The 72089-nt window shown below is 39.2% G+C and overlaps 2 protein-coding genes across 4 annotated transcripts; both read left to right on the forward strand.

Moving 5' to 3' along the window:
• Positions 1-4687: 4687 nt before the first annotated feature.
• On the forward strand, positions 4688-15609 carry LOC104610313 (rop guanine nucleotide exchange factor 14). Of its 3 annotated transcripts, none has more exons than XM_088900261.1 (9): positions 4688-4926; positions 5012-5094; positions 5725-5850; positions 11751-12154; positions 12890-13044; positions 13127-13201; positions 13291-13554; positions 13962-14309; positions 15134-15609. In XM_088900261.1, exons 4-9 carry the CDS (start codon positions 11770-11772, stop codon positions 15518-15520), a joined length of 1614 nt encoding a protein of 537 aa, XP_088756387.1. In that variant the 5' UTR covers positions 4688-4926; positions 5012-5094; positions 5725-5850; positions 11751-11769; the 3' UTR covers positions 15521-15609. The 3 variants fall into 3 exon arrangements, with proteins under 3 accessions (XP_088756387.1, XP_010275174.1, XP_019055455.1); XM_010276872.2 differs by having other exon boundaries at positions 11765-12154; XM_019199910.2 differs by lacking the exon at positions 5725-5850 and having other exon boundaries at positions 11765-12154.
• An 11777-nt stretch (positions 15610-27386) lies between these two features.
• LOC104610341 (receptor-like protein EIX2) lies at positions 27387-30705 on the forward strand. The gene is made up of 2 exons (XM_019199914.2): positions 27387-30283; positions 30573-30705. Exons 1-2 carry the CDS (start codon positions 27387-27389, stop codon positions 30703-30705), a joined length of 3030 nt encoding a protein of 1009 aa, XP_019055459.2.
• Positions 30706-72089: the final 41384 nt, after the last annotated feature.

Raw genomic sequence — 72089 nt, forward strand, 5'->3', positions numbered from 1 at the left:
TATTTCTTTTCCAACAACAATTTAAGCACAATGTTTTCAATGTTTTCAATTCTTCTGTTTTATTTCTGTCATTTTATTATTTTTAAAACATTGTTTAGAAACTGGTTTGTCAATTGGGTCTCATCTGGAATATTAAGTAAATCCCAACTGCATTTAAGAGGTTTTCTGCAACATGATTGATTTTAATTTTCTAAACAAAAGCCACAGCCACATTAACAAAATTAATATAATTTTGAGAAACAAAATCAACATAATTTTGCTGATGTAGTAGTTGTTCTTGCTTTGACAAAAAATTATAAACGCTTGTGATTTAGTAAGTGTTTTTGACAATATTGTTAGTTTTGTTTTTGAAAACAAAAACAATTACTATATCGATAAAATATATTATTTTTATTAACATAACAGTTGTTTGTATTTTTGAAAACAAAATCAATTATATTATCAAACAACCCTTTAGGCGTTTCGATTTCCTAGCTAGTATTAAAAATACGTTTTATTGAACAGATTTGAGTTCAGAAGTTTGCACCACTCTTCAGTTTGAAGAGGATGAGGAATTCCTTATATTCTTATCCCCAGCTGTTCTTGGACAGAGATGTAGAATTAGTTTGGTCATTGGGTCACAGGTATAATGGTTCAACAATTTGATTGGATTGCAACTTCAGCTCATTTAAATAAATTTAAAAATCAAAAAATTTGAAATGCTTTTCTAAAGCTAATTCATCACAAAATTCCAAATAATTAATATTAAAAAATGTGTTAATTAAGCAAATCTAAATTAATTTTAAAGCTATTTCATCACAAAATTCGAAAAAAAATATTAAAGAAAATTTGTCAACACTTAAAAACAGAATCGATGAGAGATTTGAGATTCTAGTTCCTCCCCAAATAACCCAGTTTCCCAAGGATGAGATGAAACAATGGATTTGGCCACTGGGTTATCATGTCTCCTTTATGGGGCCGCACCTCTTATCCTTGAGGCTTGTGCTAGAACTAGCATGTCTCATTTACTCTGAAAAAGCGCAGGCTGGTAAGAGGCTCTTAGCCTAGAAAACGAGATCAGGCTTTTTATAAGTTTAAATCAGTCCCTTACAACGTTTTCACAGTACATTGAGAGCATCTCCCAATGATAACATCATCATTTTTAAGATTATCATCGAAAGATATTCTTAATAATTAACAGCGGATGTACTAATATGTGATGTTGTGGGTAACAATCTTATAAGAGGCTGATTTAGTCTCGATTTTTCACATGGTAGGTACGGAAAACACCGGTTTGTAGGAAAGTTCTCAACAAATTCCTGCACAAGCGTTACAATTTTTAACTTGTCTGTTTGTGGAGTCCACACCGAACGCACCTTTCTTCCCACCCTAGGAGTCTAGGGCATATTTTCAACTTTCAACCAATGGATACGGACCACTGCAGATCAAAATGAGTTATCGGACAATTGGTCTGGTCTGGTAGGTGAGAGTAAGAGTAACCGAAACATGACAGGTAAAAAATTGAGCCGATATCTTAAAATATGTCTAAACACTCGTGTTGCCGAACACCTCATAAATTTTGAGGTTGGGTTGGGTTTGATGGTTGGGCAGGGTGCAATAAATTCTGAACAGGGACCAGCCCAAAGTGGTCCCTTGGCCTTTGCTTTTTGATTGAAAATAAGACTGAAACAAAATATTAAGAAAGTTGTTAAGAATTTTTATGAAATTATACTAAATGGGTTTGCTTTTGTGAATTGCTAGTCCAAGCATGGGTTTAAGGTATATATAGATCTTGAGTTGGTTAATAGTGATAATGAAGGAACTGTCTCTCCTCCTTGATTTGTGGTTTATCTAGATTATCTATAAAGGGCATATATGTCCTTTATTCTCATTTTAGAAACTACCCACTTATAATTGTCTAGAAATTGTCCATAAATTATTCAAAAATTATAATTAGTTTTATCTTAGATATATTATCACGTGTAAATGCATGTACATGTTTACTAGTTCCTACAAAAGAATCAATTATATATCCTTAACAAAATGATATTTGTGGTTTGTCACACTTTGAAAGAAGAAAATAGATGTGCCGATTTCCTTGTAAATGCAGGTATTGATTCTAGATGCCATGTAACTTTTGATACCGTTTCAAATTTTCCGATTTATTTTAGAAAGCTCATGCATGAGGATTATACTAATATCCCTATGTTGCGTATTGACTAGTAGAGTTGTAATGTGGCTTTCTTGTTTAATTTGGGTGGGTTTTGAGTGGGTTAAGGTGAGAGCGTTTTGTTTTGGGCTTGGGGCAAGGCGGGCTATATCCTCCCCTCTTATATTTAATTTTCCTTTCGAAATTTGTTAATAAAACTTGTAGCTGGCTGCCCCTCCACCTCTAATAAACTTTGGGGTCTTAAAAAAACGAGTACTTGGCTATTTGCGTTTAGAGTATTAGTTAAACAACAAAATATTTGGATCCAATTTTCCATTTTCAAACCAAATATAGGGTGCAATTTGGGTAATTTCGAACTAAATTGAGTTAGGGTTTGTCATAAAAAATTCTAACAAAATACTCAATCCAATTTGAAGGTGTCAATTGGCTCAATTGATAAGGTCTTTGACTGCTTGTAGTAAAGACTTAGGATGGGGTAAAATCCCACTTCACCAGGCTGGGGGTTATGGGTTCGGGAGATGGGCTCTCCTTTGTTGCATAGCAAGGAATCAAACGAAATAAATAAAAGAAAAGAAAAAACAATACCCAAAGGAAGAAATGAATAGATAAACAAATAAAACAAATTAATTGAGGATTAATTGGACTTGGGATTGTAAAGAGTTGCAGCAATTTTCTTTTTATATGAATAATTTTTTTTTTTTCAAATCAAACACGGCCTTAGTGATTAATTGTGATTTGCACCTTGCAATTCAAGGCTACCGGAGCTGAGCTTTCCATAACACTTCTCTAAAAATACCCATAAATCTTCATGTGACAACTTCTACTGGTCCTAATTAAATAACCGAGAACCTAGTTTGCATCCACATTTCCATACAATAGATTCAGTAAATGAATTCGATATGCTGAATTGAAGTTTGGGGTTTTATAGTTCAGTCCACTGAATCTGTTCGTGGATTGATGTCAAATTTACAGGTAAGATGCAGTTTAAAATCGAGAATGAATGATTTTTTTTTTGTTATTATGTTAACATCAAATAGATATTTAGATTTTATCAAACTATAATCTTATTTGGTTGAATTAATTCAAATTCAACTGTTTGTGTTGCTTTATATCTCATAAAAATTAGTTTAGGAGAAATACCATTTAAAAGCTTACAAAGCCAAGATGAGGAGAGGGATGATTTTATCTTATGTAATTGATATTTATGTGTACTAAACAATAATACATAATTTAGGGTTGGATTATAATACTTAAAAAAATCTAAGGAGAATGACTATTCAACACACCCTAAAGAATTAGTCCCATTGTACAATTGAAATAGGTGCAAACTCAGAATTGATATCAATACAGGGGCGAGTAGTACTGTTTTAAGGTGGGAGTTTTTATTGAATTATTTTAAGTTTCAATGAAATTCAAAATTCTGCAGTATGAAGCAATGTACTTTGCCAAAATATTTACAACCAACCGGTATATAACAATAGAACAACGAAAGGGTATTCATTAAAATTCATCACGTGTATTGATTGATGAAAACTCTTCTGGTATCATGCATCGTATTTATGCCCAAATCATATATTTTTTTTCTCAATTCTAAATGGTTAAATCAAGTACAAATATAATGCTGTAACAACATAATATCAAATTCCTTTCTAGAAGTTGAACTTCTTTTTCCTCGGGAGTCAATGCAGTTCAACCATTTGGGTCAACGAGTCACCCAATATTATTATTATTATGAAAATATTTCCAAAATTATAAAAAATAAAAATCCATTGAACAAGTCAGATGGTCAACAATTCAGTCACCTGGATCATGCGGATTAACATCGACCGTGCTCACTGCAAAAAATATCATAGGTCCCATTAGATAAAAAGCTCCCTTTGCCATTTAATCAGCGAGATCAAAGTCCAAACCCATTCTAATTAAGTTTCCATGCAAGCCCAAATTATAGTGGTCTAAAAAATGGTTAATTATTTATTGAATTAATTAATTAGAATTGATGGATTGATTGATTGATTTTTAAGACCAATTAAGAATAAAATTATGATTTTTTTCATGGCTTTAATTTCCATGGCAATAAATCAATAATAAGGTTCGGGGCTCAATACGCCTAAAATAATCTGGTTTCCAATAACTTGCCACATGCACATTTCGCATTAAAAGCATCAAGGACCTCCACTTATTTGGTACTATTCTACCTAGGAGATTATAGCCACGCCAATACTGGTGTAATGAGAAGATCTCAATCGTCCGTTCTTTCATAGCCTCCAACTAAAGATCAAAAGCATCAAATGGTTTCTATCCAGATTTTTCGCGCATCCAGATCTTAGTTGTGACCCATTTCCACATGTGACCCATCCTTGGGTGTTGGGTCCCGGCCCAGGACGCTCCTACAGTCCTACTCTTATTTTCAATTTTAAATCTTTCAGAGTTTTTGACTTTTGAAATTTAAATACGGGGCCCCGACCCGTATCGATCCGATCCCTCACGTCCACACCCTATGCGGCTATACCTATGTAGTCGGTCTCAAACGTTATAAATGCCATTTATGATTTTCTCTCTCTCTCTCTCTCTCCTCTCCTCAAATCACTCTCCGCACTCTCTCTTCTCTTCCACTTCTATTCTTCTGTTCTGTTTGTTATCTGGACTTGCAGAGATTCGAGTCCTTCGACCATTATCTATTAAACATTGGGCATTTCTCTGACGACGCTCAAGACAATCCAAACATTTCAAAATCCTTCGAGTTACAGCACTTGGACTGGTTGGAAGGTTTAATGGAGGTGAGATCCTTATCACATACTCATTACCCTTCTTTCCTTTATTGTTTCCCTCAGAAACTCATCTGGGTTTTCTCCAACTTCTTAGATTATGTAGATGCTTGAAGAAAAAAGCTCTCAAATGTAACTTCACTGAAGAACCCATATCAGAAGAGTCCAGACAAGTTAAAGGTTAGTTTCTAAACTTCAATTCCTTCTTCTTTCAGAGAATCTTGTTTCAATGAGACATCTAATGGAGGTTTACACAGCAGTACAGTCGACATGAGACTTTTCATTTTTATGCGAATATCTGGTTTTGTGTTTACTTTTTCTTTTCCTTTTTTTTTTTTTTTTCAATTTGTGGGTCAGATGACTGTTAAATCTCTTTTTGATGAGAAGAGGGGGTAATATACCAGAATCTCAACTCTCAAGCATAAATGGAAACACTTTTCGTGCAAAGCGAAACGCTCGATCTCTATTCTTTCAAGTGTTTGGCATCAACCAAATAATCCAAAAAGGAAATGACATCTTGATGGTGCTTCTCAAAAAGTTTTTCCAGCTTTTACATTTAAAAAAGTTCTAAATGGTTTCAGATTTAAAGCTCTTTCTCTCCATTTGACGAACAATGGGACCAACCCCAAACAGGGTCCCAGAAAGGCACACTGTGCCTGACTCGTCATTTTTGCTAGCTTCTGCTGCTTTTCAACTCGGCAGATCCGAGTTGACTCAGATTTAGCAAAGAGGATTTGAAATCTTGTATCAAGTAGAAATTTACTTTGATTTGTAATTTTTTTAACATAGAATGGTGTTTCTTTAACCTAGGGTGCGTAAGCTTGTGATCCCGTGCAGCGCTGTGTATCATTCGGAAGTTGTACAAAGCCATCATGAGGCCACTCGCTTGTTGTAGATTGGACAGAGCGATCAGCCTCGACTTTGACGAGCAAGATCGTAAGCAATCTCAACCCTGAACTCTATAGTTCTTAATTCTTTCTTTCTCCACTCTGTCCTTGCGATGTTCACTCATCAGTTATCATTACCATAGATCTCTATGGGACCCACGTTATTATGATCTTTAGCCATTCAATCCAGTATGATCTGGACTACCATTCTAAGGCAATTTAAAATTATGCTAATCATCAGATCAGATGGGATAGCTTGGACATCCAGGGGTGGGGGTGGGTCCAGCATTTGGCTCGAATCTTGGCTAGATGGCTGATAGCCGTCCGTGGGATGCCATGTGTAGGGCCCACTAATTATTAGATATGGTAATCCAGTTCCTTAATTAAGCTTTTTTCTGAGAAGCGTGGGGCCCGTCATCACCTAACTGGAAGAGCAATCTCAACCATCGGTTGAGTGGACTGTTTCTAGAAGGGGGTCAACTTATAGGACTGCTGGAGATAATTCCCATCTCGGTAACTTTGACTTTCAGATTGGAATCTACGAGATTCATGTTGGTGGGTCCTACACGGCAATCTCATCTTTTCCTGTATTTAATTTGTTCTTTTTTAGTGAGTGGGTCAAGCCATTAATGAGGGGAAATTGAGATAGCAATGAAGCACTGTAGCACTGTAGCACTGTAGCATAGACAAGAGGACGAGATGCAACGGGGTTTGCGTGGTTTCTATTAAATTCAAGCCGAAGAAAATAGTGGGGCCCTCAATTCCGGTACCATACTGGTATCGTACCGGAATTGAGGAGACCTTTTTTTTTCACATTATTTTAGTAATTTAAGAAACAATGTATCAGATGGGGACAGAGATGTCATTGTCAGGGTCTCAGGGAGGCTTTTCATTTGTAGAGGGAATATGAATTTTCTATTTGGATCGGCGCCAACTCCACGGATTCGATCTACTCCATTTCTGTGCTGTCTGCTGTTTTTGTTTTTATCTTTTTTCTATTACTTATTAGTATAGGTTCTATTTTTCTTATTTAAAAAAATGGAAAACATTATTGAACATTTGTTTTTTGAAAATGGAGTGAAATTGTGATAACATTTTTAGTTTAATTACGAAAAAATCTGTCTGTGTTTCTAAAACTATCAAAAATTTCTTTCGAAAGACAAAAAATATATTTAAATCTATATCTATTGATAAAAAGGCAAAAGGAGTTAGGGTGCAGCTTGAGTTTTCAACTTTACATTGGGCTTAGGCCAAAAAACTCAAGTCTAATATAAATTCAGGTTGGGCTTGGGTTGACGTCTTGGGTAGCCCGAGTCCGATTCAATATATTCTACCTAGAAATTGGGTTACAAAGCTCAACACGTTCAATCCAAAGCCCAGCTCAAGATGTTGGGTTAAAGCTCATGTTAGGCCTAGGTTGGTAAGAGAAAAATTATTGGTAATTTTCAATAATTATTGATAATTTTCAATAATTATTGATAATTTACTAATATATAACAAAAATAGAATAACAATAATTAATAATAATTTCCTAACCTAGGCCCGAGTTTACCAACTTAGGTCTAACCTGAGCTTAACCTAATATCTTGGACTGGACTTGGGCTTAGGCGTATTAAGCTTTATAGCCCAATTTCTAGGTAGAACATATTGATAATATGTAGACCTTCTATCATAAAATGTTGGCACAGGTTCAAATTGGGTTAGGTCAAGCTTAAACCGTCCAAGGCCTCAACCCAAACCCAACCTAAGTTTAGGTTAGCCTTAGCATTTTGGCTTAAACCCAGCTCGAAGTTCAAAAACTCAAACCCAACTTGTGCAAAAGTTTGGTTGAACTGGGTTGGGCTTGAGTTAGGCCCACTAAACCTAAGGTACACCCCTAGCTCCTTTTGCCTCAAATTCTTTTAACAATACTCACGCATGCAGGGTCCTGCCAGTAATTAATAGTACCAATTTTAATTTATAGTTACTAATAGTAATATTAATTACTAAGAGTAGTAATATATTATGGTATTTTTAATTATTCTCAAAATAGTTAATAATTATTGTTAAATTTTATAATAATATTTAAAAATTTATTAATAAATTAATAGTTATAGTTAATAATTCTTAATTATGAATTAATAAATTTTAAAATTCTTAATTTATAAAAATATTACTATTATTAATAGTAATAATAGTTAATTTAATAATCAATTTAATTACTCACGAAACAATTCTTAATTTTTAAAATTTAATATTAATAAAATAATTTATTATTATTGGTAATTAATTAATTTGTTAGTAATATTTCACTAATTAATTAATCATGAATAATTATTATACCATTAATATTAATTACTAAATATAGTAATACATTTTGGTAAGAATTAATTAATTAATTAATATTAATATTAAGTGAACTTTGGTATTTTTCAATTAGTCCTGATAAGAATTAATTAATTTTGGTAAACTATTAGTAAATTGTTGACAATATTAGTAGTTAATCTTTAAAATATTACTAAAATAAAAATGATTGATTATTAAAAACAGTAATATGGTTTGAGAATTTTTAATTAATCACGAAAATAATTAATTTATTTTGGTTTGAGTTATAATAAAATAAAATGAAATTATTAATTATAAACAATATGTAATATACCATTCAAAGTAAATGGGTTGGATTAATAAATACCAAACCATACCCGATCCAATAAACCACATCACTTTAGTTAAATGGATTGAATAGAGAGAGAGATGAGTTGAGCTAATTAAGGAGAATAGTTATTTGGATAGAGTGAGAAACGTGAGTTCTAGAGAGGGATTTTAGGTAAAATATATTGAGCTAATTAGAAAATGGAGATAGAGGAGAGAGAGTCAAACCTATCAAGGAGAATGCAGGGTTGGTGTAATGGAACAAGGAGAGGCATGGTGACGTGAACCATCTTGCTATGTATATAGATAGATATATATTAAATATTATTCATATTAAATATATATTATTATATATAACATATTTTCTATTATATATATCAAATATATTTACAATATTCATTATATTTTAAAATTTTTATTTATTTTAAGTAAATTTATTTTTCAAAAAATACTGTAAATTAAAAAATTTAGGGATTTGTGTCCCCGTGGGAAACCTGTCCCATCGGGGGTCGGGGTCACGATGGGGATTTATCTCAGAATTGAGATCCGGACAGAGAATATGATCCCTGCCCCGTTGCCATTCCTATTCAGTTCTCTCTATTAGAATGTTGTATTCTTTCTGAAAGAAACTATCAAATCAGTGGAGGAAAAACACGTTTTTAAAACCAAGAAATCAAAATCATGTTTACTTGATTTCATTTTCAAAACATAGACACTGGTGCATGCTACGCGACGAAGAACATGCTGTGTAGCTATCTTCTAAGGAAAATTGGTTTTCTTAGGGCCTATTTTTCTTGAAACCATAATATGCAGTCACGTTGGACAAAATGGGTAGGGATCTGCTGTCAATAAAACGCTCTCAATACGAACCATTGCAGCCATACATTGGGAACATCTCCTTCATCTTTCATGAAAAGATATTCTTATTGTGTGACTGTGATGATATTGGGATATGTTGGGAGCATCTTGTTGTTAATAAATCTGAACTTGGAGAACTTGGAGAACACTCATTTTTTTCTCAATTTCGACTATGATATGGGAAAGATATAATATCTTAAAATTTTTTGACTAATCAACTGGTATCATAAACATGATAGCTAATCCGGTGTCATTTATCAAAATTCATGTATGGATTTTGATTGATAAAAACCCTTAGGATACCATATCTTTTGTGTATCATAGATTTTCCCTTTTTATTAAGTCTGTTAGGCTGTGATTGGTTTGAAAGAAAAGGTAAGGCTTAAGGTGTAAGTTGGGCATCCGATTTGGATAATATAAAAGCTCGTTTGGGAGGGTTTCTGTGTTGATCGAACTGCATTGACTGAGTGGCCTTGGAAAAGTTACCACAAGTAATTTCACTGGAATCACAAATTTCACCATCAGACTAGGACCCACCATTTATAAAATGTGCGATGTCAGATCATGTTATAACTTAATTCCTGGCTTTTGAAATGTACAATGTCAGATTATGTATGGGGCTTACCGTGCAATGCCAGGACTTCAGATCAGCTACCAACACAGATGTTCCCAATATCTGACTGTGATAATCTGTTGGAACATTGTTGGGAGCGTTTTATTGACAGAAGATCCCTGTTTTGCTAGAAGCTACTGCGAAGAAGTCCTCACAGCGTGGAGCCTACCAATTACTCAGCCCTAACCTGCCAAAGTTGCACCCATAGTTTACTTCAGTATTATTTATTTGCACACTAGGCAGTTGGAGTTGGGACTAGCAATTTGCAAGTTGCAACTACCACTTGTTCGGTCAAGGGGGAGACTTTTGCATGTGCAACTGTGAGGCGTGAGCACATCAAGGCTCTCTCCTGATAGCGACAAATTTCATTGTTGCTTCTTGGCTCTTGCAATGCAGACTTGGCATGGAATCTCAACTGCCATTAACCATGGATGATCCATGCTAGTTTCTTTAGCTTGAAGCAACATATATCTATTACTATTAAAAGTACAACCCCACTTCGCTTCAATGCACGCAGAGAAGCCTCTTACGGGGGATCTCTTGCCTTTTCTTCCTTCTTGTTTTAATAAACCAGACTAGTGGTTTATTTCTTCTAAAATTTGTTTTGCTTTTCGAAAAAAAGTAACACTTATTTCTAAAAATTCAAAAAGTTACAAAATTTTAATGGAGTCTCAAGCTCTGAGAAGGGGAACAATGTGGGCTGGATGGGTTTTGGTTTTAAAGAAGATTGGGCCTAAATGGAAGGCTAATCATTGAAAGTCACTGAAACATTTTGGTTATATGTATATATATCATTTAAGGGGAAAAGAAGATGATTTGGAACTTATGGATATTGATAGTCTGCCTTCAAGAGATTATGTTTTCAAATCATGGAGATAGCATTATAGACAAAGCAGTCAATCCTAATATTAGATTTAGGACTTGCTTCTTAGGCTCAGTTTGGAAGTAGAAAAATACAAATATGCAGAGTGCAAAACCTTACATTTTGTATTATTTTGTACGTATTTGTACTGTACATATTTATATTTGTACTCCTTCCAAACTGAGCCTTACGGGTAAGCCAAATATCCCCCTTGAACTGTGGACGTGATTTAAGCCACTTTTCTATAGAGGACAGGGGGGTCTGGTTAGGTCCCACCTTTTTCGTAAAGAAGCAGGAATAAAGTCTGAAAAATAGAAAGGAAAAACAAAACAGAGTAGGTTGGGTTGTTTGATCCATAATCTTCCAGCCTTTTAGGGTCAATGGTCCTTTTTTATTTTTTATTTATTTTTTTTTGAGGGGGGTGGTACCTTGGAGCTACTAGCCCATTCCCCGAAGCCATAACCCTCCAAACATGGTGAAGGGGCGGGTTTCAATCTCAAGTCTCTGCTACAGTCACCCAGAGAACTTACCATTCTAGCTGTTTAGTTCTAACTTCTAAGGTAGGTATGGCCTTGAGTTGAAGTCATGATTGCATTACTACTAGAAACTTTCATGTTCATGTTGCATTAGGTGACTAGATTGTTCATTCAAGCAGTTTCTCCAGTTAAGAACAATGATTAGGCCCGAAATTTCACATGTCTGATTATTGAGTGTGCACTTTATTACCTTAAAGAGTACAATTAATTACAGTTATCAAATTATTTTCCATTGACAATGGAAACTTGTAGAATTTGGTGCAGAAATTGAATAATTAATGGACTGTTCATGAAAACATTGTTATACTTAGATTTCTATCTTTTGTTATATGATATGCATGGCATGTTTTATGCAAAGTTAAGTCAAATTTCAGGGAATTCATATTGGTATATTTGAAATTTATTGTGTCATTCCTTAGCAATTTATGTTACACGTAAACAAAATTTAGATGTAAACTTTCAGGGATAATGACATATGATGGCCTTGAGAGCTGCATTCGCAACAGTAGCTCTTATGACAATGAGAGTGGGGCAAGCAGAGCAGATGGTTGCCCAAGTGATTCCTTAGATGATGCCTCAAGTTGTTCTTCCACTAAAGATGTGTTTGGATCATTCTCCTCCCAATGGGTAATGAACAAGCAGAGTGATGATTGTAATGATGAATGGGAGGAGGTCTCGAACAGCCCTCAACATTTTTATGTCAAAGAGAAACCATCTTACACAATAAAATTTTCAGATGTAGAGACCATGAAAGAAAGATTTTCTAAGCTATTGCTGGGAGAAGATATTACAGGAGGATGCAAGGGCCTTGGCACTGCTCTAGCACTGTCCAATGCTATAACAAATCTTGCTGGTAAGAGAAACATAATCTTTCTTCAAGAAATTCATTGAAGTTGTTTATTTATTGTTATATGAGTCTTTATGGTCATTACCATTTTATAATTTAACTACTGATTGTACTTCCTAGCTACTAATCCTCAAGAATTTCTAAGATGGAGCTCTGTATTATTGGTTTGTATTATTTCACAACAATTCTGGTTGAACCTTAATGCATTTTATCATCAAGTCTTGACTGATCTGGGGAACAATGGAAAAAAGAACGTTCAAACCTAAGGATAGCAGAGTCTTAAATATTTGCAATAGAAATTATCAGACTCCTAAATACTTCTGATTTATTTCTAAGTTTGAAGATGCAATTTGGAGAGCTCATCATCATCAATCATCATCCAAGCCATATCTCAGCTAAATGGGGTTGGCTGTATGAATGCTGTTTTGCCAATCCATTCTATTTACAAAAAGACAAATCAGGATCCCTATTCATGCAATTTGAAGAGCTAACCAAGCTTATTTATTGCAATAATAATAACAACATTTTACCTTGTCAGTGCATAGAATAAATCAGGATCCCTATTCATGAAATTTGAAGAGCTAACCAATCTTATTTAATGCAATAATAATAACATTTTACCTTATCAGTGCATAGAATGGATATGGAGCTTATCTTTCCTCTTGAAATGTTTCTTCTATTCCTATATCATAAAATCATCACTTATGGCATTCCAATGAAATAGTAAACTTGTTCTTGCAGCATCAGTCTTTGGAGAGTTTTGGAAATTGGAGCCACTGTCTGAGGAAGGAAAGAGCATGTGGCGAAGAGAAATGGACTGGTTGCTCTCCCCTACTAACCACATGGTTGAGCTGGTACCTGCCAAGCAAAATGGCACCAATGGTGGGACCTTGGAGGTATTCTGTTTACTTCAAATGACTAAAAGTTTGAACCTATTTTATAATGTGGTAGGAATTTATTCTGAATTTATGGATGCAGATAATGACACCAAAAGTCCGTTCAGACATCCACATGAATGTTCCAGCGCTTTTAAAGCTAGACTCCATGCTTATTGTAGGTTTACCTTCAACTTTTCAAATGCTGAAAAGTTCATTTATTTAATTATCTACATTCATTCCCTCATGATGATTTTAATTGGACAGGAGATACTGGATTCTATGGTGAACACAGAATTCTGGTATGAGGAAGGAGGCAATAGAGCAGAAGGAAGGAGCATGACACCGAGCAGGAGGTGGTGGCTTCCATCTCCCCGTGTCCCAAGATCTGGACTATCAGTCACTGAAAGGAAGAAATTGATTCATCACAGCAAGATGGTGCATCAAGTTTTCAAGGCCACCAAAGCAATCAATGAAAATGTCTTGCTTGAAATTCCTGTTCCAACTATCATAAAAAATGCCCTTCCCAAGGCAAGGAAGCTATCACATTCACAACAGTCTTAATTTTCAGAAATCTGCTCCATTAGAGTGGTTGGTTGTAGTTATAACTGTTCCTACCTAGAAAATTTTTAATTTTTCCTCCATAAGTAATAATTTTCATAAAGGTACATTTTGCTGTTTTAAATGCAAAAGAGAATTACTGACTGACTATAACAGTAAATATTCTGCCTAACATGTCAGTTTGGGATCTACTTCTTAGATACAGCAAAAGACCTGGTGTTGATTAGTAATCTTAGGTTGCCTGAGGTTTTAGATGTTGGGGCCTGATGTGAACCAGTTTTAATTTTGAACTGCTAGAATCAGTTGTAGTCCACTGCCACAATATACCAAAGCAATTAATGTTTTTATTAATTTTCCTTTTCTTTGTTTCCAAGCAGTCTGGAAGAGCAAACCTAGGTGAGGAATTATACAAGGTTTTGAATGACGAATCGAGATCAGTTGAGGAAATGCTCAATTCTCTACATTTACAAAGTGAACATAGTGCTCTTGACACCATTAACAGGTTGGAGACTGCTGTATTTGCATGGACACAGAAAATCTCTGAGCAAACAAGTGGAAAATCTCCAGTCAGAAACTCATGGTACCATGTGAAGGATACAATCTCTGAGCTAGATAAGATTGAGTTATTATTGCGGAGAGCTGAATCACTTCTACAGCTGCTCAAGATCAGATTTCCAAATCTTCCTCGAACTTTTCTTGATGTTACAAAAGTCCAATATAACAAGGTAACAATGCTATAACAGCTTTAACTAAAAGGCTATTGGATATCATCACCATCACCATCACCATTACCATCACCATCATCATCATCATCATCATCATCATCATCATCATCATCATCATCATCATCATCATCCCAACTATATATGGGGTTGGGTACATGACTCCTGTTTTGCCAATCAATTCTATTTAAAGTCAAACTCTAAGGCTATTGGATGTATGTCTCTTATTTCTCTTCACTACCAATTCTCCAATATTTCCTACCATTCTTCAGCCAATTAGTGGGAAATCTCCTTCCATTAGTCCCAACTGTTATAGTTCAGGCCAATTTACAGTGTTTTGTCACCTATTCCACCTGATGATACTATTCTAATTATTGAGCCAAGCTGTTTTGTGTCATAAAAAATAGAGATGTGTGCACCTCCAATCCACATTGGAAGGCTTCACAAAATTGTCAGATATTCAACCTAAGAGCTGATTTATCACCATTTAACTAACTGTTAAGACCACCAAATGGTGAATAAGCTCTGAATGGACTATTTTACAATATAATCTTATGGTTCTTTCTCTCTGCCTTACTGATATTTCTCCTGATTGTTGTCACACATCTTCTTATTACCATTCAATAATCAAGTGGTCAAAATTGAGTTTCAGCATGAATCATCAAATTGGGTAGGTGAGCCACACTAGAATCAGAATAATCCAGAGGACCAATGGTATTGGTCCACCATAATATGGAATTATGGATCCTTTGTTTTTTATCAGAATTCTTTCTTCAGTTTAGCAGAATTAACAAATTCTTACATCTATCCTCTTTCAATTTTGACAGGACATTGGACATTCAATTCTTGAAGCTTATTCAAGAGTTCTTGGAAGTTTGGCATTCAGTATACTCTCCAGGATAGGTGATATCTTGCAAGAAGATGTGCTAAGCAATCCCAACTCACCTGTTGCAAGTTGTTGCTTTCCTGGAGTAAGTCTTACAGGAATATTTGAATCTCCAGCAGTAGACAGTCGCATCTGTCATTCACTCATCGATCAGATGAACAGGGTTGATGGGCAGTTTTGTGAATCTAGTCCAAGTAAATCTTCTGATGTGGTCTTTTCTGATGGTGAGACCAAAACAAGTTCAGTGACTTCAACACCATGTAGAAGCCGAGTATGGTGCATTGGTAGAGAAACCTGTAGGAGTGTGCCTCTTACAAATTCTCCTTGATAAATATAGATAATATCCCAAGTCTTCATGGTTGTAAATATAAATGAAATTATAAGTTCCTAATTAAATTAAATTATATATTTAATTCACATCTTCTCGAAGTGAATTATTCATGCCTGAAGAAACATGTATTTATAATTATATATATCCCAACCCATACCTCCAACTTAATTAGTGAGCAGACTTGATGCTCTACTAGAAATGGAAACTGAGAGACAAAAAATGGAGTTTCTACACCAAAGTTGAGTTGGCACACGATGTTATGAGGTGATCTCCAACCTTTCAATCCAAGAAAAAACAGTGAGGAGATAAGAGTCAATTACTCGATACTTGGTCTATCACATTGGTCTCCAATGTCACCTACAGACATAGGTGGTATGGCTAAGACAAAGTGCTGCTTAATTTGTATTCAACGTTGCCAATACATTCATTGATTTGACCCAACCCAATACAGTTAACCTCTTAATTTATGGCAAGTCTTAACAGCCTAAGTTCAATGATATATGTAATGATAGTGCTGAATTTTAGGGTGTGTTTTGAATTGTGGGTTGCAAAAAGTATTGTGCATTCTAGAGCATATCCACCTGGAACAAACCTGTGTGGCGTGTTCTGAAAACACCACCACAAGAGATGTTTTCTTTGCTTTAGTGTGCTTAAAAGAGAATATTCCTGTGTAGCATTTGTTCAAAAAAATTTAAAATATCTTTAATCAAACATTAGACGATGTCTTTTTTTTTTCTTTTCTTATGTTTGTAGGTTTTTGACCATTCTCACCTTCGATTACCTTATAAAAATTACCACATGCAATTAATCTATATAATTACCACACGGCCATGCAATTTATCACATGTATGTGATTTATGATTCACATGAGGTTCTAATTCGCCATATGTATATGATTTTGTGAATCACAATAGGTCCAATCGTTATTTAACATTCTTTTACATTAAAAATCAACAATTCAAATTACCAACTGATTAATGCATAGATTACATGAAAATATCATGAATAACAAATTGAAGATAAATGTGTTTGATAAAACTGCCATGGGTTCAACTATATATTATAAAAATGCAAAGTAAATTACTCAGTAAACAAACCCAGGTTTTACACAAGAACATAAATGTTTGATATTGGTTTTTTGAGTTGCACTAGCATATCATGATTCTTCTTCAATTTTCCAACATTTCCTAAGTGTATTATGTTATTTCATATTTCACATTAACCATTAAAATGTGTTTCATATCTTATTTATCATCATTTGAACCTGTACTTAGGCCATACTTGTTTTTCGGAAAGTTGGTTACTCTAGGTAAGTGCATTTATCCATGTTTTTATTTCTCATGTAAATAAGGCAATAACAATTTTAGTTATAAAAAACCATTATTAAAAGGGGCAATTTTATCCCATCCAAGTGTTGGTAACTTTTCCATTGATATCACTTTCTATAGATCCATATAAATCTGAAAAAGGAACATGAATATCTTGGTTAATGGAAACCAACATCCTATTGACCAACTTTCTCCTCTCTCAAAATCTAAAAAATGAATGGGCATGGGTCCTTAGTGTTATTAGGCGAGTTCAGATTTGCGCCCCACAACATCCCACTGCACATTCCCGCCATGTATTGAGAACATCTCCCGATGATAGTACAAAATCAATGATGTCATCATGGAGAGATGTTCTTAATACACGGTGGAGATGTGCTGTGGGACAATGTGGAGCACCCCCTTGTGGGGCGCAGATATGAACTCTTATTAGGCATTTATGGGACTTGTACAAGTTTTCCCTAACTTGTTTATTTGAAAGTCAAAATTAGTGCTATTGTTGTGTTTTTGAGATTTATATAATTTTCTTTAATGTATCTATGTATTTTTAATTTTTTCACTATATCCATGTATTTCCTGAGTGTATCCGGAGTGATCTCTTAAAATTACCTTTCCAATAGTATTTGCGATATAAAAATTCTGTACCTTTGTCCTATACATGTCTACAATTTATTTCTATAATTGGCATGGCCCTTTGTAATAATTTTCTACATTGAAACATGGCATTGCCACATGTAAAAGAGATAAGAGAACTTTGCGATTGTGATACAGACTATGTTGAATATGATTTTGGCATATATTGCTGTTGAAAACCCTTTATTATTTTTGTTCGCCTATTTTTCCAATCAATCACTCTTTATTCTTTTGGTTCCCAAGAAAAATAAATTAATAAACACACTTACAAGGGTAAAACATATAGATGGTTACAAAATAGTGAGGATAATTTAAAAAAAATAAAAATAAGAGTTTTGAAGACAAACTAATAGACTTTAATTAAACAAAGATAAAGAAAATAGAAATAATAATGAGGGATAATTTTGAAAATTAAAATCATGGGTCTCGATCGGATTAGAACTTCGAAGACAAAGATTCCAATCCTTTTATAATGGGGGCTTAAAATGCGAACACAGATTCTATAATTGGGCCGAATTGGTTTTGGTCAGTTGACTTGCATCGTTTGGTTGATTTCATTCACCTAATTCTTTGTCATGTTTGGAAAAAAATAGTTTTCATGACAGTACCAAACATTTTTTGTAGGGCTGCTTTAGAATTTTCATTTACAATTTTAGACCTGCAGAATGGAGAAAAGACCATCTACAACAGCTGTACGAAGAATAAGAATGATCTGTTACACGTTGAAGGGGCTAGAACAGCAGGGGATTGACTGAAAAAGTAAGGGACCGGTCTTGGGTTGGAGTCCGTCCAAATTAGAATTATTTTGGATGGATTGGATGAACCAATAAGACATATTGAATTAGATCAATCCAGATTTAATGGTTCAAAGTATTTATTGGATTGGATTGGATCAGGTTCATCCATAATAGATTTATATTATATTGGGTCAGATTAAATCAATATAAATCCAATCCATTGATAAAAGATAAAAATACAAGTGTCAATGGACCAGGTTTAGGTTGGAACCAACATAAATTAAAACCAATTTGAACAGATTTTCCAGAGTACGTATTCATCGGTGGATTGGACCCGGTCCATCTATAATGGACTCATATTGGACCAAATCTAGTCCAATCAACACCCCTACTGAAATGGACCGGGTTGAAATATTAAGAAATGATTTAATATTCTTAACAGTACTGGATATTAGGGGTGTCAATAGACCGATTTTGGATTGGACTCCATTCAAACAAAATTCAATTTAGATGGATTAAATGGACCAACAAAACATATTGAATTGGACCAATTCACACTTAATGATCCAATGTATTTACTTGGATCGGATTCATATTACATTAATTAGATTGGATTGAGCCAATATCTGATCCATTGATAAAAGATGAGAATATAGGTATCAATGAATCAGATTTGGATTAGAAATAATCTAAATTAAAACAAATTTAAACAGATTGGTCGGTCCAGACAATGAATTATTGAACCAATCCAAAATGTTCATTGGATGGGCCGGATTGGACCTAATTAATTTGTGATGAGATTGGACCAAATCCAGTCCACCCTAGCATTAATTGAACAGAAGTTGATACAATTAATGCAATCAATGCAAGCACCTCATGAAAATGATCATGGCCTTGCAGGGGGGAGTGACTCAAAAGTCTTTCATCTTCTGTATGTGCAACACATGTATATATAGAGAGAGGAATCAACACATGTTTTATGTATAAATATGCAAAGTTGGGTAAGTTGGAACTCAGGTCAACAGAAATCCCGTGGATCGAGGTATTTATCGCCTTGTAAGCAAGGGTCCTAGTAATAGTAGAAGCTAGCTAGCTCCAGTTTTGGTGGTTGTAGGGTCAGTTCGTTCCCTTCAACAACTTTGTCTTGTTTTGCTTTCAGGGATTTTATGTCTTGAGATGATCATAAAACCCTGTTTTTCCAGCAGAGATGTCAACCTGCATGGCTGCATGGAGATGGAAAGGGATGGCGCTCCTCAAGCTTAAAGGTGCTCTAACAGATCCTTCAGGTCGGCTCTCTTCTTGGGTCTGGGTACGTGAAGATTGTTGCAGTTGGAGAGGCATCGATCCGTTGCAGCAACATGACTGGACATGTGGTTCAGCTCAATCTCCTGATGATCCTTATATTGACCCATTTGCAGCTTATGAAGAATCAACTCTGGACGGTAAGGTAAATCATTCGTTGCTCAATTTGAAATTTCTGAATCATTTGGATTTCAGTGGAAACGACGTTGGAGGTATTCCTCCCAAGCTTCATTTGGAGGAAAAGTTCCTCCTCCTCAACTTGGAAATCTTGCCAGCTTGAGCCATCTACATCTTTCTTTTCCATATCCTTGTCAATATGTGGGCAACCTTCATTAGTTCTGTGGTCTCTCTTCCTTAACATATCTTGACATGGAGGTTTTAATACGAGTAAAGTAGCCAAAGACTAGTCCGGAATTTCTGCACAATGGTTCCTGAAGACCTTTTGTACATCTAATATGAAAGCACTCTTTTGTGCTTGTAAAAGTAATAACGTTTCAAAAGTCTTCCTTATTTTTAATATATTAAAATTTTAAAATAAATAAAAACGCGTGAAAGGAGAATAAGAGTTCCGCCTGATAAACCATCGGAATTAAACCATCTGAATTAAATTCTTATTCTCGGACTGATAAACCATCGGAATTAAATGCGTGAACGCTGAGACAATTCTCCGACTGATAAACCAACTGGAATCAACAATCAAACAATGGAGAATAAGAGTTCCGCATTGACTCAGGAATTAAACACGTGAACGCTTGAGACGATTTTCCTACTGATAAACCAGGGAATTAAACGCATGAACGCTGGGACGATTCTCTGACTGATAAATCATCGGAATTAAACGCATGAATGCTCCCCTCTCCTTTCTCCCTCTTTCTTTCTCCCCTTCTTCTTCTTCTTCCATTGCCGGATCGGATCGAAGGAACTGTTCACCGTCTTCTTCCTCACAAAAGTTAAGCAGCGGCGGTGGGGAGATTTCATAGCAACAGATATATCCCCCATGTTTTCATCTAGATTTCTGATGATTTCTCACCATTTTTTTAGGCCCATAAAGTGGGCCGTCGAGCTCAGCGAATACGACCTCCAGTACAAGCCGTGAACTGCTATCAAGGCCCAAGCCTTAACTGACTTTGTCGCGGAATGCACTTTCAGTACAGAAGTCCCCAGGCCGGTTGATCCCGAGGCCCCCATGTCGGATCAACCCGAGGTTCCCAAGCCGGTTGAGCTCGAGCACCGTGAGGCAGCAACCAGTGCGGCTTCTCTCCTAGTTAGATTGAACCCGAGCTGGGATGAGGAGTCTTGGATCCTTCATGTGGATGGCTCATCCAACCAACAGGCCAGCGAAGCTGGAATCGTTCTATATGGGCCAAGCGGGGTGAAACTGGAGTATGCACTACGCTTTGAGTTCACGGCATCCAACAATGAAGCAGAGTACAAGGCGTTAATAGCCGGGCTGTCTCTAGCAAATGAAGTGATCGTCATCTGCTGTGATTATTAGCTCGTGGTCAACCAAGTTACAGGTGAATATGAAGCTCGTGAGCCAACCATGATCGCCTACTTAGCCAAAGTAAGAGAGGCTTTACTCAACTTCCAATCACACTTCATCAAGCAAATCCTGAGATCAGAGAATGCTGAGGCCGACACTCTATCCCGGTTAGCCAGCACCAGTGATAATACCATGAGAACCGTGTATATAGAGAACTTGCCCTGGCCTAGCATTCTCGGGGGGGGGGGGGGGGGGGGGCAGAGGAGGTCGCTCCTATCGTTCAAGCAGAGCCGAGCTGAATTGACCCGCTCGCGAGCTTCCTGCTACACGGGACCCTCTCTGCAGATCGCAATGCTGCCAAAAGGGTAGAGCGTCAGGTGGCCAAATACGTCATAATAGACGAATGGCTGTATTGAAGATCTTACACGCTCCCCTATCTGCGCTGCTTGCGACCTTCCGAAGCCGAGCTCGTGCTCCACGACACTCATGAGGGTCTGTGTGGCAGGCACTTGGGGGGCAGGGTCCTCGCCCAGAAAGCGCTACGACAGGGATACTACTGGCCAACGATGAAGGCAGATGCAATCGAGCTCGTCAAAAGATGTGACAAGTGCCAGAAGCACGCCAACATCCACCACCAGCCCGCCGCCGACCTGAAGTATCTCACTAGCCCGTGGCCTTTCGTATAGTGGGGGATTGATATACTCGAACCATTTCCGCCAGCATCGGGGCGGAGGAGGTTCTTGGTGGTGGCGGTCGATTATTTTACTAAGTAGGTAGAAACTGAACCTCTCACCACGATCATAACCCGGAATGTACATAACTTTTTCTGGAGGAATATAGTATGCCGTTTTGGACTACCTCGAGTACTGATCTCCAATAATGGAAAGCAGTTCAAGGATATTAAATTCCAGAACTAGTGCAAAGATATGAGAGTTCAACAAAACTTCACCTCGATGGTGCACCCTCAAGCAAACGACCAAGTGGAGGTCACAAACAGAGCCATTCTCCGCGGGTTGAAGGCACGCCTAGACCGAGCTACCGAGCTAAGGTACTCTGGGTAGACAAGCTACCCAGTGTACTATGGGCTTATCGGACCACGATAAAGACCGCAACAGGCGAGACCCCCTTCAACCTCACTTATGGCACATAGACAGTCATCCCAGCCGAGATCAAGGTTCCCACCCTATGTCTAGAAGTGTACGATGACAAAGCAAACGAAGATGAGCTACGCACCAACCTCGGACCTACTTGACGAGGTACGGGACCTCGCATACCCTAAAAGGGAAACAAGTACCACGAGCTTGGAATATTATCAATTTGAGACAATATTACCTATAATTACCGAGTTGAGTGGACCACAAGTCGCTTCCCGAGCCTAAGGGCTAGAAAGCCGAGCTAAGGACCTCGGTACCCGGTCGCCTCTTCGGCATGGGAAAACTCCAGGAGAGTGGACTATTAAGTCGCTCCCCCAGCCTAAAGGCTAAGACGCCAAGCTAAGGACTTCGGCACCCAATTTCCACTTCGGTACGGGTGAACTATAGGAGAGCGGACTACAAGTCGCTCCCCCAGCCTAAGGGCTAAAGTGTCGAGTTAACAAAAGACCTCGACACCACATAAGACCTAGTTGCCTCGTTGGCATGGGATAAGTACGTTTAACGCCAAGGCACGGACAGCTCGGGTGTGAACCCTATGATGCATAGCCCGCCTCGGCATACAACAGGTTGAACCCGTTAGGGACAACTGATATCAGCTTGAGTAGTCTGGGTGTAGACAGTTCGGGTATATACCCTACTATGTTGCTCACCCCGGTGTACATCCAGAGTTAACCCCTACTAAGCACCGGGAGACAGTTTGGGGCAACAACCGTCGTGAAACCTCCACTTCAGGTACTTGGCTTGATAACTTAACAGTTCGGGGTGAAAAAAGTTACTTTGGAAAATAAAATAAATTGCACAACACTTGGCAAGAAGTGTATTCTTTCATTACGAAATGAATTCCTTTACAAAAAAGTTTTACAAAAGGAAAAACTGAGCTCGTAGGCTCAAAGTACAAGAATCACTCGAACTACTTGGAGGACTTCTTGCCCGGGGCTTCCGCAGATGTGCCAGCCTGATCGGTAGCATGGTCTATAGCGCCGACCTCCCCGATGTCTTCACCTTCCTCCACTTCTGAGTTCGGGTCTTCGGCGGCTTCATAGGCTACCTCTCCCGTGATTCGCGAGGTGGTGATGACGCTCACATCGAGCTGTGGGAACTCGCGCTTGATCAACCATCGACTGAGCTTGAAGCCTTTGCGGTAGGCATCCACCATCACCTCGTCGAACTCCTCGAACATGACGTAGTCTTGGATGACCTTGACTTTGGCCTCCTCCATGGCATCAAGGAGGGCCTCAGTTCGCTCCTTAACGTCAGCCTCGAGGTTCTCGACCTGGCGCTTCAGAGCTCCCTTCTCACGTAGAAGTTCTTCCTTCTCGCGCAGCAACAACTCCTTCTCGCATTACCACTCCTCCTTTTTTGACATCAGCGACGTAACTAGCTCTTTCTGAGCTAGCACATCGCCCTCCAATCGGTGGATTTGGCCGCGAGCTAGCACATCAGCACACACAGCCCCTTTGCTCTTTCGGAGGCTGTACTGTGGGTCCATAATACTTCGGACAGGTCCCCAGGCTGATTCCCTACTTCCCGAAGTAGTGGCGGTGGTCTCAAGAGCGGGCTCGGCAGTGGCCTCGGGAGCGGGCTTTGAAGCCTCAAGGACGAGCTCCGAAATCGCTTCAGGCCCCCGAGGTGGAAGACTCTCTAGCTCCTCCAAGTCGATCACTGGAGCATCAGCAGGTAGCTCGGGCTCGAGAGTAGGAGCCCATGGAGATTCGATACAAGCTCTCTTTGTAGCTCGCCTCTTTTTCCCGTTCATCTTCCCGAAGAGCTTCTTGGCACTGAGTCGCTCCATAGGACCAGCAACAGAGTCTGACGTCAGTAACACTACCAAAAAGAAACTGACTGCCAAAGAAAAATACTAACTCTAAACAAGGCGACCTACCGGGACTCAAACCGGCCTCAATGAGCTTGTTCTCGGAAAGATAGTCCTTGTAGTCAAAGCCGAGCTCTGCCCAAGATTGAAGCATCTCACTTGTTTTCTTGTCCAGCCTAATGCTGGGGTCTTGAATGGCCACCCTCTAGTGAGTAGGGAAGGGCCACCCCGTAGTGTTACGAACTACGAAGTAGTCCCGTTTCCAGGCCGAGACTTTACTAGGGAGTTTGTGCAACAACTTAAAGCCCGGGCAGGGGGACAGATAGTAGGTCCACCTGTGCTCGGGGAGAACGCTGGATGCATTCTTCTTTATCAATAAGATAGAGGAGAAATTTTCGAGATCAAGGGGGAGGGCGTAGTCGAAACAAAGGGAAAATGTACCGACCACGTTCCGGACAGAGTTCAGGTGGAGCTGATCTATAGTTACATCGAAGTGATTAAACACTTCAACGATGAGAGGGTACAGCGGAAGGCGGTGCCCAGCCGCGAGCTGTTCCCCGAGAACCATGATCTCGTCACGACCGTGCTCCTAGGGAAAGTTGCCCGCGGGAAGATGGTAGGAGTACTCCCTAGGAAGGTTGTACCGGGCTATCAGGCTCCTTAGCCTGTCTACCGTCATGGTAGAAGGACCGAACTTGTCTGGTATCTGACCTCGGTTAGAGGTGGATGCCGGGTTACCCGAGGTCCTTCGCACCTCGTAGGTAGAATGTGCTTCAGAGGCACTGACTTGAGCCGAGGTACCCACCTCGGGCTCGTCTAGGAGACTGTCCACTGGAGCCGGGGCACCCACCTCAGGCTCATCTAATTGACTATCGAAGCTATGGTCTGACATAGCTACGAACTGGGAAATAGCCTAAAGGAGAGCTATGAAACTGAAATAGAAAAACTAGAAACGAACTGAAGGGAGCTAGGGAGACTTACCTAAGAACACAACGACAGGAAAAAAGACGAATTGGAGAACCCAAGCTGAAGACCTTAGATGCGACCTCAAGACGAGCGCTAGTGAGCTTATGGCAGGGAAAATGACAGGGGTCCCCCCCTATTTATAGCCGGTATGCCCGAGATTCAACGATCGAGATCAAGATGATCTAATGACCCTTAAGAAAACCAGTTGTGCGACCCTCGAGGTGAAATCAGTTTAGTGCATTTTTGACGTCCGCGGAGTCTATAAATCATGTCACGTCCGCGCGTGAGCTGTACGTGATCCGGGTTATTCTTGGTTGAGCCGAACGATGAACTGGATTGACCGGCGAATTCTGACGAGGCAGCCCGGACTTTGGGCCAAATCCACCCGTCACGTCGTGAACTCCCCGCACCAGGTCAGGACCCCTGGCTCGAGGAGTGGGGGGCAATTGATGGAGGGTGATTTGCCCCGACCTCATATTAGGGGAACTCGTGGGCGTGACTCAGCATAAGTGACAGCTCAGCGCGACCAGTCCGCCAAAATCTAGCGTGGCAGCTCGGCACCGGGTAACACTCCGATTATCCCGAGCTCCTCCCAAGCAAAGGAGCCCCCGAGCTCCTACATAGTAAGGGAGCTTTCGAGCTCTTCCCAAGTAAGGGAGTCCCCAAGCTCCTCCTCAAGAAGGGAACACCCCGAGCTAAGATTCTTCCATAGGCATCCCAAACCAAGGTACTACAAGACAGGGATCTCCTGAGCTCAAGACACTCCGATTATCCCGAGCTCCTCCCAAGCAAAGGAGCCCCCGAGCTCCTACATAGTAAGGGAGCTTTCGAGCTCTTCCCAAGTAAGGGAGTCCCCAAGCTCCTCCTCAAGAAGGGAACACCCCGAGCTAAGATTCTTCCATAGGCATCCCAAACCAAGGTACTACAAGACAGGGATCTCCTGAGCTCAAGGCACTTCGGGGTGAGCTCGGGATCCTCCTAACATTTGTTCCGACAAGCCTAAGTAGGCCGCCTCGGGTAGAATAACCTCAGTATGGCACCTCTAGCTCGGTGCAAGGTAGCTCAAAGGAAGACAACTCGGCGTATCACAGGAAGATCTTCCCTGACATCCGTACCTGACAAACCTGGGGCCCTGCACCCACGTCTCTCGCCAGGCGGCGTCGTGCCTGCCAAGCCTGAGAGGTGTCCCCCGTATGACAGAGCCGTACCCTATAACAGTGACCTATGCAGCCCTGGCAAGTAACGGCTACGATAGAGAATCAGAGGTGGTTATGTCAGATTTGACAGAACACCATTATATAAGGACTCCAACCCCCTGAGAGAAAAGGTAATTGATTTCGCGCTATCTGCGCTCTTAGCTCTCCTTGTATTCTCTGTAATTCTCTCTCAGAGTTCTAAGTTAATCGTCGGAGTGTTCCCGCTGGACAAACTCCCCGAGAATCCTTCACTGTCTTCTCCATTTCAGGTGCTCTCCTTCGCCAGCTAAGAGCCAAGCCACCGTCAAATAGGAATGAGCGGATTGCGCTACATCAACTACCGTCTTGATTCATTTGAGCTATATATATATATATATATATATATATATATATATATATCATTTCATATTTCCATCATTTTGCATGTTCCACCAATTAAAATCTACGTGTGAGCTGGCTAGTCTAGGTGTGAGCAATGCGCAGGTATTAGATTTCCCATGCAATTTTGACTAATGTAGACTTAGACTATAAGTTTCTCATTGATTGAATTGAAACTTAAGGTCCTTGTAATATACGTCCTGCCAAAAGATGATAAAAAATAGAAGTACGAAGTTTTTTAATTTTATGGCAAACTATTATAACTCAACTCTTTTTTAAGATTTTTTGGCCGATTCTCCCTTTATTAATTCATCCAATTCTACATGCATCATGCGAAGAAAAGAAGTCTCCACGAGGCCATAAGACCATGACATTGTTAAAAATAATTGTTGACTTGACTTGAATAGTTCATGTAAAATAAAATAAGTAGAAAAAATCTTTCATCTTTCGTTTTATTTTTTATTTTTTGTTTTTCGTTGTAAACTTCTTGGATGTTGGGACTAGTATGGAACGTAACAGTTCCTTCCAAGAAATTTTCTCATTGTAAGGAGTCAGTCAAAGAGGGCAAAGTCTGTTATTTTATTTCCCGAGCATATTTAATTTGAAGATAAAATCTTTTTCTTATATCTTAACATATTTCTGAAAGAAAAAGTTATTGAAGTAACGTTAAGTTTTTAACAACCCCCTCCCCAATATGCCCTGAAGCAATGTAATGTATTACTTTTTTATTCTCTTTTGATCAGCATAAATATAGTCAATCCCTAAGCATGACCCAATAGTATTTCAACTTCAGTATTTGCGGTACCTGAAACATTTTGTGTATAAATGTACGAAGTTGGGTAGATTGAAGTCAAGAGAAATCGAGTTGATTGAAATATGGGTCTTAGTAATAGTAGTTCTACTTCTGGTGGTGGTGGTGGTTGTAGCACCACCAGCACCAGTTCCCTTCAACTACTTTGTCTTGTTTTATTTTCTGGGATTTTGTATTTAGAGACCATAAAGCCCTGTTTTTCTAGCCAAGATGTCAACCTGGGCTGCATAGAACTGGAAAGGATGGCACTCCTCAAGTTGAAACACGGTCTCGTAGATCATTCGGCCCGACTCTCTTCTTGGGTCGGTGAAGATTGTTGTAGTTGGGGAGGTGTCCGTTGTAGCTACAAGACCGGGCATGTGGTTCAGCTCAATCTCCGCAACACTTTTCAACTTCCTGATATTCCTCCTGATGAAGATGATGATCAGTTGGCAGTTTATGAAAGGTCAGCATTAGGCGGTGAGATAAATCCTTCGTTGCTCAATTTGGAATTCTTGACTTACATGGATTTCAGTAACAACAACTTTAGTAGGATTCCCATCCCCAGTTTCATCGGATCGCTCAAGAAGTTGAGGTATCTTAACCTCTCTCGTTCCTCATTTGGAGGAACAATTCCTCCTCAACTTGGAAACCTTTCCAGTTTGCGTCATCTAGACCTTTCTGGTAATTATGAATTGAATGTGGACAACCTTGAGTGGTTACCTGGTCTCTCTTCCTTGGCGTATCTTCATATGGGATATATGAATATGAGAGCAGCAGGAAAATACTGGCTACAATCAATTAATATGCTTCCTTCCCTTCTTGAGTTGCACTTGAGTTCTTGTGAACTTCACTATCCTCTACTCCCTCATTCTATTAATTTAACATCTCTTTCAATTCTTGACCTCTCTACAAACTCCTTGAACACTTCAGTACTTATCTGGTTTCTTAATATTAGCAGCCTTTCTAACCTTTACTTCCGCTCCAATTATCCCCAATATCATAATTTGTCAAACAACCTAGACATTGGAGGTGGAGCATCAATATCATGGGGATGCCATTTGCAGAGTTTAGATCTATCAGAAAGCGGAATTGGTGGTGAGGTAACCAAACTTGTAGACAGTTTGTCAAGATGCAATAATAGAAGGATAAAGACAATAAACTTGGGCTATAATCAATTTAGTGGTCGTTTGCCAGCATCCATTTTCAATCTTTCTTCTTTGGAAGAACTAGATCTTTCTGGAAATCTATTTTACGGGAATTTGCCTACATCCGTTGGAAATTTATCATGCTTGAAAAAACTAGATCTTTCCTATAATCAAATGAATGGAACCATTCCAGTAAATGTTGGAGAGCTTTCAGATTTAGTTTTCTTGGATCTTTGTGAAAATTCTTGGAATGGTGTGATTTCAAAATTTCATCTTATGAACCTTACAAGATTAGAAACTTTTCTCATTTCATCATCTTCAGTCAAATCCCTGGTTTTTAAAGTCACATACGATTGGGTTCCTCCTTTCAGTCTCAAGCTTTTGGATTTCAGTGACTTACAACTGGATCCTAGGTTTCCTACATGGCTCCAAACCCAAAAGCAACTTTCTCTGCTTTCATTGAGAAATGTTGGTATTTCAGACACCATACCCCATTGGTTTTGGGAGTTATTCTCAAACCGTCAGATAATCTTAGATCTCTCTAATAATCATTTAACTGGAAAACTGCCAACCCCGTTAAGGCTTCATTTAGAATCTTCTATTAATTTGAGTTTCAACTGCTTAGAGGGCCCAATCCAACCTTTGTCTGCTAATTTGACTGCACTATACCTTTCCAGTAATTTTTTTTCTGGAGCTATCCCAACCGACATTGGTAACTTAATGCCGTTGTTGTATGTGTTAGATCTTTCATGGAACCGGTTAGGTGGTAGCATTCCCCCTTCCATTACTAAAATGAAGCAATTAGAAACTCTAATCCTCTCAAATAATCTTTTATCTGGAGAACTCCCTAGGGATTGGAAGGATTTACAGAAATTGCAGGTTTTAGACCTAGCAAATAATAGTCTAACTGGTATGGTTCCTAGTTCATTTAGCCTTTTGATCAATCTTGAGTGGTTAGTACTGAGCAACAATAGCTTCCATGGGGAACTGCCATCATTAAGAAGTTGCAAGGGGTTGCTTGGCCTCAATCTTGGTGAGAACCGATTTTATGGAGAATTTCTAACATGGATAGGAGAAACCAGTTTTGACTTGATGTTTCTACGTTTGCGATCAAACTCGTTCAGTGGAAATATTCCTGAACAATTGTGTGGTTTTACTTGTCTTCATTTCTTGGACCTCGCTCGTAATAATCTATCGGGATTTATTCCATCATGCTTTGGCAACTTGAGTGCCTTTGTTGATTTAAACTCCTACATGTGTGCTTCTGGTTCATCATATCGCCAATCCATGATGGTAGTCACAAAGGGAAAAGAATTACAGTATACAGGAGATGGGTTTATGGATGGAAATCTTGACTACATCAAGAGCATTGACCTCTCGAGCAATAATCTTTCAGGAAATGTTCCAGATGAAATTACAAACCTCTTAGGACTGCAAACCTTAAATTTATCCATGAATCATCTCACTGGAAAGATCCCAGAAAAAATTGGTAACCTGAAACGGTTAGAAACTCTTGACCTCTCAAGTAACCATCTTTCAGGTAACATTCCCCAAAGCTTGTCTTCCTTGTCTTTCCTGAGTCACTTAAACCTGTCCTATAACAACCTTTCAGGGAGAATCCCATCAGGCAACCAGCTCCAGACACTCGATGATTCATCCATTTATACAGGTAATCCCTATCTTTGTGGGTTGCCACTTTCAAAAAACTGTGAGAATGGCAAAACATCTCAAAGTCCAGCGTCCCGAGATGGTGATAACGGAGACAATGAAACGTCTGAATCTAAGATGCAATGGTTTTATATTAGCATGGCCCCAGGATTCGTGGTGGGTTTCTGGTTAGTTTGTGGCAGTTTATTGTTAAAGCGGTCATGGAGGCTTGCTTTTTTTCAATTATTGGGTAATCTGAAGGATTGGATTCTCCTGAAAATTGAATTAAGTATTGCTCGTTTAAGTAAGAGATAGATGTTGGAAACACCCAGGTTTCTGAGTGAGAGATGTACATCAAATTGGTTCGATGTCTCGGAGCATTTTAATATTGTATGTTGTTATCTACATGAATTGATTCCAAGGAAATAAAGCATTACCAGCAATCTTTTAATTTTAATATTTCCACTGAAACAACAGTGCTGCTTCTGGAATTGGAATTGTTGTGCGAGATGATACTGGCGCATTCATTGTTGGAAGAGCGTTGACTTCGTCTTGCTCTTCCGCTAAAGAGTTTGAGGCGTTGGAAGTGCTAGAAGGACTCTGCATGTAAAAACTGTAATATTAATAGGTAGACTTCCGAGTTTAACTGGCTTGTTAACCAGAGACTTATGACCATATGTACATGAACCACAGCAGCTCCCTTCATCCGGGATTTTATGAGTGCAGTTACATGATACACCAACGAATGCAGCAATATCCGGTTGAACCCGTTGAGAGATTAATGGTAGATTTAATTAATGAATAAAATAGAGGATAAGGTCTCATGGTATCCGATTTGAAAGAATGGTAGGATCCATCTAATGGACGCCATAAAGGTTGCGGAATGGGTGGGCGAATTTCAAAAATTTCTTACATTTTCCCAACTGGGAATCATATTCCCTAAATTTAGAATACAATATTCAAGGATCTACTTGAACCCTAATCAAACCAGATCTGTACCAAAAGATAAATGGGAGGATTATACCTGATCCGGAGAAGCAGTATCTCCCAAAGTTGGTGTTCACGCCCAAAGAATGCTCCAAGATCTGCCCCTGCTGAAGATGACACAGCTGTGGATGGAAAAGAACCAGCAGGGTGCGTCCTACACACTGGATCCTTCACAAGAATCCCCTGGATGTACTAAACACTGAATTCTTTCAGTCTTTCTTGCAAGACTGATGTCAAGAACTGGTTTCTTGACTTTCTTTTCTGCAAAGATCGAATCTTGCAATATTGTAGATGGTGGCAGCAGGAGGAGATCTCCAGAAACGAAAAAGGCTGAACTGTTTTTCTTTTCTGGAGAGTATGAGATCTAATCTCAAATCGCAGGAACCCTTCTTGCGATTTTGCTTGGTTCGAAATCTGATATTTCTCCCTCTTAGTTGGTTCGAAATCTCCTCCTTTCTTCTTAATTAAGAAATCTCCTCCTTAGGAGTTATTCCAATCCAAATCAGTATTTGGATAGGGGATGATCTTAATCCCTTTCCCATATAGAGTTAGCTTACTCCTGATCTTATCAGGAGGTTACCAGATTCAAATCTGATTTGAATTTGGTCTCTAAGAGTGGATAGAGCTAAGAGCCCAATCCTTTTACTAACTTCAATCTAAAATTCGCCCCCTTGGATGGGTGATCATATCAGCCCACCTCGAAATGGGCTTTTGGCCCATTAAGTGTTCAGTGTTTAATTAGCTTCCAATCTGCTGCCCAGTTGGGCTTCTTTGTATGGCGTGGGACCCAAGCATTGATCTACACACCAGCCACATGGGTTCGGCCTAGCCTTTAATACAAGGCCCAGCCGAATTCACTGAAAAACTCAATGAACCCCTTGAGTCCATCGTATGGACCCTATGGGCCCAACACTTACATTAAGTGGTCCCTGGGCCAAGCCATCTTATAAAAACCCAGGGACTGTGGGCAGGTGCAAGATTAGCCCATCAGGTATTATCTTAAATGGTCTTACACTTAACCTCTCAGCCCTTGATAGCCAACCAAGGAGATATCGCCTCTACACTGAACAAGTCAGTAGATGGTGTCAAAGTTGCCTAACAGAACTAGTGTTGAAGAAGCCTTTGCGAGCCATTAGAGATGAGGGAGGAGAAGAAAAGGTTAACCAGATTTTTCTCGAATTGGCTGCTGGAGGTATAATTCACGGAGTGGGAGTAAAAGTTGAGAATGGGGTCTTGAGCTTGAGTGTGCATTAGAAAGAGAAATAAACAAGTATGGAATAGGAGTAGCTTCATAGGTTGTCAATTCACAAGATTAATGTGAAAAATTGGTGGGGGAGGATCGATATGTGTTGGGACTCAGTTGTGATGGTGGTGGTGGACAATCGGATGTGGACAGTGGAAGTGGAGGCCACGGTGGAGGAGGATGGTGGTGCCGGCAGTCAATGTCCTAACACAACTGCTTATTTGCTTAGGCTGTGGTGTGCTAGTGCTCAGGTGAAGTTCGAGAGGAGGTGGAAAACCTTGAGCCAGCAAAGGAATAAGATAGCGGGGACATTTTATAATCTTAATCTTCTTTTATATGTGAAATATGCACGTGCTCTGATGCTAACGTGGCGTCCTGCAACTGGGAGTGCAAGAATTTGTGTAGGATATCCAGATCCGACAAAGTAGTCATTACTTATTAGTATTTCAAAACTAAGGTGTTGTTTGGCATGGATGATAATTTCTCCTTGCTGGTTTTCCAGAAATCAATTAGTGATTTTTGAAAATCATCAAAAAATTGTTGTTTGGTATCATTTATACCATATATGTAAACTAATTTTTGAGAAATTGGCTTTGACTTTGTTTGGTACTGATTTTCAAGGGCCGATTATTTTTGTATTAGAGTTATTATATAATGCCATGTCATCCTCAAAAAATTGGAATCAATTAAAAATCAAGAAATCACCTAGAAAAGGTTATTCCTAAAAAGGGCCGATTTCAACAATTGATTTTTGGCTGATTTTCCAGAAATCAATATAATCGGCCAACCAAACAAGAAAAAAATCATTGATTCTTCAAATTCTAGTGTGGATCCTATGTGGCATCAATTTCTGGGAAATCATCACGGATGCCAAATATCACCCAACTTATCACATAAAATTCTCAAAATAAAATTAAAATTCAAACCTGCTTCTATCGTATCTGATTTACTAGTGAGTGCCATGGCCGAATAAAATAAATAAATCATTGTAATTACATCCAAACACCATAACCACTAGTTGATGTACATGAACCCATCTCCCTCTTGTGCTTGCTTTTGACTCCTTCGGCAAAACGTAGTAGGATCTTTGTTGTTTTGAGCCAAAGCACCACTAATTTTCAGTACCAAAATGAAGTTTTCTATCACCACTATGATGAATACTTAATGATCACAAGGACTTGTTTTATCCCCTTGATTCTTAATGGCTCAATCCTTTTCCTTCTCTCAAAAACAATGTTGATAAGAACACATACACACAAAAGGTTGAAGGTTCAGAGGTGGAGAGAATGTAGATGTATTGACTTTGGAACACATACACATCTATGCCAACATGCCCCAAAACACCCCACAGCACATCCCAACTGTGTATTGGGAATATCTCCCATATGACAAATATGGGAGATGTTCCCAATGCATGTTTAGATGTGCATATGGTGTGTTTGTGGGGTGCGCTCTATGGGGTGCAGATGTGAAATCTCTTCCTAGACTCCAGATCTCTTACCTACAAGAACTCTACCCATACCTACCCACAAAACACTACCTTTGTGCACTGGAAACATCTCCCAGTGCATAATAACATGTAAGAGGATGAGATGTTTTCCATGTGTGGCTGTGATGTTATATGGTAGGTGTGGAAAGAGTTGTCATGGGTAGGAATTCCGGATTCACTTTCCAAAAATAATGGGATTTAATTCCCTATTTTCTCTCAATTAACAGGTCCATTATGCCTAATTAAATGGGATCATATTCAAGGTTTAGAGTATCAGAAACGCCAAGTGTATTAGAAAGACAATTTTAAGAGACGTATCGAGATATGCCTTGGATATGCATGTGTATTGGAGAAAAACTAAGATGCGCATAGATACACTTTGAAACACTATAAATACTTTAATAAATCATAAAAATACGTAACAACACTAAATATAAAACCTAAATGAGGTGTATATACATTAAATTAATATATTTTAATGGTTTTATGAAGAAATATATTGTAGTTAATTATAATTTCATTAAAAATCCTATACTTAACTATAATTTATAAATTATAATTCTTAAGTTTTAATGTTTAATGGATGGGAAAAAACTAACTCTCTTATCCAACCATAAAATATGCATTAACACAACTTCTAAGTGAAAATATACTTAATAGTTATTTATTATTTATTATTTATTTTCAAAATATATAAAAAATAAATAAGCATTACAAAATATATTCAAAAAATATTTATTAAAGAAGAAATTTCAATTGCCTTATGGAATATATAATAGATGATCCATAGAATTAAAATATATTCAATCATTATGATCAAATGATAAAAATAATTAGTTAATTATTTATTTTTTAATTCTATAAATATAAAAATAAAAAATATTAAAAAAGAAATTTCAATTATTGTGATCAACCGATAAAATATAATTAATTATTATTTATTTTTATTCTAAAAATATAAAAAATTAAAAATTATTACAGAAGAAATTTCAATTGCTATATGGATATGATAGATAAATCTATAGATCTAAAACATATTTAGTCTTTATACGCAGAGAAAAAATTATATTTTCAAATTTTTTGTTAATTTATGTTTTCCCCAAATATCTCATGAAATTTCCATAAATCTATAGATAACACAAAAAATGTGATTTTGGATCTAAGAAATATAGATTAACATAAATTTATACATTCAAGAAAAAGGAAATCATAAAATATTATAAAAATTTGAAAAAAAATTACCTATTCTTTACCATATTTTTAAAATTTTGAAAAATCTTAAAAAAGAATAACGATTCACACTTGTTTCTTGCAAAATTTTGCAAATTTAGCACTCTAAGAATAACGTTTAGAGTTTTAGAGTCATTTGGGGGGTGAAAGAATCTTACTTTTCCCCTTTATTTTTTTTTTCGGTATTTGGCTGTATTTTTTTCGTCAATACGCTACCGATACATCCTGATACATCTCTAATACACCTCCGATACACCTTCGGTATGCCCCGATACGCCCCCGATACAGGTTCGATACGCATGAAAAAGGATGATACACACGATTTCCATGCGTATCCTGTATCTGTTTTTAAAAGATATGATACGATACGCCCCGTATCGGGTGTATCATATCGAAATTTTAAACCTTGATCATATTTCAAATTTAAATTTCTAATTTGAAATCCCCTAAAATTTGGAGCTAATTTGGAGAGAGTTTAAGTCCTAACTGCCCACTTAAAGTCCCCTTTTCATTGTCCGTATTGATGGGCAGGTGTTTGATTTTTCATGCAACTTATGTCCTTACAGACTTGACTCTGAGCTTTCTAATAAATTGAAACTCCAAAGATGAGAAATAAAAAAACTCCATAGGGCAGCAGATTTATCTTTTCTCTTGGCACTTTTAGACCTATACTTAGCTTTCATCCTAGTCTTTTGTATCCTTTTCTTTTCCAATACAACATAATTCTTAAAAGAAAAAAAGGAAGCATTAGGAAGAACACAAAAGGGATTGGAAAGGTACACATTCTTTTTAAGTTTAAATATGCCTAGTTGGGTAAGTTTAAGGCAAGAGAAATCCAATTGATTGAGGTATTGCATCTTAGTAACCAATCATGGGCCTTAGTAATAGTAGTTCTGGTTCTAGTGGTTGTAGCCCTACTTCCGTTCAACTTCTTTGTCGGGTTTTGTTTTTTGGGTTTTTATATATCTTGAGACCATAAAACCCTATTTATCCAACAAACATGTATTTCTGGGCTGCATAGAGATTGAAAGGATGATGCTCCTCAAGTTGAAAGAAGGTCTCCTATTGGAAAAATGGGAGTGTGGTGGTAAAAATCAAAGGAAGAACCAAAAAATCTATACAAGAGAAAAAGGAATATAGAATGAGGAGAAGAAGAGAAGAAGATGAAAAGCCAACGTAGAGTTTTGGGTTTTACTTTGTTCTTAGCTTCTTGAGCTCTTTTTTTACAAAATGTTTTAAATTACAAGATATATAAATGAGTTTTACTCTTACACTTTAGACCTTTCAGCTCCCAAGTCCTAAGACAACCCACTTAACATTACAAAATTACCATTCTTACTTTTCAACACCCCCTCTTAATTTGATCTTCAAACTTGATGAACTTCAATTCAATCTCTCATTTCTCAGTTGACTTTATGATGAAGTGGTGTCTTAGCTCAATGTGCTTTGTTCTTCCATGAAAAGCTGGATTTTTTGTCATTGCAATAGCTGAAGTATTGTCATAGTAAATTGTAGTTGGGCCATCTTGCACAAATTGAAGGTCTTTCAAAAGTCTTCTAAGTCAAATTGCTTCATAATATGCACCAGTGGCTGAAATGTATTCTATTTCAACTAAAGAAAGTGTCACAGTATTTTGCTTCTTAGATGACCAAGAGATCATTTTACTTCCCAAAGAGCAAATATATCCAACTGTGCTTTTTCGGTCATCTATGGAACTAGCCCAATCATTGTCTGAAAATCTAACCAGCTTGCAGTCATTTTCACTTTCATATTTCAGCCCAAAGTTCTTGGTTCCTTCCACATATATGAGTATTCTCTTTGTTGCCCTAAAATGAACTTGGCTTGTTCATGTATCTTGAAATAATAGTCACAACAAGAACAATATTTGGCCTTGTGTTGGTGAGATAAATCAAGGAACCAACAATGCTTCTGTATATTTGATGCATCTACTAATTCTGCTCCGTCTTCCTTTAATAACTTTTCATTGATAGCAATAAGAGTAACTAGGTGTTTACATGTTGACATATAAAACCTTAACAAATCATCAACATACTTCTCTTGGGACATAAAAATTTCACATTTTCTTTGCTTCACTTGAATCCAAGAAAGTATCTCATTAACTCTAAATCAGTCATCTTATATTCCTTAGTCATTGCTAATTTGAATTCATTCAACAATTTGGGTTGTTACTTGTATAAATTAAATCATCAACATAAAGACAAACAAGAATAAAATCATGCATACCTTCCTTCAATCACATATCTTTTGGTTGTTCAAAGCTTGTAAACCTTGTCCTCCTTTCCTTCTATCACATATCTTTTGGTTGTTCAACATAAATTTATTCTTCTAAATCTCCATTGAGGAATGATGATTTTACACCAAATTGAAACACTTGCAATTTTAATTGAGCAGCAAATGCAAGCATAGTTCTAATTGTTTATATTCTTGCAACTAGTGCAAAAGTCTCATGGAAATCTACCCCCGACTTTTGAGCATAGCCTTTAGCCACCAACCTTGCTTTGTGCTTTTGGATTGACCCATCTTCATTGAATTTTGTTTTGTAAATCCATTTCAGTCCAATTACTTCTTTTTCTTTAGGTTTATTGACCAACTCCTATGTCTTGTTCATCTCTATCATTTCAATTTCTTCATCCATAGCTTTCACCCAAACTTCTTCTTCAAAGCTTCTTCAAACTTTTGTGGTTCCAATGCAAGAAATGCAACACCACAAGAATCAAAGATTTTTTAAAGTAAACATACTTTTCTTGGTGGAGTATCTGAATCTACATCACTTGGCCTTACTTGCCATGGATTTTGGTTTTTTGAACTTGAGGGATCCATTCTTGGGCTGAAACTTGTTGAGCTTGATCTTCTAGAGTTTGCTGGCCTTGCATTTGATGTAGTTGTATCATGCTCATGGTCATTGGACATCAATTCTTTTTCATCTTTTATAACATTTTTTTTTATTTGTAAGGAATTTTCTTCAAAGTTCCATACCTCCTCTTTATCAAATATTACATATCTTAAAATCACCAATTCTTTTGTAGTTAGATTCAACAATCTGTAACTTTTGGATTCATCACTATAACCAAGGAAGATACACTTCTCACCTTTGCCATCAAACTTCTCTCTCTTCTTTGAAGAATTTGAGCATAAGCAATGCAACCAAACACTTTAAATGAGCTAACAACAGGCTTTTTTTTGTGTTGTGCTTCAAAAGGTGTTTTATTTTGCACGACTTTGGTGGGAAAGTAATTTAATATATGGGTAGTAGTATGAACTACTTCAGCCCAGAATTTTTTGAAAGATTTTTACCTTGAATCATGATTCATGCCATTTCTACAATGGTTCTATTTTTTTTTTCAGCTACCCCATTTTGTTGTGGGGTATGTTTTACTGCCAATTCTCTTTAGATGCCTTGCTCTTCACAAAATTTCCCGAATTCTCTTCATGTAGACTATTTTTCTTTATCAATCCTCAAAACTTTTAATTTGTGATCAATTTGCTTCTCGACTAAAGATTCGAATTGAATAAAAGTAGGCAATGCTTGTGATTTTGCATCTAAGAAGTATACCCACATCATTCTAGTAAAATCATCAACAAAGAGAAGGAAGTACCTCTTATTGTTGAAGGAAGGTGTCCTCATGGGACCACAAATATTAGCATGAACCAACTATAATGGTGCATTTGAATGCCATGATCTCTTTGAAAATGGTAGTCCATGATGCTTCCCATAGACGCAACCTTCATATACTACTAATTTAGTTAAAATTAGGAGTGTTCGCAGGTTGGTTCGATTCGGTTGTAGGTTGTTTGGTAAACCAAATTAATTTGGTCATGTTGGGGAGTTGGTCACCCAAAATTGATTGACTATTTGTAAAAATCGGTCCACTCAGGTGTATCGGTTTGGGTCTACTTTTGGTTTAGTTAGTCAATTCAAAAGATTTAAATATAGAAAAATAAATTTTAAAATTACATTTAATTTAAAAAATTGTAGTGTAACTATTAAAATATAAATTTAGAAATTAAATTTATGATATAAAATATTTTAGACTAAGAAATATGGAGATTTTAGACTAAGAAATTAAAATATTTTAGATTAAAATATATGGCCACGTCATTTGATTTTGGTCATTTTACAAATGGCCAAAGCGAAATTGACCCGAGGTTGGGAAATTATTGGACTAAAGGTGACTGAAAATGTTTGAAAAATTAGCAACAGGGGTTGAGTTGATTAGGTTGGTCAGTTTCATTTATTAGATGAACAATCCTAGCTAAAATTAATAATAATTATTTTTTATTGTAAAAAAATTATTAAAGATATTATATAAAATATAAATAATTATTAATTATTTAAAAAGTTAAAAATATAAAAAAATTGTATACTCTTATGTGTTTCTATTGTTTAACTTTTGCTTAACAAATCTCGTGCATCGCACATGTCCCCACTAGTATATATATTAAAAGAAGGAAGTCTAGGAATTTTCTCCTTTTTTTATGAATTTTTTATGCTTTTAGTTCCATGTTATTTTTGAAACAACCAATGAGATGCTCTCCTTCTCAATAAAAGGTTACCTAAAATCTCTCTCTCTCTCTCTCTCTCTCTCTCTCTCTCTCTCCCCCACACGTTCCTAACTTAAATAATCTATTCCCCTAAGATTTCTCATAAACTACCCCCCTCACTTTCTCCTAAATTATCTCTAATTCCTATTTTTCTTCTAAATTATATCTAATTTCTATTTATCTCCAAAATTATTCAATTTTAATTTTATTCAAATAATAAAAATTTAACATTAATAAAATAAAATATTATTTAAATATTTCAATAACTAAATATCATAAATAACAAAAGATTAAAAATAGCTAAATAATTATGTAACAAAATATATACTATTATGGAATAGATTTAAAATAAATAAAATTCAAATAACAAAAAGTTTTAAATATTTTACAGATTATTTAAATATTTAAATAACAAAATGTTTAACATAACTAGATTTTAAATAGTTTAAATAACGAAATTATGTAGAAATCTTTTAAAAGATTTCTTAAAAGTAGAAAAATAATTATAACATAATATTGAAATTAATAATAATTAATATTTTATAAAATTAATAATAAAATTATGTAATAATAGTTTGAATAATAATTTTATGGATTATTAAATTGAATATATAATTAATATTTATTGTTTTTGTGATAAATATATTTTCAATAATTATTGAAGATTTAACTATTGTTATTTATTAGCGATTAATCTATTAATTTAGACGAAATTAGGAGTATTCACGGCTTGGTTTGGTTTGGTTGTAGGCTGTTTGGCCAATCAAATCGGCCTAATCAAGTTAAGGAATTGGTCACCCAAAGCTGACCATTTGTGAAAACTGTGATATGTATTGGGTTGAATCTTAGGCTATATTTGGTTTGAAGGAAAGGTAAGGATTTGATTTTGTTTAAGCATCAAATAGGTAACTCTATCTAGTATTTTGATTTCCTCAAGTTCAAATTTGAGAAAACATTGTACTAGTTCCTCTTTCTCCAATTTGTGGATTTGTTTGAAATCAGTCCTGTGCTTCTCTCCTCGTTGAAGGATTAACCACCTAGCTAAATTGTTCTGTCCATGTAAAACGTTAATTGAGAGGGACCTAGAAAGATCATGGGATATCCAGGGCGTTGTTTGGTACCTCCTGTTTGAGTTTGGAAACACTGACTATGATTCTATAAATAGAATACTGAATACTGCAATGTGTTTAGGCTACTCCAAAGCTTGAGGTTGGAAATGGGCTGCACTACTTCAAGGACCATCCTATATTGGACCGGCCTTGAATGAGATATTGGACTCATAGGCTTAGCTTAGGTTTACTTTTCTGATTGATCGAGTATGATGCGTGGAATTATGGATCACACAAGTTGATAAGAATGGGTCGATTGATCTTTTAATGTAAATTAATAGGGGTAAGCCCCATCTGGACCATCTGGTCCTTTGAGGCTATAATTAGGTTTATGACCCATCATATCTTGTAGCCCTGTAAATGGATTGGATTAAATCGGATAATATCCCTGATATTAGGTTTAGATTGAATTTGGATATTGAATATCCCTAATAGATTAAAGTAAAAATAATCAAAATATTAATTATTTTTAATAAATTAAACTAAAAATCAATTTGCTAGAACAAAATGATATGAAAATAATTTTTATGGGACTTGAGCCTAGGAGCATACAACATCTAAACAAACTTTACTAAAAGATACATATCAATTTTATGAAGTTATAAGCATAAATAAGAACTTTTGGATGGAGTATGTAAAAAATGATTTAAGTGTTCATAATTTAAGGATCGATATTGGATTGAATAAAATGGAGTGGCAAAACAGGATCATGTAGAAAATGCCATATAGTATATGTTTGGTTCAGTAGGAGTTTATAGAGAGGTTATTCATTACTTTAAACGTTTATTTGTGTTATCTTACTTTAAACGTAAAATATTTATTGTTTTACTATCTTATTTCTAATGTTTCTTGCTTTTTTTTTGTTGGGTTGGGCAACACTTTAAACGTTTATTGATTTCCACCTCAGGTTAACACGCATAAAAGCATCCCACATTAGTATTTCATTTCAAAAAATGCTGGGGAGTTAAGGGAAACAAAAATTTGACATTTTTCCAAATGCTCCATGCACAAAAAACCAAGCATTTTATCTTCTTAGTGTTTATTTGATAAATGGTAAAACCAAACAATGGTTTCATATGCAATAAACACAAACACTTATGTGGTGCTGATGTGGTGGAGTTTATTGACCAAACATCCTCATAGTTGGAACAAAGCTTATATGATGATGATGAGCTAAATATAAATGTTTAAATATTATAAAAATTAGATCATATTGAAGCATATGGAGGTAGATCCATATTTGATTCAACTATAAAAGGCCCTTACCCAATTTAGGGTCTCAGGAGAGAGATTGGATATGATCCTAATTTTGGCATTTTTTTTTTTTGTACAAAGTGGCTGCACTTAGACTTGAATCTACATTCTCATACTTGCCAGCCCAAGATTTAACGATTGCACCAAGTTGAAAAAAAAAAATTCAGATTGCTAGAATGGGGTTAGATTCCATTTAGAATTCACATAAATGGATAACATTTGCATATGTTCTTTTATGAATGCATACGGGTGTCCACAAGGGCAGAGCTAGGGGTGGAGCAATGTAATTACGTGGAGCCCCCCCCCCCCCCAAAAAAAAAAAAAATAAAATAATAATAATAATAATAATAATAAATAAAATAAAAAAGAACTCGTACAACCCAGATTTTTCAGCATGCTCCAGCCCTTACACAGTATAAGACTACTATATCAACTTTCTCAAGATAAACCTCTTAATTTATCCACTGGTTGAGAATATTTAGGTTATATACTGATTATACAAAGAAACACAGTAAATCAATACATGCGATTGTATTATAAACTAAAAATTTTATTCATAATAAATAATTTACGGGCAATAATATTGGATCTTAAGGGCATACATTATCAAACAAGAACACAAGATAAAGTGAAGGATAAATCAATCACTACAAGAAAAATGAGCTAAGCTGGCACTCACTAAACCGCTGGCAACGGCGGTTCAGTGGCCACCATCTATAGTTGCGTCGCCCTAGGTATCAGTCACTTGTGTTAATGAGGTTACCAAATTCATATATTTCTTCTGGGGCTTGTAGCATTGCTAATTGTACAAAATCAAAATGGCAAAAAATACCTTTGCTGCTAATAAATTATAGAAACAAAAACTACATATTATCAGTAGAAAGGCTGTTAGCAAGAACAAAGAATTATATCGTTTTGATCCTCCATTCTTGTTCAATTCTAATTACATGTCCATCAAGGTTCCGCTTTTTTCTCCTAACCATCCCATGATTAAATATTTTTCAACATATATAAGTGTGCAAAAATCGAAGAGATTTAATATCAAAATTATTAACTAATCAATAAATTAAAGCAGAACCCTGATCAAGCTTCTGAATCCACCGTTTCGACTTCGTTGTGTACCAGGAATATAGAGTAGTAGACGATTCTCACCCTAAGAGGAAAAAAAGTATGAATAGGGTTTTAGAATTTAATGGGAAAGATGAATGCGGTATAAACATTAGACAGTCGATGAACTTGCCTTTGTCGACTCCTCAGAATTACTTGTCGCCTTCTCAGAATGACTCCTTGAGTTCTCGACTTCTCTGTTCAATTATAGACCTCTCAATACCGTTTAAATACAACTTTGAGATCGACTGAGAATCTCCTGCAATACTCAAGTTTGATAACTTTCCGTTGTTGCGTGGGAGACGAAGTTGAGAAGAGGAGTCGTTCCTCTCTCAAAGACGAAGCAGAGAAGTGGCGCCCACTTATCACGTACGTTTTGGAGGGAAAGTTGTTATTCAGCCAGTCCAAGAGTAATTCATGATCGGTCGGTTCAATGCAAAACCATCTGCTTAATTAATTGAACCGCCACCCTCTTTTATATTGTTTGGTGGTTTGATCCACTGATGGCAGTTATGCTAAAATCACCAGCATATATGGGTCTATGCCGGTGCTTAGATTTTATTTTAATTGTTAACATTTTTACTATGAAAATTAGGTTTCATGTTCAAGTAATCATATTAGCTTTTGGCCCCCTCTAAGAAAAAAATCTTGGCTCTTCCCATATTTGCAAGTTAAATAAAATTTCAACCAATTATGTTAAAAACATCACATAGTCTGCTTAATTTTCATTCACTCTAGTTTTACAGAGTGTGCTCTCATGTTTCACAAAGCATACTTATCATCAAGATTTTAACAATATTAAAAATGCCAGTTGTGATTTATTGTTTTAATATTAACTCACTTTTGCTTTGTGATGCAGTTAGATTTTGTCTATATTATATATAAGATTTTGTATTTATACACATTATGCCATACATTATATACATATCATATATATATATATATATATATATTATAATATAAAACATTATACATGTTGACATAGACCCAATAACTGGCCTGGCCCCAAGCTTATATTTCAGGCCTAGGGTCCAGGCTTGGGCCAGGGCTATCTCGCTTATTATAGGTGCTAAAATCATGCTAGGCCTAGCCTGGTTGAATAGTCATCCCTTGTATCATTTAAGGTTTTTCTTTTTTTCTTTTGAAGGAAAGCTTATAAGTTTTTTTAAGTAAAGTTGTAACTAAGGTGATAATTGCTCAACACAACCAAGGTAACATAAAGTTACAGCCTCGTAAAAAGAGTGTCAATGGGGTATGGCTTTAATTTGGTCGAATTGCCTGATTTCATTAGTCTGGTGGAAACTGGAATTCACATCTCTCTCTCTTCTCTCCCTCTCTAAATAGTGTTTTAAAGATGAAAACAAATGAAAGCATATTCAAGTGTTTTAAAGTTCAAAATTGACAGAAGCAAAAGCTGAACACAAAAGGCTAAAGATGAAAACGAATGAAAACAAACAAGTATTCCCAATAATGGATGACAGTGTGTAATTTTCTCTGTCACCTTCCTCACCACAGAAATAGATTCAACTCATTCAAGACTAAAGGCTTTCAATTAAAGATAGACTTTCCCTCATGCTCATGGAAGACAAAATTTCCTTCCTAATTAAGAAATGAAAAAATGGGGTAATTTGAGTTCAGTCCACCTTAGAATTCATAATGCAACGGGTCAGTCAAGAATGCTGTTAATAGGGGGTGGAGATAAATACATTTGGGGAATTCTGAGGTGGAGTGGACTGTAAAAAGGCTAAGAAAAAAAATGCTTTTATACTTTTGAAAGTCAAGTGGTAGATCAAAATAGGAAAATGGGAAAAGAAATGACTAGTGATCAAATGTAAAATTTCATCTAAAAGATTAATTTGGGGGGGGGGGGGGGGGGTGATTGGCAAAATGTATGCTCTTTCTTTCTAAAACAAAAATAACATATGCCCCCTGAGCAAAACCATATTGCTTTTGCTCTTGTGATGGTTGATTTTATTTTTGAAGAATAATGTTATTGATAGTGGAGAGCAACCAACTCATTCAAGTGCCATAAGGGGCGGAGCCAAGTATAAAGGTGGGGGGTCCTTGACCCTCCAAACTTTTTGAAAATAAAGTTATTGATAGTGGAGAGCGACCAATCCATTCGAGCGAGACAAGGGGCGGAGCCAAGTATAAAGCTGGGGTCCTTGGCTCTCCAAACTTTGCTAAAACCATAGTTAGTGAGTGGAAGCAAGGGTTGATATGTAACAAAGTTGGTCCTTGGCCCCCGTAAAACATGAAAGTCTAACACACCCCTCCACTTAACTCCCAAAATTAAAAAAAAAAAATGTTTATTTTTTCTTTAAAACAAAAACAATCATAATTGACCCAAACTCTCCCGCCTTATAATTTCCCTCCAAACTCTACCTTCTTTATAACCGAAAGTCCAAAGATATGGCAATCTTCTTACCCCTCATATCTTATGCATTTCAAACTTTCTATAACAATATTTGTGTTGTTTATGTTGTAAATCTATAATGTAATTGACTTAATATTAGAGGTCATCACTTTATTTGACTAAAAACCAAACTGAATAAACTGAAATAGCTAAAACTAAGGAGTCTGGATCTCCTACTTATACAAACTCTGCCCATGTCTACCCATATAATATCAGTCACACATGGAGAACATCTCATCCTCCTGCATAGTATTATTCAGGGGGGATGTTCCCAATTCACGGGGGGTAGTGTGTTGTGGGTACATGTGGGTAGAATTCTCATGGGAGGAGATCCGGAGTCAAACTAAGAAGCTAAACCCAATGTTTTAAAAATCAACTCAGGGGTCAAACCATTTTTGTCTCTAGGTCACAGGTCATCAGTTTGACCAATTGGGTCGAATAGTTCTGACCGTGTCATGTCATCATATATATGTGTGTGTACATATGTGTATAAATATATATTTTATCAATAAATAATGTATAAATATGTGTTAGATATATTATATGTATTTTTATATTTAATTATGTTTTTCTAATTTATTTTTAAATTTCTTTTATTTATAAAAATATTACAAATTGCAATTTGAGGCCGAAAATGGGTTTTTTGTGAAAATAGCAAAGCAAGGTGCCTATGGCTGCTTGGAACACATAGATCTCAAAAAGTTACCCAAAATAAAAAAATACCCCAATTGGACATCTGAGTGTAAAGTTATGGCCTCCGAAAGTTTGCATACATTGAGTGTGCAACCTATGACCCGATGACAAGGTCGAACATGTCAATGGTCGAACTAGACGGGTTCTTGACCAAGTCAATGATTTTTACCGTCTGACGGGGGTCTTGATTGAACCGGACTCGGAATCCTGGCTAGGTGATGGTTCAAACAGTTTGATCGGCCGAGTCAACAATGAGTTAAAAACATTGGCTAAACCAAAATTTTGGTTTCGATTTCAATTATTTCAATTAAAATCGAATGTCATTATAATATTATATATATTATACTAATAATATGTTATTATTATTAATAGTCCTTTGAGTCTTTGACCCCTCATATATTTATGCACACACGCACACACATATATTAATATGAAATTATTATTATTATATTATATTGTATATATAACAAAGTTTTGTTAATTCATTTTTTCTATTAACTGAATTTTCAAATTAAAAAAAAAAACAAAATACACAAAAACTGAATCAATTGAATTGTTTTTTTTTTTAAATTAAAAAAACCCAAACTAAAAGTTTTGCTTCAATTTTTTGGTTTTAACCAAAAAATAATCACCCTTATTATAATTTTTCATTACCATAAGCCAAAAAAAATCTATATAACTTACACCCGCGCCCCTAAAAAAGAAACAGAAATTTCCTTACTCCGCCACTAAGCATGGCTTTTAAGGTGTAAATTGCACCTAATTATCTAAAGAGATAATTAGCTGTCTCCCATTAATGGGATTTTTTTGGATAAAATTAAGGGTGTTCATGGTCCAGTTTGGTGCGATTTAGAAATGATATCAGATCAAACCAATAAATTATAGTTTGAGAAATTCCTAAACCAAAGCAAACTATTTTGGCATGGAAACCAAGACAAACCAAACCGCTTTATTGTAGTTTGGAGAGGTTTATAATATAGTTTGGGCCTTTCTATGATTTTATTGGGCTTATCCCAATTACAAAGGCCAAATAACATCCCTACCCTCTCCAAGTTTTCCTTTTTTTTCATGTGCATGTATTTTTATTCCAGCATCTCGAGAGGTTAGAAGAGAGAGAGAGAGAGTTAATTGCACGCTCAATGTGGCTTTTAAGGTGTAGATTGTACCTAATTATCTAGACAAATACTTGCTTTGGCTTCCATTAATGGGACTTTTGGGTAAATTACAAATTACTATCCTATACTTTCACTACAATAAAAATCGGCTTTAGCAACGGATAAATTCCTATTCAAAAACTGTTGTTAAAGGATATAGCAACGGTTTAGCCATGATTTTTTGTCGGTGGCGGATATTGGCGTGACTAAAATCTATAGCCATGGATATTATACACCGTGGCTATAAATATACGTATGACAACGGTTTTAACCATTGCTAATAAAAAAATTTATTGCGACGGATTTATTTTGTACCGTTGCTACAAATTGCTATAACAACGGTTTTATCCGTGGCTATAGAATATGAGCTATTGATGAATAAATAGAAATAGCAATGGTTTTAAGTAAAGCCGTTGCTAAAAGTATTAACCGCCATAATTTTTTACACTAATGGTTGCTATAAAATTCTTACAACAATGATTAGGGTAAAAATATGATGTTGTAAAAATCTGATGTTGTAAAATGGTCGTCACAAAATATAACCGCTTCTTGTATGGCACCTTTAGCAACGGCTTTGAGGGAATCGGTATTTCTGGATTTCAGAATTGGCACACAGACCAGGCATATCTATGAGAAACTCAGACTTGGGGCATGATGAAAAGAAGTATTTGGAATTCTTAAGTCCAGCGGTTTCAGTCTTGTCTATAAGTTGATTTCAGATGTGAATATAATCCCAAGGGTAGATTCACCATTGTTTTATAACTTGTCCAATTCCTCAGACGTCAGCTGCCTGGGTCTAGCCTTAGGAAAGATTAAACTAGATGGGCGTTTATGGATTTGGAAGTCATACAGGAAGGCTGATACCAGGTTACCTCAAGTTCTGGACATTATTGTGCAGTCTCTGTAAAGTCACAGGACCGAAACTTTGACTTTGGGACCACCATTCTAGTCTCCCTTCATTCCCCTCTCAGGCTGAGACAGTCGTAGGTTTAATTGATAAAATACCTGCGCAGTTAACGGCTAAAGAGATTTAGGTTCGGAGCTGGATTGCCTTAGCTAGGTCTCTATGTTTAATTTCAGTCCGGGTTTCTTTAATTTATTGTAAAGGTAAAAGTCTGAATTCCCCTGTTTGAAATAAATGCTCTTTGGGTCTGAAATAAAGTGTGGATCCTTACTCTTAGACGTTGGCTTTTGGTTTGGGCAAAATGAAGGGAAAAGGGAGTTGGGTACTAAATAAAAAACAAACAGTCGTATCAATTCAGACCTGGATAGGAAGTAGCCTCCTTGGACCCTTCTAAGTTGCTGAAGTTTGGTCGCTTGAAAACTCCTTTGATGACTGATACTGCCTTATGTTGAATAAGTAAAACAGTAGGTCAGTTGTGTGAAAGGATAGCTTCCTTCCCAATATATTTTAATGGTAAAGCATCTGTTGTTAGTGTGTGTTGAAATCTTTAATTTGTTTGTTTAACTTTAATAAGTTGAGCTTCATTTCGCTATCTTTTCAAGATAAAATTTTATTTCTTAGTCTTCCCTTTCTTTCTCAACTTATCCAGAATAGCCTTATTTCGGACGAGAAGTATGGATTCACTACCAATTCCGAAACATTTTTATCAATTTTAATTCCGGGAGACCCATTATGAATTTCTGATGGGTGGCAACTCTAAACAATCAGCCAGGAAGTGAACTACCCGTTTTTTCCGGCGTTCACAATTCCAAAAATCGTGTGAGCTGGTACACCAAAACATGTCAGTGATTCAAGTCTGATGTGGTCTTCTATCCCATGTTATACATTTTGTTTCTAACAGATCTCCTGACTCCATTTGAGGTTCATAATTTCTGCATTATAGGAAAGGGGCCTGCTAGTTGGATCAATCAGAAAAATCTGAGGGACCCAAGAATATTCCACTTGAAGATGGTTTGGGGAGGGACCCAAGAATATTCCACTTGAAGATGGTTTGGGAAACAAACGAAACCCATTTCATAATAGATATTTTGGGGGCAGATACATATTCTTAAGGGAACTCTGGTAAAATACCTTACCTGAATTGGTTTGGTTTACATAATCAAGGGTGTCAATTGGACTGGATTTGGTCCAATCTGGTCCAGTCCAATGTGAATCCATTACAAATGGACCTGGTCCAATCCAGTCCAATGAATATTTTGGACCATTTTAGACTGGTCCAGAGACTGTCCAATCTGTTCAAATTCCTGTTAATTTATATTAGTTTCAACTCAAACCTGATTCATTGACATCTATGTTCTTATCTTCTACCAATGGACCAGATATAGGCTCAATCCAATATAAATTCATTATGGACAGACCAGGTCCACTCCAATATCCGTCCAGTCTATCCAAATTCAATATATCTTATCGGTCCGTCCAATTCGTCCAAATGGATTTTGATTTGGACGGAGCCCAACCCAAAACTGATCCATTGACACCCCTATACATAATTAATTAGCCATAGCAGAGCCAACACCTCAACTAGTCCTGCATACCTGTTTGCTTTACACTTTCTTTTATGTTTCTAGTTATTCAATTCAGTAGATACTGCTGTAGATATCACCTTGCTTTTCACATGGACTGTAAGTTAAGATTGTATCACCAAGTAAACCAATAAAGTCCAAATAAATACGTTTCACAGTGAAATAAAGAATGAAAATAGAATGGGGAACTGCTTTCTGTGTCATGAATGTGTACAAAAGGATTTGCTTTCACATCAGCTAAGATTTGCTTCAATTCTGAATTTGATTCGTCTTATCATAGTTTAATTACATTTCATTTAATGATTCATATTTGAGTGAACAATTATACTTATAAACAGAATCATGATCTATTAACTATGTGCTCAGCTTACTTGATCTTATCAGTCTACCATTGAGGGGCACACCTCAAGAAGACTAAATATTGGCAAATAATATCACACAGTTCTAGCTTACCTCAAGAAAGACCGAATATTGAGGGCCACACCATAGATGGGCTTTCTTTGTTATCATCTGATTCTGATTCCATTGGATTTTTTTTTTTTTTCTAGGGCATCAAAATGAAAACGATCTCAAATAAATCGAGTGTAGAAAGTCCCAAATTCTCAATTAAATAGGGAAGTTGAAGAACAAGAGACTGAAACACAACACCCTCAAGCTTCTCAACCCCAATTAGACCCTTTGCTCTCTCATCATTCTCAGGAGGAAACTGAAGACCAATTACTTCCACAAATAGAGTCCTCACAGCACAAGAAAACAAGAGGCCCCACATTTTTGTAAAGATGTGTATACAATGAATGATAATTAGCGTATTTCTGTATCTTTTAACAAGTATGGTCAACCAGAAGGTGAAAAATTGTCTCAGTTTATTGGCATAATAGCACGTAATGGAAATATCGTGCTTGGGGTTTTATCAAGGCATTCTTTCAATTTATTCACTATTTGCATTTTGGATTTGAATATTTTTCAAATAATCAAATATGTGTGATGAATTATGATATGTAAAATCTCATTCTTACATTTGATGTTTCAGATGATCGTAAAGAATGGTGTTTAAAGGACCTAAATGCAAAATGGAAGCAATAGAAATGTATTCTATATTGAGATTTTTATAAGCCTGAAGTTCCAATAGCAGAAGAACTTACTCCTCCAACGGATCATGTTGTTACAGAACAGTGGTGTTTTCTAACTCTGCATATAATTTTATAAATTAAATTGTTTAATTAATATATTGTAGTCAAAGATCGATGAGCTTGCATCCTCTCAACAAAATAATGAAGGTTCCTCAGAGAGAAGTGTTATCGTCCAAGGTGATATTTTTTCTCAAGTCATTGGTAAACCAGAAAGGCGTGATCGTGTGTGGTTGATGGGATTAGGTCCAACTCCAACAGATTTATGAGGACCTGAACTAAGGAGACATGTCTCAACTATTTAATTGAGAATGAAAATCAACAATTAAAAGATAAAATCAATGACTTAGAGGGCAAAATGAAGGATGTGGCTACAAATTTTTCTGAATCAATGAATTTTGTGCTAGGTAGATAAATAAATACTGTTTCTTACAATACCTAAATAATTATACATATACCAATTGGATTGACTATATGTGATAATGATACTTATTTATTGTAATTTAGGTCCAAAATGCTAAAAATATTTCTTTGAATTCTCCACACCAAATGCATTCCTCTGCCAGTAGCTATAAATGTTGTGAAAACCCCACATGAGGTAAATGTATGGTTGTAAATATTAATTTATTATAAGTAAACAATATTTAATATCTATACTGTTAACTATTAGGAAATGCGAGTTGGAAGCATCCCTTCACGTGTGGCTGCTCTCAGACTCTAACCCATATTCTCTCATGCTTGCCAACCCAATTTTTAACCATTGTACCAACTAACGGCCCCTAATTGAAGAAGTCAATGTGGCATCATTATTTAGTTTCATCAGCAACCAGATCAATAGATAATTGTTACTAAATGAAATGAAAGATAAAATAAGTCGGTTCCCTATATCCAAACATAAGATGAATGAAGGGAATATGTTGACAACCAACAACTGTAACTCAACTCAGCTTTAATATTAACTATTTGAGATTAGTTTAACCCAACTACCAATTATGCATCACAAGACAAAAACAGAATTTCAAAAGTATATACAGCTAGCCTGGGTTTTCTTCTTCCAAATACAAGTTTGTTCTACAACAGATAAAACAAAGAGTTTGCTGATCCATTAACCAAATAGTTTGAAGATCTGGGGGCCCATCTGGGCAAGCTGTTCAATCTGGAAACCAATGAACTATTGCCATTGTTCTGCTATTTTTGAAAATTGAGTAGATGAGGTAGCATTGGATAGTTATGGCAAAGGTGGTCGACATGCATGGATCTATTAGGGTCTGATGGAGGGTGATTTGACCCGACCTCCTAATCAGATCACACGTGGACATGACTCAGCGTAAGTGACAGCTTGGCCATAACTCGGTGTAATGAACTCGCTGAGACCCCAGCAGAACAACTCGCTACAAGACAGCTCGCTATAGTATGGCTTGCTGCAAGGCAGTTCGCTACTGGAGCTCGCTACGAAAGAATTCGCTACAAGGGAGCTCACTACAAAGGAGCTCGCTACTGAGTAACCTGGAGCTTTTGGGAAACTTTTTATCCGACAAGACCGTGCTTGTCAGACTGCTCCCACGTCTCTTGTCCGGCGGCGCAACACCTGCCAGTCCAAAGCACTGTGCTCACGTCTTACGTCAGGCGACAACGTGCACGACAGCTCTGCATAACGTCTCTCAAGTGATAAGACCGTACCCTGCGACAGATACCTACTCCAATCAAATCAGCCTGACGAATAACGGCTGTAGCAGAGAATCAGAGGTGGTTACACCTGATTTGGCACCGCATTAATATATAAGGGCTCCGACCCCCAAGGAAAAAGGTAATTGAATTTTTGGTAATCGAGTAGTGCGCATCTCCACTCTTAGCTTGTCATTACTCTCTAAGCTTTTCTCTCAGAGTTCTAACTTAAGCATCGGAGTGCTCCCGTCGGGCGAGCTCCCCGGGAATCCTTCATCTTCTCCTTCTCAGGCGTTGTCCGTTGCCAGCTAGGAGCGAGGCCCCTACCAGCTAGGAGTGACCAAATCGCGCTACATCATTTGGTGCCGTTTGTGGGAATCGCTTCAAAAGGCCTTCCACCAAAACTTTGCAAACTTCAGTTCTCATGGCTTCTTCCAACAACGCAGCACGCAGTGCAGAAATAAGCACCACCGGGGAGCAACTCCAGGTCCCAGTAGTGTGTATTGGACAATTCACCGTCCCGCTCTCCGCGGATGGAGTTCCCATTCTGAACGTGCCTCAGACAATGGCACCCGTGAATGCTCCACTCCCTTTCACGGTTGGAACAACCTTCACCGAACCCTCCCTTGTTCCCCCCGTGACAGCCCAAAACCGGCTTGAAGATCTGGTGCAATGCATGCGAGCCATGCAAGCTTAGATGCAACAGGTCCAGTAGTTCCAACTATATCAGCAGCAAGTGCTGCACCAAGTATCTCAGCATCACTATCAGTAGCAGTTTCCTTTGCTACCTCAGACCCAGCAGCCCCTTCCTCCTCGGCATCCGATCGCACAACAAGTCCGGCCTCGCCGTCAGAACAAGCATCCTTCTCGCCGGGGAGAGACCTCTTAGACCCAGAATCCTCTCAAGAGTCAAGTCTCGTCCCATGGGAGGAAGGAAAGACCAGTCACCCCTGCCTCACCGTGTGCAGTCAGGTCGGGAGGGTCCCAGCCTACCAGGCCCGCATCACCTCAGCTTTCCGAGTTCGTGGCCCCGCTTGTGGAGAACCGGTTCGAGGTCTTGGCTGCAGACTCTTGGCAAGATCCCTCTATTTGCAGCCATCACCAGCAGTCCATCCCCCTCCCTGCGAACTGTGGCCGACAATACCGAGGCCAGCAGCACTAATGCGGAGCCCGCAAAAAAGCAGCGGAGACGTCGTCGAGCTCGCCGAACTGCAACACACAACCTGCCCGAGCTCAAGGGTAAGGAAGAGGTAAGCTCGGTTGAAATAAAAGCCACTCCGCTCCTCTCTGTACCATCACCTCTGTCTCTAGAACTCTTGGCTGTCCCAATGCCCAAGGACTTCAAACTACCTTCCTTGGACAAATATGATGGGTCGTTCGACCCGAATGACCATGTTGGCGCCTTCCAATCACAGATGCACTTGGCAAGGGCCAGTGAGTCCTGCATGTGCGTGGCTTTCTCCACCACTTTCAAAGGAGTGGCCCGTACATGGTACATGAACCTCGCGCCCGGATCAATAAGAAGTTGGGCGTAGTTCGTGCAAGTCTTCACTTCTCACTTCGTCACCAACAAGCGGTGCCCGAGGACCCAGGAGAGCCTCCTTGGCATAGTCCAGAGGGAAGGAGAATCTATCCGAAGTTACATCAAGTGGTTCAACGATGCTTGTTTACAGATACTCGACTTGGACCCCGCAGTACGTCTTACCGCGGCCAAGAGAGGCATCACGCACAAAGACTTCAAGTGGCACGTGGTTGTTAATCGGCCCAAGACGGTAACCAAGTTCCTCAAGCTCGCGGAGCAGTTTATAGGGACAGAGGAGGAAATCAACCAGAAGGGTGAGCAGATCCCTGAAAAAAGAAAAAGAGAAGTCGAGCCCTCGACCCAAGGGGACAACAAGAAGAAGAAAGACCTAGCTCGGGGGGCAAGGCCAGGTCAGCCTTTCCGAGCTCCACCAGCAGAGAGGACAAACTACACGCCCTTGAACGCGAAGCGGGCCGAGATCCTTATGGGGATCAAGGACGCCCCGTACGTGAAGTGGCCACCTCGGCTGAAAGGGGACCCTAATGTAAGGAATAAAAATTTGTATTGTAGCTTCCATAAAGATCACAATCATAGTACCGAGAGTTGTAAAAACCTCCATGAGGAGATAGAGGAGCTCATCCGTCGCGGATACTTAAGAAACTTTGTACAGAATAATAATAATAATAATAATAAAGCAGGTCGGCAAGGGGAGCAAAGAAGAGACGCTCCCGAATCCAGCAGGCAAGCAGAGCAGCCGCAGAGGCAGCCCCCGGAAGAGAGACCAGTTCGGGGGACTATCCATGTGATCGTCGGAGGATCGATCGTCGTAGGCTGCAAATCGGACATCAGCTCGCGAGGTCGAAAGGGAAGACCAGAACCCCCCGAAGCGGCCAAGGACGAAAGACCCAATCTTCTTCACGGAGGATGAGGTGCGTGGGGTCCACTACCCCCACGATGATGCGCACGTCGTGAAGATAAGGATCAACGACTTCGAAGTCAAGCGTGTCCTCGTCGATTTCGGCAGTTCGGCGGACATTCTCTTCAAAGCGGCGTTCAACAAGCTTCAGCTCCGAGAAGGCGATTTCAAGCCCGCAAATACTCCCTTGGTGGGCTTCAATAGAGAGGAAGTCAAGCCCCTAGGGAGAATCACTATACCTGTGGAGGTCGGCACCTGGCCTAGCATAGTGAGGCTCAACCATGACTTCTTGGTGGTTGCGACTCCCTCCCCGTACAACGCCATAATAGGTCGGCCCATCACACACGCCCTACGTGCGGTGGTCTCCACCTACTATCTGGCGATGAAGTTCCCTACGGACTTCGGAGTTGGGGTGGCGCGAGGCGACCAACTTAAGTCTCGCAAGTGCTACGTCGCCGCCCTCAAAGGGAAAGACAAGGTGGCAGACAACCTCGAGCTGGAGCGACCTGTGGAACAGTGTGAGGAGCGAGCTGCACCCACAAAAGAGACCGCTTCCGTCCCGACTTCAACGGAGGACCCAGCTCGAACACTCCAGATCGACGCTTCAATCAAGGAGCCTTTGCGATCCCAACTAGTAAGTTTTTTACTTAAAAATTTAGATGTTTTTGCATGGTCCGCGACAGAGATGCCCGACATAGACCGTAGCATCATCACTCACAAGCTGAATACTGATCCTGTAGTTAGGCCCGTTAGACAGAAGAAACACAACTTAGCCCCAGAGCACTAGAGAGCAGTTGACGAGGAGGTCGGGAAGCTCCTCACAGCCGACTTTATCAAGGAAGTCCATTACCCGAGCAGGGTGGCCAATCTTGTTATGGTAAAAAAGGCTAACGGTAAATGGCGCATGTGCATCGATTATACCGACCTGAACCGAGCTTGCCCAAAGGATTGCTTCCCACTGCCCAGGATCGATTGTCTGGTGGACACGACCTCAGGGCATGAGTTGTTGAGTTTCTTAGATGCCTATTCGGGCTACAACCAGATCAGGATGGACCCTGCTGGCGAAAAAAAGACAGCCTTCATAACCGAGCTCGGCCTGTACTGCTACAAGGTCATGCCCTTCGGACTGAAATTCCGGGGCAACATTCCAAAGATTTGTAAATAAATTGTTTGAGCCGTTGATCGGCAATAGAATGGAATGCTATATAGACGACATGGTCGTCAAAACTCAGTTTTCAAGTGATTTAATACAAGATTTGCATTCTGTTTTTGAGATTTTGCATAAATTTAATATGAAGTTAAACCCGAACAAGTGTGTTTTCGGTGTCACCTCGGGTAAATTCCTAGGGTACATCGTCAACCAATGCGACATTGAGGCCAACCTAGAAAAAATTAAGGCCATCCTAGATATGAGACCACCCCGGAAATAGAATGAGGTTCAGAGGCTGAATGGCCGCATAGCTACTCTGAGCCGCTACATGTCCTAATCGGAAAATCACTGCCTACCTTTCTTTAAGGCAATTAAAAGCAAAGGCTTTGAATGGACCGAAGAATGCCAGCTCGCATCCGACGAGCTCAAAAAGTACCTCGCCAGTATTCCGGTCTTAACCCGACCTGAGGAGGGTGATGTTTTGGAGTTGTACTTCTCTGCAAGTGACGAGGTGGTCATCTCGGTACTAATAGGAGAGGTAGATAGAGTCCAATGACCTATCTACTACGTTAGCAAGGTGTTGTAGGGAGCAGAGACGAGATATCCAGAGATCGAAAAGTTGGCGTATGCTCTAGTTATTGTAGCTCGGAAGTTTCGCCCATATTTTCAAGATCATACTGTCGTCGTCCTCACCAACAAGCCTCTGAGGCAAGTCCTACTCAAGCCCGAGGTCTCTGGCAGGTTGACGAAGTGGGCCATCAAACTCAGCGAGTACGACCTCCAATACAAGCCGCGAACTGCTATCAAGGCCCAAGCCTTAGCCGACTGTGTTGCAAAATGTACTTTCGGCACCGAAATCCCCAAGCCGGTTGAGCTCAAGCACTGTGAGGTAGCAACCAGTGCGGCTTCTCTCCAAGTTAGATCGAACCCGAGCTGGGATGAGGAGCCATGGATCCTTCACGTAGATGGCTCGTCCAACCAACAGGGCAGCAGAGCTGGAATCATTCTATATGGGCCGAGCGGGGTGAAACTAGAGTATGCGCTACGCTTTGGGTTCGCGACGTCCAACAATGAAGCAGAGTACGAGGCGTAACTAGCCGGCCTGGCTCTAGCAAGCAAAGTGAAAGCCAAACACATCATCGTCTGCAGTGATTCTTAGCTCGTGGTCAACCAAGTCACAGGTGAATACGAAGCCCGCGAGCCAACCATGATCGCCTACTTAGCCAAAGTAAGAGAGGCTCTGCTCAACTTCTAGTCACACTTCATCAAGCAAATCCAGAGATCAGAGAACGCTGAGGCCGATGCCCTGTCCCGGTTAGCCAACACTAGTGATAATACCATGAGGACCGTGTACATAGAGAACTTGCCTCGGCCTAGCATTCTCGCGGGGGGGGGGGGGGGGCAGAGGAGGTCGCTCTTGTCATTCAAGCAGAGCCGAGCTGGATCGATCTGCTCGCGAGCTTCCTACTACATGGGACCCTCCCTATAGAACGCAATGCCGCCAGAAGGGTAGAGCGTTAGGCGGTCAAATACGTCATAATAGATGGATGATTGTACTAAAGATCTTACACGCTCCCCTATCTGCGTTGCTTGCGACCTTCCGAAGCCGAGCTCGTGCTCCGCGATACTCATGATGGCCTGTGCGGTGGCCACTTGGGGGGCAGGGCTCTCGCCCAGAAAGCACTATGACAGGGATACTACTGGCCAACAATGAAGGTGGATGCGATAGAGCTCGTCAGAAGATGTGATAAGTGCCAGAAGCACGCCAACATCCACCACTAGCCTACCGCTGACCTGAAGTATCCCACCAGCCCGTGGCCTTTCGCACAGTGGGGGATCGATATACTCAGACCATTTCCGCCAGCGACAGGGCAGATGAGGTTCTTAGTGGTGGCAGTTGATTATTTTACCAAGTGTGTATAAGTCGAACCTCTCACGACAATCACAACGCAGAATGTGCAGAACTTCTTTTGGAAGAGTATAGTGTGTCGTTTCGGACTACCCCGAGCACTAATCTCTGACAATGGTAAGCAGTTCAAGGATATTAAATTCCAGAACTGATGTAAGGATATGAGGATTCAACAAAATTTCACCTCGGTAGCACACCCTCAAGCAAACGGTTACGTGGAGGTCACGAACAGAGCCATTCTCCGCGGACTGAAGGCACGCCTCGACCGCGCTAAGGGACTCTGGGTAGACGAGTTACCCAATGTAGTACGAGCTTATCGGACCACGGTAAAGACCGCAACAAGTGAGACTCCCTTCAACATCACTTGTGGCACTGAAGCAGTTATCCCGACCGAGATCGAAGTTCCCACGCTACGTCTGGAACTGTATGATGACAAGGCAAATGAAGATAAGCTACTCACCAACCTCGACCTACTTGACGAAGTACGGGACCTCGCATACATTAAGACCGCAGCCTACCAGCAGAGAATGGCTCGATACTATAACGCCAGGGTCAAGAAGCGGAACCTCCGCGTCGGTGACCTGGTCCTTCATAAAGTTTTGGTGCCTAAGCCTGGTGTTGGTAAGCTCGGGCAAAATTGGGAAGGACCCTACCGAGTAAAGCGGGTGCTCGAGGAAGGAATATATGAGCTCGAAACCCTAGAAGGGAAACAAGTACCTCGAGCATGGAATATTGTCAACTTAAGGCAGTACTACCTATAATCGCCAAGCTGAGTGGACTGTAGTCGCTCCCAGAGCCTAAGGGCCAATACGCCGAGCTAACGAAGACCTCGACACTATAAGACCTAGTCGCCTCTTCGGCATGGGTGAACTTCAGAAGAGGGGTGGACTGTAGTCGCTCCCAGAGCCTAAGGGCCAATGCGTCGAGCTAACGAAGACCTCGACACTTTAAAACTCAGTCGCCTCTATGGCATGGGCGAACTCTAGGAGAGTGGATCATAAGTCACTCCCCCAGCCTAAGGGCTAAAATAACGAGCTAACGAATAGGCTAAGTATTAATACCAAAGGCGCAGGCAGCTCGGGTGTGGATCCTATGATGCATAGCCCGCCCTGATATACAAGTTGGACCCGCTAGGGACAACTAACTTCAACTTAAGTAACCCAGGTGCATACAGGTTGGGCATATGCTCACTATGTTGATCACCTCGGTGTACATTATAAAATCATCCCTACTAAGTACGGGGAGATAGCTCGGGATGATGATAGTCAGGAAACCCCACTTCGGGCGCTTATCCCTAGTAGTTTGGGTGAAATAGTCACTTCGACAAAAGAAAGAACCGCACAAATACTTAGCAGGAAAAAGAAACATTTCATTACTAGTTTAAAAAAAAAAGAAACCGGGCCTAACAGCCCGGGAGAGTACATCAGCAAAGCAGAAAGAAAAGAAAGAGAACTGGGCTCAACCGCCCGGGAGCAACCACTTCAAGAGAATCATTTTTCAGAAGAAGGAAAAAAGAGAGCAACCAGCCTCAAGGCCCCACCTCCTCGTCACTCTCCTCCAGGGAGTCGGGCTTCTCCTCCTCCGCCGCGTCCACCATCTCTAGGGCCAGGCTTCTCATTGTTACGCCCTCAAGGTTGAGGCCAGAGAACTTCTTCCGTATCAGCCACTGGCAAAGTTTGAACCCCGAGCGATAGGACTTAGAGCCGTATTCGACCTGGAGGTCGTGGAACTGCTAGGACTCTTTGAAGTCCTCCACCGCCTTAGCACGCTCTGCCTCCACCGCGGCATCGAAGTTGCGGGTCCTCTCATGGAGCGTGGACTCCAAGCTTTGGACCTGCTGGCGAAGAAGCTCCCTCTTCGTCACCACCCTCGAAGGCTCCTCCCTGTAATGGGCGCTCTCCTCAGATTGACGAGAGATCTGTGCTTCCTGGTCCCTAACGAGCAGCTCCTGGGCCTCGCTCCCCTTCTGAGCCTGGAGGAATTCCTCCCGGGCCCAGTCGAGCTCGTGTTGGAGGCTCTGCACGTTTGACCTCTGATTGACGGCATCCTGGGCGTGGATAGTAGTCTAACAGGCCATGGCATGGATGGCGGAGTTCAGTTGCCAATAGAAAGCCGAAGTAAGTAAGGGGGGAGAGGAAAGAGAAGGGAGGGAGAAAAAGGGAAGAAGTAGGCACTTACCACCATGCAGTGAGCCGAGGCCTGCTTGGCGAGCTCCCTATGGTGCATCCTGGCCCAACTCGCGACCTCATCATGAGTGATCACCCACCAGCTCCTCCGTGAGGCCACGAGGTAGTTGGTGACGCTTTCGTCCCTTCCCTCGGTAGGAAACCACGGGAACACAGTGGGGCTGGACCGCGTAGCTGAACTCGGCGGACACAGACGGGACCTCCGACGGGACCTCAAAGGACACAGACGGGACCTCCAACGGCGAAACAAAAGTAGGGTTTACAGCCTCGAACTCGGCGGCCCTAGAAGTGGATGCCTGGTCGGGGCGCGACCTCTTCGCCCTGCGCCTTTGGTTGTTCGACAGAAGGCGATGTGCATCCACACCAGACATGTCGGCTACAAGAATCACAAGGCATTAGTCCAATTCAAAAAAAAAAAAGAGAAGGCTGAGAAAAGAAAATGCGACCTAAGGGTGACCTACCGGGGCTCAAGCCGGCCTGCACGAGCTTGTCCTCAGCCAAGTAGTCCCAACAGAGGAAGCCTACCCACGCCCAAGACTGCAGCATTTCCCAAACTTTCGGGTTCAGCTCAATGCCCAGATCCTGAATGACAGCCCTCTAGTGGGTCGGAAAGGGCCACCCCTCGGGGTTGCGAACTACAAAATAACCCCGCTTCCATGTTGGGATCCTGTTTGGTAGGTCATGGAGGAGCTTGAAGCCAAGACGGTGGGAAAAGTAATAAGAGTGCCTTTCTGGAGGGGCTCCGGGGGAGGCATTCTTAATGGACAAGATGGTGGCAAAGATATCAAGGGAAAGAGGAAGACAATACTCGAAAAACAAAGAAATTGTCCCAACCACATTCTAGATTGAGTTCGGATGGAGTTGGTCTATGGTGACATTAAAATCGGTGAGAACCTCCACTGTCAAAGGATGTAGAGGGAGTCGGAGACCAGCCACGAGCTGCTCCTTAAAGACCACGATTTCATCGTGGCCGTGTTCCCAGGGATAGTTACCGGATGGGAGGCTATAGATGAGATCCCTAGGGAGGTTATAGTAACAGACTAGGGCCCGAAGCCGCTCCATTGACATGGAGGAAGGGCCGAAACTATCAGGCTCCTGACCCCGGGAAGTGGAAGTTACCAGAGGCCTCACGGACTTCTGAAGCCTGCCCTTCAGGGAACCCCCAAGCTCCCCTGAGCTCGAGGGTACCTCGCCCTGATTACCGTCTCGGGAAAAGCCACCATAGTACGGATATCCAGACATTGCTTGGACAGAACAGAGGATTCACCAGAAACGTGGATTGAGAAAGCGACGAAAACGGGGAGAGCTCGAGCAAACAAGGCGAAGGCGCGACCTCAAAACTGAATGCAAGGCAAGTTGGCGTAAAGAAAATGAGGCCTGGGGCCCTCCTATTTATAGCCGCTGTGCCAGAAAAACCAACGGTCTCGATCAAAGCAGATCCGATGGCCTACGATAACGTTGGCCGCACGTCCTTTGAAACTGAAGTAAAGATGGCTGCACATCTTCCCAAATTGAATGCAGTTTGGCGCGTTTTTTGGCACCCGAAAAATCCAGAAATTGTCTGACACCTGCGCGTATACATCATGTGAACAGTCAACCTAGTTTAATTACGGGTCAAATCCACTTGTCACTTCATGAACTCCTTGCGCTAGGGTAAGACCCTTAGCCCGAGGAGTGGGGGGCAATTGATGGAGGGTGATTTGACCCGACCTCCTAACCAGGTGACACGTGGACATGACTCAGCGTAAGTGATAGCTCGACATGACAGCTTGGCCATAACTCGGCGTAATGAAATCGCTGAGACCCCAGCAGAATAACTCGCTACAAGACAGCTCGCTACAACACGGCTTGCTGCAAGGCAGCTCGCTACGAAAGAGTTCACTACAAGGGAGCTCGCTACAAAGGAGCTCGCTATTGAGTAACCTGGAGCCTTCGGGAAACTTCTTATCCAACAAGACCATGCTTGCCAAACTGCTCCCACGTCTCTTGTCCGGCGGCACAGCACCTGCTAGTCCAGAGGACTACACCCACGTCTCACGTCAGGCGGTGTCATGCATGACAGCTCTACATAACGTCTCCCAAGTGACAGGACCGTACCCTGCGACGGATACCTGCGCCAATCAAATCAGCCTGACGAATAACGGCTGTAGCAGAGCTCCAGAGGCGGTTACACCCGATTTGGCAGCGCATTAATATATAAGGGCTCCGACCCCCAAGGAAAAAGGTAATTGAATTTTTGGTAATCGAGTAGTGTGCATCTCCACTCTTAGCTCGTCATTACTCTCTAAGCTTTTCTCTCAGAGTTCTAACTTAAGCATCGGAGTGCTCCCGCTGGGCAAGCTCCCCGGAAATCCTTCATCTTCTCCTTCTCAGGTGTTGTTCATTGCCAACTAGGAGCAAGGCCCTTGCCAGCTAGGAGTGACCAGATCGCGCTACATCAGGGTCTATAATGGTGATACTGTCTTGAGATAACTCTTGGAAATCAAGGATTTTCATATTTGGGTGTGAACCTGTAATTGAACAATGTACGGTTAGGGCGCGTTTTTGCCTGAAAAGTCGTAAACAGTTTGACCACTGAAATGGGGCAGATATTGAACAGTCAAACAAATTCAGCCATGGGGCCAGATGTTGCCATGGGAAACTGGAATGCACTCTTCCTGTGGCAATGGAGATCTTTCAGTTTAAGTGTTTAACCACTGCCCAATATGTTGATACCATATTATCTCTTACTTTTCAAGCTAAATTTTTTTCAATACTTTATATGGTGTTTATTGATCCAGAAAAGACTTATAATAGAGTTCCTAAAGAGATAATATGGTGGGTCTTGGAAAAGAAAGGGGTTCAAAATAGGTATATAGACCTAATTAAAGATATGTATGAGGGGGAAACAACCAATGCTAGAACACTATTGGGAAAGGCTTCAAATTTTACAGTTATGATGGGTCTTCACCAAGGTTCAGCATTTAGCCCTTATTAGAACACTATTGGCGTTTTGGGTTTGCCATGGAATTTTAGTCTCTGCAAATGAAATTGCAATTGGACATTTCATCTTTATTAACTTCAAAAGAGAAATTGATTAATGCCAGGACAGATTAGCAAACTAGAATATATTTCCTATAGATCATGGATACCTGAATGGAAGGCAGAAGGAGGGCACCATATTTTGGATCTCTTCTAACCATCTGCACCACCTCTTGATCGCTTTCCATTCCCATAGCCTTCATGACCACCATGATAGGAATCTACACAACGCCAGTAAATATTAAATGCAAACTTAATATCTCTTCAAGTTGATTTTAATAAAATCTATTCTTACTGATCAAAATAAATGCAAAGCAAGCTGGGCAGTGGTGTCCTTGGAGTTTTATAGGCAATCTAGAATGAAAGGAATAGTAGAGTTTTTGAACAGAAGTGCAGCCCAGAGGAGGAGGTTTATTACCTGTATTGTGGGCATGATAAAATTTTTGTTATCTACTCATACTTGTTCTAGTGGAACTGATCTATCACACCCTTTTTTGAATACAGATTTTTTGGGGGCTCCTTAAAGGTTAGGTTAATGTACAGAAACTCTTTGTACAGGGTAATGGGCTCTCAGATTTCTATATAGAGAAGTTTAAGGCATTGCTCAAAATAGCTGTTCATCTAGGTTCCACAATCAACTAATGCCTTGGCTGATTTTTTGACCAAGGATGTGGTAGGGAGAGAGAATCTGTTAGAGAGGGCTCCATGCCCATGTGTTCAGCCTCAAGGCTGAAGCGCCATTTATAACTTTAGGTGCTAGTTAACATTTTGTTGTTTTACTATAGGGAATGTATGACGCCGGCATTGCATTGCTGATATAAAAGGCCAACTCAGTACCAGAGGCCCCATAGAAGGTGTTTCCCTTCTGTATATTAAAAGAATGCTTTGGTTGTTGTTAATCATAAAATATTCTCACATCATGAAAATAACTACCAGTATTAACAATTTCTTATAACGCATTTAGCACAACATCAAATTAATATAGTTTCCACTGCCAAATACAAAAAATATAACATTATGACGAGCTAACCTAATAATTATGACAATATTATATGAACCAAAATCATTATATTCTTGCAGCACCATCCACTATCCTATTCTGAGATTAATCCCTGAATCTCAGGTGGGCTCATCCAATGCAATTCAAAAAGCCTCATAAAATGGGTCCACAAATGAAAGAAGTACCTGTAACAAATCAGCAGATGTGGACCCATTTCCTCTGTTTCAGCACAGAGGGTACACATATTGACTAGAGCCAAACCCCTTTGGTTAAGTTGGTCCATGTCAAGATTCTATCTAATATTGCAGACCACAAGAAAAATATAATTTTCAAAGGGATATGGACTTCCCAGATTCACTGCCAATGAACAAGATTCACAGCTTCCACCTTTTTGAGCAAAGTTAACTTTCATTAAAAGGAGAAAAAAAAGGTACATGAGATGATGTACAACAGCCTGAAAAGGTAGAAGCAGACCAAATAACTACCACTAAACAAATTTTCTCTAAAAGCCCCCGACTTTGCTAGGCTATCAGCAGCAGTGTTCAACTCCTTAGGAATCCAAACAAGCTTTACATTCATCGAGTCCAAGACATCTCTGGCTTCAACCAACAAGTGTGCTAGCCTCCAACAAGTTTTGTATTTTATTCCTTCGTTCTGCCTTCAGTGTTCTTGGACAATCTAAATTCTTAGCACTGAGTCCTATGTCACTTTATACTTAGTGTTCATCTCCTTGTTAATTTGAACACCTTCCAAGGCTACTAGGATCTCAGCCCTAAGGGAGTCACCAACTCCAACTGAACCTGAGAAAAGAGAAACAAAATATCACTTATAAATAAGCCATTGAGGCTTATTTTAAACTTACAAAATGGTGAAAGTTGAATCTTGACAAAGGAATTAAAAATTAAACAAGATGGGAAAACTACTTCTTCCTGGTAATGTTGTCTAATCATAAAATACCCATCAAAATTCCAGAAATGGACACTACTTTCCTACTCACTATCTCCCAAGTAATCAAGCAGCCCTTCTCTGGGTGTATTAGGTCTACATCATCAACAACACTGCACAAGTGGCCAAGCCTGCTGCCTGGCTGGCTTTCTGGGTTGATGACAGGTTCAGTTTTTGAAACAATGGTCAAACTTGTATGAATGTCTGAAAATATTTGTACATGAGTTACAACAAGAGCTCATAATTAAATACCAAAAAAAGTATGAAAATACTTCATTCTTTCTCCTTTTGGTGAATCTTGACTCTTTTCTTCATGGTTTTGCCTTTCCTTTAATTTTTTGCCAACTGTAGGGGGTTGTTCTAAAACTGTGAAAATTTATGATGGATTCCAAGAGTGACATAAATGATTTGGATGGATCTCCAGAAAGCAAAAACTCTGAACGCAGTCAGCTGGGCCATTCAACCACACATGGGAACATCTCCCTATGAATTTAACATACATGTACAGGAGATATTCCTGATGTGCAACTGGATGTACTGAATTTTTTCTTGCAAGAAATCCAGGTTTACAAGGAAAATTCAAGAATGAGATCAGCTTATCTAGTGTAGTGTAGAAAGAGTTTCTACAAAGATACCATAAAAAACATATAGCAACAAACCTGGTCGGTGCACCCTACAAAATAAGACTTCTCTGTGAGCCTTAGGAACAATAGAATTAAAGACTCAGATAATCAACCATAGCTATTATGCCTCATTCACCTTTAAAACATATTTAGTGATGAAGATGAGGCAAAATATTAGGTCTATACAATTGGGAAAATAAAAGATCCATTGCATGTAAATTAATTGAAGAATAAAGGAAAATGATATTTTGAAGTTGTTTTATTGATAGAAAAGCTCTTTGTTCTATGTGATCTGTATGCCTTGAAGCATGTTTCTTTTCAATTGGTTTTGATAATTTTTTACACTTACAGGACCTAACCATCAGACAGAAATATCTTGTAACCTTTACTATTGGTTACGAACAAAAGAATAACATTGATGCAGCAGTTAAAAAGGTCAGTGAGGAGTCTCTGTGTGTATGTCTGTGAGCATATTTTGACTCATGTGATGTGGGTGTTTGTCTTGGTCACTTATTGTGTGCTACTGCATTTTTCAGAGAACTTCACCATCCTGCTGTTCCACTACGATGGTCAAACTAGTGAGTGGGAAAAATTTGAGTGGTCAAGGCGTGCTATCCATTGGCAAATGGCAAATCAACCCTAGCAAAGAATCAGGACGGATTGGAGTTTTACCCAGCCTATGCCTTAGCATCAATCAACCAGTTGGAAAATGCCTTGCAGCTAACCACCCTAAGGATGCCTTCTTCTGATCTGACTTTGTTCTTAAAAATTTTGTCGTTTCTTTCATACCAGAATCCAAGGATAGCTGCTGGTACCAAATTCCAAATGGTCTTCCCTGTTCATCCCCTTGATCTGCCACCTCCTCTAGATGATAAAAAGAAAATGTCTACAGGGGTTGTGGTTGGAGTTGTGGTCTCCATAGTAGGCTTTATCTTCTTGGTTCTAGGTTTTCTTTGGTGGAGAGGTTGTCTATATAACAAGAGCAAGGTCAGCAATATAAATCCTTACAGGTTTTTATAAATATCCTTCTAGTTAATTGGTATCATTAAAGATGAATGACGGTGAACAGGAAGAAGAAAATACTTTTTAGAAAGAGTTGGCAAATTTAACTTCATGTTCTCTTGAAATTTTTCTATCCTATTTAAATACATATTATTTTTCAATCATTATAGTCTTTGATCTTACTCACATTTGGCCGTTCCCCTGCAAAATATTTAGATTTCATACTTATCCTTTGAGTGCCAAGCTGAAATACATGTAAATGTTCTTTTTTGAATTTCTTCATTACTCACATGATTTTCGGCATTATTGTTGTGGGTTATTTTGTGATAAAATTTAGTATAGAATGCAATTTACTAGGTTCAATATAATTTTTTAACTTATTTATAGACATTTCTCATCTATCCTATCCACTTGGACTATTTGGAAGAAGACTAACCAAATAAAAACCTCAACTCCACTTTCCTCTTACCATTCCCTCCTATTAGTATTATTAGTATTAGAACAAACTAGGAAACTTTTCTCTATGGTTACTTAAGTAAAATTCAACAAAGGAAAAGTATACATTAATAAGCTTTGTTTCAGATATCAAAGCAAAAAACCCAGGAATTCTTACAATAGTTCATGTGCTTTTCCAAAACAACAACAAAAACAAAGCGAGGATTGAAATAGAAAATGACTCACTCACCTCTTAACTTGGATACTTCTAGACATTTTGTTGATTTGTGAACCTGAGAATAGAAGAACAAAAGTTATAAAGCTAAAAGAGTGTTCCATAAGCAAAAAAAAAAAAAAACTTTAATTCATATGCTTTTCAAAAAAACAAAAAGAAAAAAGTGATGACTAAAATAGCAAATGACTCTACCTTGGCTGGTTCTAAACAGTTTGTTGATCTATGAAGTTGAAAGTAGAGCAAAAGTCATAAAGTTAATAGACTACTCTATAAGCAAATCTATTCAAAGAAGAGGTTTGAAAGAGAAAGCTGAAGTTCCTTGTTCAACTATGTCAAGGGACTTGTGTTGTAAAAGAAAATAAAAATAGTATAATTTTTATGGGTAATCTCTCACCCCCACATGATGTAATTTACCATGTTAACAGGGCATGGCAAGAGGAGGCTGTTATAATTCAGGTCTGCCATAGAGTTTGGCCTGACTGAGTTCAGTTATGTAGAAGAAGAAAAAGTGATAAAGAAAGAGAGAAAGAGAGAAAGAGAGAAAGAGAGAAGAGAGAATTCAGGTTTGAATTGAAAGAGTCAACTTGACTTTTCCTAGTCGGCCAATAAGTATTTATATTATTATTAAAACATAACTGAAAAGACCTATGTGCCCTTACTTAAGTTAAGAGCACATGTTTCAACACAACATTACAGATCAGCAACATCAATCAAGGTATAAAGACAGAAATACCCCTACGCTAACACTCCCCCTACGCTAACACTCCCCCTCAAGTTGGTGAGTATATATCATATACTCCAAGCTTGTTACATATGTAGTCCACTCTTCCCCGACTCAAGCATTTTGTAAATAAGTCAGCCCACTGATTTCCTGTATTAACATGTGTAGTGTCTAGCTCTCCATTCAGCACCTTCTCCCTCACAAAGTGACAGTCAACCTCAATGTGCTTGATTCTTTCATGAAACATTGGATTAGAGGAGATATGAACTGCAGCCTGATTATCACAATAGAACTTCATTGGAGTGTTAATGTTGTACCCTACTACCTGTAGAAGGTTCCTTAGCCACACTAATTCACAAGCGGTATGCGCCATAGCCCTATATTCTGCTTCTACGCTGCTTCTTGCCACAACCGTCTGCTTCTTACTTTTCTATGTCACCAGGTTACCTCCCAAAAACGTGCAATAGCCTGTAGTAGACCGCCTATCAGACATAGAACAGGCCCAATCAGCATCCGAATACCCTTCTATTTCAAGTTTTCCCCCACTCTTGTATATCAGACCGCGACCCGGGCCCCTTTTAGATACTTCACAATTCTCAGAACCGCATTCCAATGAGGAATCAGAGGATTTTGCATGAACTGGCTTACCACACTAACTGCAAATGAGATGTCTGGTCTAGTAATGGTTAGGTAGTTCAGTTTGCCCACAAGTCGTCGGTATCTGCCAGGGTCTTCAAACACTTCATCCATATCACTGCTTAGCTTGGTATTTGTGTCCATGGGTGTTTCAGCTGGTTTGGCACCCAACAAGCCTATTTCTTCCAGCAAATTAAGCACATACTTCCTCTGCCACAGGTTAATCCCATACTTGGATATCGCTACCTCTATCCCCAAGAAGTATTTCAGTTTACCCAGATCCTTTGTCTGAAAGTGATCCTGCAGATAAGTCTTCAGCCTGTCAATACCAATGCTATCATTCCCAGTAATAACAATATCATCTACATACACCACCAACAGTATTTTTCCTCCCGGAGAGTCATGACTAAATACAGAATGGTCAACTTTGCACTGTTTCATGCCAAACTTCTTTACCACCCCACTGAACCTACCAAACCATGCTCGATGAGACTATTTAAGCCCATATATAACCTTCCTTAGTCTACACACCTTACCATCCTCCCCCTGAGCAACAAACCCTGGAGGTTGCTCCATGTAGACCTCCTCGAGTAAGTCACCATGCAAAAAGGCATTCTTGATATCAAGCTGATATAGTGTCCACTCATACATGGCTGCAAGAGAGATCACAACACGAACTGACCCTATCTTAGCAACCGGTGAGAAGATCTCTGTGTAGTCAATGCCATAGGTTTGGGAGTACCCTTTTGCAACTAATCGCGCTTTCAGGCGTTCAATACTACTATCAGGCAGATACTTAACCGTATAAACCCACTTACAACCAACAGCTTGCTTCCCAGGAGGAAGAATAGTTAGGTCCCAAGTATGATTATGATGAAGGGCTGAGAGTTCTTCTTCCATGGCGCGGCACCACCCTGGAGAGGCAAGGGCTTCTTGGACATCTTTAGGAACAATAACTGATGATAACAAGGTAACAAACTGGCGATGGGAAGCAGAAAGGTGAGTAAGAAAAACATAATTAGAAATGGGATGAAGGGTGCAAGTACATTTACCTTTTTGCAAAGCAATGGGTAGATCAATCTCAGATGCTAAGTGGGGGTCTGGTGCCAGATCCGTCGACGGAGATGTAGCCAGAGGAGTACTAGATGGTGCACGTGGACGATGTGTATACACATGACGGATAGGTGGGCGTGCAACAGGTGGTGGCATCGGAGGCAAGGATTTGGTCACGACTGGAACAAAGGGAGGAGGATCGACAACGGGAAGTGGAAGAGGAGGAGGTGATGAGGAGGAAGAAGCATCACCAGACCCCAAAAAGAACGGAGTAGACTCAAAGAAACTGTCATCAACACACACAAAGGACCGTCGAGAACCAGGATGGTAACACCTATACCCTTTCTGGGTCCGAGAATAGCCAAGGAAGATGCACTTGAGAGAACGAGCATCAAACTTGTCGTTCCCGGGACCCAGATTATGGACAAAACAGACACACCCAAAAACTCTCGGCGTAAGAGGAAACGGAGACAATGTGGGAAACAAGACCTGAAACAGAGACTGACCATCAAGGATGAACGTGGGCATCCGATTAATCAGAAAACAAGAGGTAAGCACTGCATCACTCCAAAAAGGTTTGGGAACATGCATGTGATGCATTAGGGATCTTGTTGTTTCAAGGAGATGGCGATTCTTTCTCTCAGCCACCCCATTTTGTTGTGGGGTGTAGGTACACGAGGTCTGATGTATAATGCCGTGTTGGTCCAGGTATTCCTGAAATGATGGGGATAAATATTCGCGGCCATTATCAGAATGAAAAACTTTGATGTGGGTACCAAATTGGTTACGAATTTCAGCATAAAATTTTTGAAAAATGGTAAACAATTCACTTCTTTCTTTCATTAAATAGAGCCACGTCATCCTTGAAAAATCATCCACAAAAATGACAAAATATCTGTATCCATTATATGACATTACTTTATAAGGACCCCAAACATCTGAATGAACTAAAGAAAAAGGACTCGACACACGGTTATCAACCCTAGAACTAAAGGGAACACGATGGTGTTTTCCAAACTGACACGACTCACAATCCAAAACAGAAAGCTGACTCAAGGACGAAACTAAGGACTTCAAGACTTTGAGTGACGGATGACCAAATCGGCAGTTCCACTGGAGAGGAGGAAGAGATGATTGGAGAGCTGTTGAAGTTCTACCACCACCATCGTCAAGATAATACAGTCCACCTGCTTCATGCCCTCCACCAATCTTCATCCCCATCTTGAGATCCTGAAAGACACACATAGAAGGATAAAAGGTAATGGAGCAATTAAGTGATTTGGTCAGCTTACTAACAGACATAAGGTTAAAAGGCAATTTAGGAACATACAGAACTGATGAGAGGAATACAGGATCTAGGTCAACATTACCAACACCACAAATTGAGGATGTGGAACCATTAGCAAGGGTAACAGATTGTGATGTTGAGCAATGAGATAAGGAGGAAAACACACCTGAAGTTCCAGTCATGTGATCGGAGGTTCCAAAGTCAATGATCCAGGGATTGGGGGTAGATGCCAGACAAGCCATACCTAAGTGAGCAAAAGTCGCCGTGTTCTGCTGTGAGTCACCGATCGCGGCATGATTGGCCTAGGTTGAGGGAGGGCCATGTAAATCATAACAATAGTTGATGGTATGTCCATCCATACCACACTGAGTGCACTTCCTCGAGCCTGAGCTACGTCCTCTACCACGGGCTCCCCCTGAATCTCTGCTCCCAGTACGACCACCACCACAATTATAAGTAGACCCACCATTGCCACTTCGGCCATATGCAGAACCACTACCAACACCACGGCCAGACTGAGCTCCCCGAGCTCCACCTCTACCACCACGGCCTCTCGATACAGCAAAGGCAGATCTATCTGAGATATTAGAGTTCTTAGTAGATCTGATAGAAATCCTCCGAAATCGAACGAATACCTCTTCTAGGGACGGAAGAACTGATCCCCCTAATATCTGAGCCCGTACTGGTTCATATTCAGACTTTAGTCCCACCAAAAAATCTAGTCACATCAAGCTGCTCTCTCTGTTGTTGCTGAATCTTGACATCAGAAGTGAGAGGATGATAGACATTCAACTCTACGTATGTTCCTCATGTTGGCATAGTACTCCT

The sequence above is a fragment of the Nelumbo nucifera genome, chromosome 1 (assembly GCF_055504915.1).
Source record: "Nelumbo nucifera cultivar China Antique chromosome 1, China Antique-T2T, whole genome shotgun sequence".
NCBI classification, from domain to species: Eukaryota; Viridiplantae; Streptophyta; class Magnoliopsida; order Proteales; family Nelumbonaceae; genus Nelumbo; species Nelumbo nucifera.

Coding starts and splice junctions, on each gene's coding strand:
- LOC104610313 (XM_010276872.2), top strand. CDS start 5,787: ATGAGGCCACTCGCTTGTTGTAGATTGGACAGAGCGATCAGCCTCGAC. Junction 13,202..13,290: donor AGCTAGACTCCATGCTTATT/GTAGGTTTACCT, acceptor TTAATTGGACAG/GAGATACTGGATTCTATGGT. Junction 14,310..15,133: donor CAAAAGTCCAATATAACAAG/GTAACAATGCTA, acceptor CAATTTTGACAG/GACATTGGACATTCAATTCT.
- LOC104610341 (XM_019199914.2), top strand. CDS start 27,387: ATGGGTCTTAGTAATAGTAGTTCTACTTCTGGTGGTGGTGGTGGTTGT. Junction 30,284..30,572: donor GGATTCGTGGTGGGTTTCTG/GTTAGTTTGTGG, acceptor CTGAAACAACAG/TGCTGCTTCTGGAATTGGAA.